The sequence below is a fragment of the Schistocerca serialis genome, chromosome 7 (genome assembly GCF_023864345.2).
Source record: "Schistocerca serialis cubense isolate TAMUIC-IGC-003099 chromosome 7, iqSchSeri2.2, whole genome shotgun sequence".
In the NCBI taxonomy this organism is placed as follows: domain Eukaryota; kingdom Metazoa; phylum Arthropoda; class Insecta; order Orthoptera; family Acrididae; genus Schistocerca; species Schistocerca serialis.
The window spans coordinates 503,096,893-503,168,981 of NC_064644.1; positions in this window are offsets into that span (position 1 = coordinate 503,096,893).

Below are 72,089 nucleotides of genomic sequence, written 5' to 3' on the forward strand. Positions count from 1 at the left end.
GATAGTTTTTATGAGGCACTCAGTGATGCAGTTGTTAGAGTAAAGGACAAGGACAGTGTTCTGCTCATGGGTGATTTTAATGCCAGGATTGGAAATCGAACAGAAGGGTATGAAAAGGTTATGGGTAAATTTGGAGAGGATATGGAGGCCAACAGGAACGGGAAACAACTCTTGGATTTCTGTGCCACTATGGGCTTAGTAATCACAAACTCCTTTTTTAAACATAAGAACATTCACCGGTATACTTGGGAAGGCAGGGGAACCAGATCTGTCATTGACTATATAATAACAGATCAGGAATTCAGGAAGGCTGTGAGGGACACACGTGTATTCAGGGGATTCTTTGATGACACTGATCATTATTTAATCTGCAGTGAAATTGGGATTGTGAGGCCGAAAGTGCAGGAGGTCAGGTCCATATGTAGGAGGATAAGAGTGGAGAAACTTCAGGATAAGGAAATCAGGCACAAGTACATAACAGCGATCTCAGAAAGGTACCAGTTAGTTGAATGATTGTCAATTACAGTCATTGGAAAAGGAATGGACAAGGTACAGGGACACAGTACTAGAAGTGGCTAAAGAATGTCTTGGAACAGTAGTGTGTAAAAGTAGGATGAAGCAAACAGCTTGGTGGAATGACACAGTCAAGGCAGCCCGTAAAAGGAAAAAGAAGGCGTATCAAAAATGGCTACATACGAGAACTCAGGTAGACAGAGAAAGTTGTGTTGAAGAAAGAAACAAAGCCAAACAGATAATTGCAGCATCCAAGAAGAAATCTTAGGAAAACTTTGGAAACAGGTTGGAGACTATGGGTCAAGCTGCTGGAAAACCATTCTGGAGTGTAATTAGCAGTCTTCGAAAGGGAGGTAAGAAGGAAATGACAAGTATTTTGGACAGGTCAGGAAAACTGCTGGTGAATCCTGTGGATGCCTTGGGCAGATGGAGGGAATATTTTGAAGAGTTGCTCAATGTAGGTGAAAATACGATCAGCAATGTTTCAGATTTCGAGGTAGAATGGGATAGGAATGATGATGGAAATAGGATCACATTTGAGGAAGTGGAGAAAATGGTCAATAGATTGCAGTGCAATAAAGCAGCTGGGGTGGATGAAATTAAGTCGGAACTCATCAAACACAGTGGAATGTCAGGTCTTAAATGGCTACACAGGATAATAGAAATGGCCTGGGAGTCGGGACAGGTTCCATCAGACTGGACAAAAGCAGTAATCAAACCAATCTTTAAACATGGAAACAGAAAAGATTGTAACAACTACAGAGGTATCTCTTTAATCAGCGTTGTGGGTAAAATCTCCTCAGGTATTGTTGAAAGGAAAGTGCGAGTATTAGTTGAGGACCAATTGGATGAAAATCAGTGTGGGTTTAGGCCTCTTAGAGGTTGTCAGGACCAGATCTTTAGCTTACGGCAAATAATGGAGAAGTGTTATGAGTGGAACAGGGAATTGTATCTATGCTTTATAGATCTAGAAAAGGCATATGACCGGGTTCCTAGGAGGAAGTTATTGTCTGTTCTACGAGATTATGGAATAGGAGGTAAACTTTTGCAAGCAATTAAAGGTCTTTACATGGATAGTCAGGCAGCAGTTAGCATTGACGGTAAATTGAGTTCAAGGTTCAGAGTAGTTTCAGGGGTAACACAAGGCTGCAACCTGTCTCCACTGTTGTTCATATTATTTATGGATCATATGTTGAAAACAATAGGCTGGCTGGGTGAGATCAAGATGTGTGAACACAAAATAAGCAGTCTTGGATATGCGGATGACTTAGTTGTGGTGGCAGATTCTATTGAAAGTTTGCAAAGTAATATTTCAAAGCTAGATCAGAAATGTAAGGACTATGGTATGAAGATTAGCATCTCCAAAACGAAAGTAATGTCAGTGGGAAAGAGATCTAAACGGATTGAGTGCCAAATAGGAGGAACAAAGTTAGAACTGGTGGACGGTTTCAAGTACTTAGGATGCATATTCTCACAGGATGGCAACATAGTGAAAGAACTGGAAGCGAGTTGTAGCAAAGCTAATGCAGTGAGCGCTCAGTTACGTTCTACTCTCTTCTGCAAGAAGGAAATCAGTACCAAGACTAAGTTATCTGTGCACCGTTCAATCTTGCGACCAACTTTGTTGTATGGGAGCGAAAGCTGGGTGGATTCAGGTTACCTTATCAACAAGGTTGAGGTTACGGATATGAAAGTAGCTAGGATGATTGCAGGTACTAGTAGATGGGAACAATGGCAGGAGGGTGTCCACAATGAGGAAATCAAAGAAAAACTGGGAATGAACTCTATAGATGTAGCAGTCAGGGCGAACAGGCTTAGATGGTGTCGTGTGGCTAGGGCCTCCCGTCGGGTAGACCGTTCGCCTGGTGCAGGTCTTTCGAGTTGACGCCACGTAGGCGACCTGCGCGTCGATGGGGATGAAATGATGATGATTAGGACAACACAACACCCAGTCCCTGAGCGGAGAAAATCTCCGACACAGCCGGGAATCGAACCCGGGACCTTAAGATTGACATTCCGTCACGCTGACCACTCAGCTACCGGGGCCGGACGGCTTAGATGGTGGGGTCAGGTTACACGCATGGGAGAAGCAAGGTTACCCAAGAGACTCATGGGTTCAGCAGTAGAGGGTAGGAGGAGTCGGGGCAGACCAAGGAGAAGGCAGCTGGATTCGGTTAAGAATGATTTTGAAGTAATAGGTTTAACTTCACAAGAGGCACCAATGTTAACACTGAATAGGGGATCATGGAGGAATTTTATAAGGGAGCTATGCTCCAGACTAAACGCTGAAAGGCATAATCAGTCTTAAATGATGATGATGATGATGAGTAAAAATCTAGTATTTAAAAAACAGTCTTATAAGTAATGAACAGCTAAAATAATTAGACATACTGAAAGGAACACTCAAACAAATTAAAACATTTTGAGATGTTGAAATGAAGGTAAAACTGATTGAGAATCCAGTCTGAAGCGTTAACTGTCTTATTGTAGTCGCTTAGAGACTGGTACAATCGGTTTGGTACCATGCTGGTACATCCTTTTTGGGTGTATTTTGGAGTTAAATTTTTTTATGTCATACTTCATAAGAGCCGTACACTGGTCAAAGCCCGCTTAAGACTTACTAAGTTCAGAATTCTTAAAATTAAAATTATGGAACGCGTATTAATAACAAGAGACATGAGCCGCTATCATGAAGTGACTTACAAGATTTAATGTTCCGTGATATATATATGACTTAACGCGTGTTCCAAAGTGCAATGCAGAGCACTAACTGACGCAACCACAATAGTAGCTAAACTTAATAAAGCCGGCCGTCACTGATAATTTACTTTCAGAGAGCGCTGGATGCCCCTTAAATAAAGATTTTATAAAATTAATAGCGCGGAATGTCCAAAAAGGGCTATAAGTAGACCCAAATGAAAAAAAATTATGAAAACAATAATGTCAGACTCACATGTAGTAACGTGAAAGTTGCATGGGGGCTTAATTAAATAAATTGAAAATATTTTTTAGTAATGCTGTAAGTCCGATTACGCAAGCCTCGTAAACGGTTGGCCCTGACTAGTATTATTAAGCTATCTGACTGCAAAGAACAACAACAAGAATGAAATGAAATTTTTCGTTGACACAATTAATTAATTAAGTCCCCAGCAACTATAAAACCTACTAAACCAAACCACAAGTATAACTGTTCTGTATGTGGGAGTGTGACTCAACGTACACATCTGGCATGGTTCTTCTTCAACAAGACAAGAAATTTTAAATACCATTTATACAGAAGTAACTAAACGAAATAAAAATACCATAATTACTCAAGAAAACCAGAATTACACTCCACTACAAGAACACAAGCCAGATGCTTTGTTGACTGAACCTGTCATGACGCATTATTTGGGACACACAAATAATAAAAGAACATAGTGGTTTTTACCTTCATATATATTGACGAAATGCACTCTGATCATTACAATATCTTCATTAGAATAACATCTGCTATCTCTCCCATCAAATAACTGGATAAAACATGGAACAAACACTCCTTACTACAACATCTCGACAAGCCTTGCCCACTAGCACATCTCAACACGAACTGTCTTCTACGAGCTCTGCCCACACACTCTCCTCTACGAGCTCTCGACAAGCACTGTGGAGGCGGCTTAATAATACTCTTTGGCGCAATCTCTGGCGCAGTGGCTCAGTGTAGCCACCTTTCATATGCCCCTCCTCCACAGGCCAGAATTTGATGGTATTTTTGCCAGCATTGGTGGTGAAAATACCACCAAATTCGTCCACAAAAATACAGACAAAATGAAAGATAATATTAATACCTAAATATCACATAATTAGTTAAAATTTTGGCTTTGCACTGACCTTTCACTAACCTAATATATAAAATACAGTAGGCAATACAAATTCCTTTCATACATGTGGCTTTACATAATAGTTTACACAATACATAAAAAAAATCAGTTTATACAAATGTTCACATAAAATGCTTCCAATGATTAGTTTATACAAAAAAAAGACACCAACAGGTGACATCTTTTCAGTAGAAGCAGTCCATCAGTGGCACCCAGCAATGTTGAGCAGGTGCAGACAGCAACAAGTGACTTCATTTCAGTAGAAACAGTTCATCAGTTGCACCCAGCAATGTTGAGCAGATGCAGACACCAACAAGTTACATCATTTCAGTAGAAACAGTCCATCAGTTGCGCCCAGCAATGTTGAGAGTAGGTGCAGACACCGACAAGTGACATCATTTCAGTAGAAGCAAACCATCAGTTGCACCCAGCAATGTTGAGCAGGTGCAGACACCAACGAGTGACATCATTTCAGTAGAAGCAGTCCCATCAGTTGCACTCAGCAATGTTGAGCTGGTGCAGACACCAACAAGTGACATCATTTCAGTAGAAGCAGTCCATCAGTTGCACCCAGCAATGTTGAGCAGGTGCAGACACCAACAAGTGACATCATTTCAGTAGAAGCAGTCCATCAGTTGCACCCAGCAATGTTGAGCTGGTGCAGACACCAACAAGTGACATCATTTCCATACAAGTAGTCCATCAGTTGCACCCAGCAATGTTGAGCAGGTGCAGAGAGCAGTCCATGATATTCACTATCACTGATCACACAGTTCAAGCGTGAACAATAGTCTGAATACACATACTAATCACACTGTTCATCAGCAAAAATTAAACATGTCCTAGTGTCACACATTACGTTGAAAAAGTGCAGGTAACAGTTCATAATATTTACCATCACTAATCAGACAGTTCAGGCATGAACAATAGTTTGAATGCACATACAAATGCTTTTACACTAAACATACAAATCATAACAAACACACAAATGATGTCAGATAATTTTCATATTAACTATTACAAATACTCAAATATCAGTAAACCTATAATATTTATGGGTGTCAGTGCAAGCCACTACAAACAAATACAATAATATTCAGGAGATAGGTGGGTACGATTAGGAAAGGAAAACACACAAAACACACTCACTCATCTTTCATCCACATTAAGTACTTCTGTGTAATTGAATAGTGTTAACTGTGTAAATGCAATTCTGTCAAAATCTGATGTGCATCATGTGTATCAAGTAGTAATGGCAGCAATGTATCACAGTCAATAATAGTTAAGTCAACGTCACAGTCATCATGTCAAGACCAATGTTTGCGAAGCGTGACCTAAACTCTATGTTCATACACAGTATATCAGCATTTCTATATTCCAAATTAAAGAGTAGTTATGACAACAACAGATATGTATAAATATGCAATCCATACGCAAAGCAGTAAACATGTCATTAGCATCATATCAGCATAAGCAAATAAATGTTCATATGTCATCCTAATAAGTAAACATGAAGGCGCAAGCAGGTAAATCACAAAGTAACTTACATACCTAAACACATCAGCACAATAAATCAGGTTACAATTATAATTTAAATAAATAAGCACAGCAGGCACATAATTAAAAAAAATATGACATCAGTGAAAAAGCAGTGCAGCCAAGCGATGCATAATATATACAAGTTACAACCCAGTTCATTAATAATCAATGTCAAAATCAGTTAACGTACGCAAGCACGTCGCTTCACAAGTAAATTCATAGAACATGAAATTAGCACAAAGTATGAATCACGTAATCTCGAGCAGCAAATTACGTCTAAAGTACGTACCTAAGTGGAAATATGTTACCTGAAAAATAAACTCAATGAATAGTTACCCTTTTTAGTTTATTAGTTTCTTCTTCGAAATTACATTCTTCCTGAAAATTTCTCGATAGCAAGTCCTCTTAACGTCGGAGACACACAGAATTTACCTGAAGTTCTTAAATATTTTATAGAACCGTATCCTGAAAAATACTGAATGTTAATAACATAATTCAACAAGTCACTATAGCTTTATACTGAATTTAATCGGAGAAATTAAACTGTGTATTTGTTTACGGCTGTCAGTGCATTCGCACTGAGCGCTCGATCAGCTGTAGGCGCGTGACGTAGGAAGCAATTGTTCGCGGTCAACGACTGCCTTGTGCGGCGCGCAGACTTGTCTGTTGCTTTGAGTATGTGCCGCCGCCAAAACACAGCGCGGTATCCTTGTACTCTCCGCATGTTTACATCTAGCTGTTGGTTTCTCAAAAGTATGTCATTCCACAAAAATTTTTACGTTTGATATATGATGTATTCCTTTAGAGCGTCGTGATTTAAGAGTTTCTACTTCAACAGTGTTATCATGAATAATTTTACGAATTCTATATGGACCGTTATAAAGCAGAAAAAAATTGCGACACAAGCCTTTTCCTTTGTGCGACAAACGATGAGACCTAATTAACACCTTCTGACCAACTGACAAGATTTTTAAACGACCAGGACGTTTAGCTGATCTCTCTCTTCTAGCAGCCGCAGATGCAATATTTCGTAGAGCCAGGTTGACAACTTCAGAATGCCGCAGTTTCCGTGAAGGCGGAAAAGGAACTATTTCAGATATGCGATTTGTCGGTGCTTTGTTTTTTAATACCAGTATAGGCGGTAAAGAAGTTGAATCATTAGAGAGTTCATTCAGAATGGTTTGAAAAATATGAAGATACTGATCCCACGTTCTGTGATTCTGATGACAATAAAGTCGACACAATTTATTGATTTCCTTCATCCATCTCTCTGAAGCGTTAGATTGGGGGTGAAAAAGTGAAATGAAAATTGGTTTAATTTTACGACGCTGTAGAGTACGAAGCCAAATTTTAGAACGAAACTGTGATCCATTATCTGATATAACCTTATCAACATGACCAACTTCTTTAAGAAAATGTTTGATGAAAGCGTTAGATACTGAACGAGCTTTTGCTTTGCGTAAAGGTGTAAAACACACATATTTTGACGTCAACTCCACTGCTACGAAAATGTACGCAAAACCATTAGTAGATCGAACCACTGGACCGAACAAATCGACTGCAGCCATCTCCTTTAATTTCGCTGGAATGATAGGAAACAACGGTGCTCTGTGAGAAACTGTTGGCGGCTTAGCCTTTTGACATAATTTGCATTTGGCCAGAACAGATCGAATACGTTTTTCCATATTACTGAAATAACAATTTTCTCGTAATTTGTGAAAGCATTTTCTGGGCCCAAAGTGTGCATAACTGAAATGCGTATACCAAATCAATTTATTGACCCACTCATCAGGAATACAAACTAACCAAACAGAGTTGTCGACCGATTTTCGTTTAAAAGGAATGTGATTGCGAACTGAATAGCATCTAGTTTCTCTGGATCAGGAAGAATACCTTCTGTAGCAATAATGTGACCGAGAAATTTCACCTTAGAACGACCAAATTCAGATTTTTCCAAGTTTACTGTAATGCCAACTCTTGCAAAAATACGTAACAATGAGTCCAAAATTTTGTTGTGCTCACTCCAAGAATGTTTAGCAATAAGAATATCGTCAACATATGAAGTAATGTTGTCACGAAGATAAACAGGTAAAATTTCATTTAAACTACGAATGAATGCTGCAGAAAATATAGTAAGTCCAAACGGTAAATTCCAAAGTCACTTTTGGGTAAAACAGTCATATCCGGTTAATGTTTACTTACTCACTAGATAGATTGATAGTCGAAGAGTTGTTTTGACAGATGCAAAGAATAGTGAAAGAGTAGGCAGCGGTGCAGAAAACTAAAAGGGAAATAGCACCACTACAGCTCGGGGCCCTATGCTCGCTACGGCACATATTCACTTAGAGTAGTGAATCCCCTGAGGACTTAATAGCCGCACATAATTTCAGGTTTGTGACTTAGTGGCAAATTTGGCGGAAGTGCGTACATAAATTGATCTAACCATGCACATGGATGTATGTCATTCTTAGAATTGCGGAAGATTTTAAATTTCCGGTCAAAAAGTGTTTATAGTCAAAGTTTTCGCCTCGTGGCGACAAAGACCTACCGCGTCTGTCCCAGTCCCAATGTCGATTATTGTCAAGTTCGCGCGCCCGGCGCTCTCTTGTCGCATCCCGTAAATGAAACAAATTACTTTCTTCACACCCTTCTGCTAAACTAACACTTGTCAATTTATCTGAGATCTCCTCAACTCTTTCCGATGAGTCACTTAACTGTTCTTTCTGTTTATTTACGTCTTCTGTAAATGTCGCGACTCGGGTTTCGGTGTTGTCACATTTAGTAGTTAATTGTTCATACTGTTGTGTTAGGTTATTTAATATGTCATTCGGTACGGATTCCTCGATTCTCTCAAATATTTCTTCCTTATCTTTTGCACGTTGCAAATTTAACTCTGAAAATTTTTGTACTATCACGCGATCTCTTTCCTCCTGTTATCTATCCTGTTCCTTTTGTCTGATTTCTACTGCAATTAATCTATTATTGTGAGAATTCAAAATCGGTTGTACTTCTTCTCTTATTTCTTTCTTTAATTCATCTTTCATATTTTTGAAACACGTCCCTATTCGTGAATCTAACCGTGTTTCCATTGTTTCCATCTCAGTTCTAATTGTTCCTATTTGCGATCTCACTGAGTCTAACCGTGTTTCCATTGTTCCCATACCAGTTGTAATTGTTCCTATCTCTGTTTTAATTGTTCCTATCTCTGTTTTAAATTCAGATCGAAACTGCTCCATTGCTCCCCTATCAGTTTTTAATTCAGATCGCAAAGTTCCCATCTGTGATCCCAAATGTAATATAGCATCCATCAACTGCTCCATGTTAGCCGGTTCGAAATTTTTTTCGCCCCTAACATTTCCCGCAAAACTAACTTCCTTCTGCATAGCGATAAGGCTATCTGTGTTCGATACTATTCCAGAATCTTCTGTCGTTAATCTCAGATTCTGCGAATTTTCTGATTGAGAAAAATTTTGAAATGGTTCCGGACTGTCTTCCCGACTTATTAAATCATTTTCAACTCCATTATTCATCATACTGTTGTCCTGTGTTGGCGAGTTCGCCATGTCAACAATTTCATCATTCTCCCTATTCATCATTTTCGCCTTTTTCATAGATCGCGTAATCATTTACAAAACATACAAAAAATTCGTCACTGTACGAAAATTACACACGGTGACTCTTTATCTCAACAACACCATTCACATGCAATGACTCCCTCAAACACGATCAATCGAACAATTGAAATAATTGCACTAAATTGTCAAACCCGTTGACAAGACAACAAATTTAAATTTTGAAAAATACCATTAGAAGAATGAGAATTACCAAATCTACATATGCAATACAGACTACAATTACTAAACTCAAATTACTACAACAATACTACGGTCTACTATTTTTACAATCAGAAGATTCCAAGGGACGATCGGAAGCAGCGGTCGCCACGTGCATGGGGGCTTAATTAAATATGATTGAAAATATTTTTTAGTAAAGCTGTAAGTCCGATTACGCAAGCCTCGTAAACGGTTGGCCCTGACTAGTATTATTACGCTATCTGACTGCAAAGAACAACAACAAGAATGAAATGAAATTTTTCGTTGACACAATTAATTAATTAAGTCCCCAGCAACTATAAAACCTACTAAACCAAACCACAAGTATAACTGTTCTGTGTGTGGGAGTGTGACTCAACGTACACATCTGGCACGGTTCTTCTTCAACAAGACAAGAAATTTTAAATACCATTTATACAGAAGTAACTAAACGAAATAAAAATACCATAATTACTCAAGAAAACCAGAATTACACTCTACTACAAGAACACAAGCCGGATGCTTTGTTGACTGAACCTGTCATGACGCATTATTTGGGACACACAAATAATAAAAGAACATAGTGGTTTTTACCTTCATATATATTGACGAAATGCACTCTGATCATTACAATATCTTCATTAGAATAACATCTGCTATCTCTCCCATCAAATAACTGGATAAAACATGGAACAAACACTCCTTACTACAACATCTCGACAAGCCTTGCCCACTAGCACATCTCAACACGAACTGTCTTCTACGAGCTCTGCCCACACACTCTCCTCTACGAGCTCTCGACAAGCACTGTGGAGGCGGCTTAATAATACTCTTTGGCGCAATCTCTGGCGCAGTGGCTCAGTGTAGCCACCTTTCAAAGTGTCTAGACTGTTGATCATCTGAATTCTGAGATGACGGTGGTGAATACACCCGTGTATACCACTCCCATTTTGCCAACACATATACGAATATATCCTCAGAAATGGTAGGTGCTTTCCTAAAATGAAAGTATGTGAGGCGAAATTTCTCGGCGTACTAAATAACACGAAGGAAACAGGACCTAAGGACGACCAGGTAACAGCAGAAAACTAAACACTCTAAGCCAGCGTAGTCTCAGCTTGTTCGTCACGGAGGCTAAGTAGTCCTTTAACCCGGGAAAACGATTCTGACGGCCTTACAGATATGCGGAGTCAATGTCCATTTCGCACAAATGTGTATAACGCCACTTCCTGATAAGTGTCCTCCTTAGGTCCTGTTTCCTTCGTGTTATTTAGGACGACTTTCATTTTAGGAACACGTCTACTGTTTCTCAAGACACATATGTGTTGGCAAAATGAAAGCGGCCGAAGCAGGTATATTCCCCCCAAAAATTCAGTTGGTCAACAGTGTAGACGGTTTGACATCACCTCACGTGAGTCTGAAATTACTGTTTTAATTATTCTTTAATTTCTGCCTAATTACAGCCCCTGTTGGACCTTCCTCACTATTACTTTTCTAAAATCTTTATTTTAGGAACGACTGATGTCCTCCGAACAGAAATTATCAGTGACATCTGGCTTTATTAAGTTCAATTAATGTTAGTGATTGCGTAAGTTAGTGTTCTTCACTGCACCTTGGAATACATATTAAGCTATTTAGATAACATGGGACATTAAACCTTGTAATTAATTTTGTGATAGCGGCTCGTGTCTTTTGTTAGTAATTCGCGTTCCACGATTTTAATGGTTTAGTATCAAGATTTCTGAACTTAGTAAGTCAATACTACGGCTCTTATAAAGTGTGGTATTATTTTTAGGCCAAAATACATCTGAGGATGTACCAGCATGCTACGAAACCGGTTGTACCAATGTCAGAGCGACAGTCAAACAGCTAACGCGCAAATTGGACTCTCAATCAATTTTACCACGTTTTCAACATCTCCTTATATTTTAGTTTGTCTCAATGTTCCTTTCAGTATGTACTAGTATTTAGGAATATTCTCTGTCTCAAAGAATAGTTTAGGTCTCAAGAAGATTGTGTAACCTTTTACGAGAAGCATATTGTTTATTATTTCTAATGTTAAAGGTATTTCTAGTATAAAAAAAAAGAAAAAAAAGCACATACTAGCATTGCTCATGAAAGGCATGGTTCTGGTTTTCGAATCCCAGTCCAGTACGAACTTTGAATGTGGCAGTAAATTTGAAAATAGAGTACTCTCCGCTGCAAAGTCAAAGATTCATTCTGGATTACTATGAGTAGCTGGGGAGGGTAGGATAGTATCGGACATGTAACCTGGAGGGGTAGCGCTGTGGTTAGCCCTCTGGATTCGCGTTCTGGAGGACGGGAGTTGCAACCAACATCCGGCTACCCTAAGTCAGGATTTCCGTGATTTCCCTAAATCGCATCAGACAAATGTCGGTTTGGTTCCTTCGGAAGGGCACGCCCGCTTTTCCACTCTATCCTATCCTGATCCGAGCTTCTGCTCTGCCTCTAACGACCTAGTTGTCGACGGAAAGGTAAACACTAATCTCGCCCTCCTCCTCGGATATGTAAGCTTTTTTAAAATTATAATTTGATCTGACGGTGTATTCGAACGTTCTTCACATTGAGCAGTACTGTGATATGTCATTCAATTGAATTATAAAAGTAAATTTCATAACAATATGCGTCCCTTCACATTCTTTGTTTTTTCCATCCTTTGCATTTTGGTAGTTTAAATCTTGAGATGGCTGTGTCGGGCATGAAACTGAAATGTGCAAAAAAGAAATTATTTTTGTTACAAACAGTTTTAATTGGACCGTAAATGGTTATACGCAGAAAAAAGAAAGTAAGTACAGGTTATATATCTTTGCAGATCGTTTCCACATTGGGAAAAAGTTGACTCGAATAAACAAAAATTCATAATAAAATCATTGAGTTCAAGTTTTCAACACTATAGTCCTAACTCAAAATATTAGTTTGATTTTTAGTGATACATGTTTCACACATACAGTACAGACTGTTCAGTTCTGTGTGAACACAGCTCTCATGTCGCTAACCCTCGCAAATGCGGTACTGAATCCAGCGTTCTTCGAAGATACAATTTTCGTACAATATTGCTTCCCGTTCATCACTAAACAATCTCTGAAAAAACTTATTTCCTAAAGCAGGTTTCATGGCTTCTTCACTGGTTTTCCATAAAGATTTAAGTCCGTCACGTAACGTATTTGTTGGAATTGAATATTTCTCATTCGTTTCTCCGATTGTCATTTCAAGAACACTGACATTTTCTGTGGTATCGATAGCAACGATGCCACGGCTTTGGTGCAAGTTATTAAGTTGGCACTACGACAGACACCGACGACAGCGCCCTCTAGCCGGTGCTGTGCAGATCTACGAGCTCCGCTCCAGATTCTGCCCATTTCATCAAGAGCAGACGGCCGGGACACTTCGCACCTCATTGCAAAGTTATGTAACTGTTTATCAACTTGTTTTTGCCTGTAGTAAACATCTGTAAGCTGAAACGCAGTACCGACGTGTTTTACCTTTTCCTGCTCCTGCTCACTTCCTTCATGCGGCCAACCTTTCAATTTACCGGAGCAGACCTACGCGCCGCCTTCCAGGCGGGATACAAAATTTTCTACGTCTTCATTCATGTTATTTCATCCCATTTATGTTGTAACTTCTCCAACTTTGTGTGTTAAAGAAAAAACACTGAAAATAGGATTCGTCACGAAATACAGAGGGGCCAAAAAAATGTATCCACTATTTAAAAGTCCGTAACTGGCAAACGCGAATTCATTACAGACGAATGGAAAAACTGGTAGAAAACGACCTCGGCGAAGATCAGTTTGGATTCCGCAGAAATGTTGGAACACGTGAGGCAATACTGACCCTACGACTTATCTTAGAAGAAAGATTAAGGAAAGGCAAACCTACATTTCTAGCATTTGTGGATTTAGAGAAAGCTTTTGACAATGTTGACTGGAATACTCTCTTTCAAATTCTAAAGGTGGCAGGGGTAAAATACAGAGAGCGAAAGGCTATTTACAATTTGTACAGAAACCAGATGGCAGTTATAAGAGTCGAGGGGCATGAAAGGGAAGCAGCCTTTGGGAAGGGAGTGAGACAGGGTTGTAGCCTGCCCCCGATGTTATTCAATCTGTATATTGAGCAAGAAGTAAAGGAAACGAAAGAAAAATTCGGAGTAGGTATTAAATTCCATGGAGAAGAAATAAAAACGTTGAGGTTCGCCGATGACATTGTAATTCTGTCAGAGACAGCAAAGGACTTGGAAGAGCAGTTGAACGGACTGGATAGTGTCTTGAAAGGAGGGTATAAGATGAACATCAACAAAAGCAAAACGAGGATAATGGAATGTAGTCGAATTAAGTCGGGTGAGGCTGAGGGAATTAGATTAGGAAACGACACACTTAAAGTAGTAAAAGAGTTTTGCTATTTGGGGAGCAAAATAACTGATGATGGTCGAAATAGAGAGGATATAAAATGTAGACTGGCAATGGCAAGGAAAGCGTTTCTGAAGAAGAGAAATTTGTTAACATCGAGTATAGATTTAAGTGTCAGGAAGTCGTTTCTGAAATTATTTGTATGGAGTGTAGCCATGTATGGAAGTGAAACATGGACGATAAATAGTTTGAACAAGAAAAAAATAGAATCTTTCGAAATGTGGTGCTACAGAAGAATGCTGAAGATTAGATGGGTAGATCACATAACTGTTGAGGAGGTATTGAATAGAATTGGGGAGAAGAGGAGTTTGTGGCACAACTTGCCAAGAAGAAGGGACCGGTTGGTAGGACATGTTCTGAGGCATCAAGGGATCACAAATTTAGCATTGAAGGGCAGCGTGGAGGGTAAAAATCGTAGAGGGAGACCAAGAGATGAATACACAAGCAGATTCAGAAGGATGTAGGTTGCAGTAAGTACTGGGAGATGAAGAAGCTTGCACAGGATAGAGTAGCATGGAGAGCTGCATCAAACCAGTCTCAGGACTGAAGACAACAACAACAACAACAACAACTGGCAAGCTAATTGACGGAGTTGTCTCATCTTCGGTAGTGTAATAGTTTGTAGTTCTGGCAATCGCCACACAACCCTTATATTGTGTTGTTTTGTTTTGTCAGATGACAGTCGCCAGATAGTGTTTTGTCCTTAGTTGCACCTAGTTACTCGAGTAAACATGGCTGGCGCTAGGCTTATATTCGATGAAAGGAAGTCAGTTTTGAAGTGGTATTTTAAGTAAGAAAACCTTAATGAGGTTCAAAGGCAATGGCGAAATGCGTATCAAACAGAGCCACGGACACGTCTAACGATTAGTCACATTCGTGACAAATTTGAAGCCGAAGGCTGTGTTATGGATGTACACAAACAACGATCTGGACCACCTGTAACAGTAACAAGTACAGCTAACTCCCGTCGTGTGTTACAACAATCACTCCCTCACCACAGAAGTCTGTGAGACAGTGTGCCCGTGAAACTGGAGTGAGTCGCTCAAGTATTCGGCGAATTTTGAAGACAGCAAAGTGGAAGTGCTACATCCCACGATTGCTACACGCAATGAACGAGGACAACCCAGATCGTAGAATGGAGAATTGCGAGTGGTTTGCTAACATGAAGCGCAACGATGAAGAGTTTGCAGAGATGATTGTGTGGTCTGATGAGGCACAGTTCAAACTCAGTGGTACAGTAAATCGCCACAATTGCATCTACTGGGCCGCCGAAAATCGGAAAGTCCACCTAGACAAAGCCGTGAATTTGCCAGGAGTAAATGTGTGGTGTGGGTTGTCTTACCGGGGCTTGATTGGGCCATTCTTCTTTGACTGCACAGTTACCAGTGAGGTGTACCTTCAGAAGCTTCAGACATCCATTGTACCTGCCATCCGAGACCTGTATGGAGACGGAAGAGTTTACTTTCAACAAGATGGTGCCCCAGCCCACTACCAAAATGGGGTTAGGGCGTATGTTGACGAAAATCTACCAGGAAGATGGATAGGCCGCAGACGTGCTGTGGAGTCTCCACCACGTTCCCCAGACCTAACTCCTCTGAACTTTTACCTGTGGGGAACACTAAAGGACGTCGTTTATCGACAAAAGCCACGCACATTGGATGAACTTCGAGAATCCATTGTACATTCGTGTGCAAATATCCAACTGAACACGTTGCAATCAGTAGTTCGTGCTGCAGTTCGGCGGCATCTTTTGTGTGTGGATGTTAATGGTGACCATTTCGAACACCTACAGTTGGACTTTAAGCTACACTTTCACCAAAAATGAGACAACTCCGTCAATTAGTTTGCAAGTTATGGACTTTTAAACAGTGGATACATTTTTTTGGACCCCTCTGTATATTCTTTCAGGGAGTAAAGTTTCTATTTTGTATTTCCCGAAGGTGCAAATGTGATAAGTAGTAAACAATGGTTGAGAATCGACTCTGTGAATTGTGTACAAATGTGTCGTCGACATTGCGCAGGTATCTACTCCAGGTCTGCCCTAGATACCGGGGCAGTGCGTGCACTTGTAGGGTGCCAGTTTGAGCCGGGAAACAACTGTGTGACTGGCGCCAATTTGCATACGGTGGAGCACGAGCTCCGTTAAGTGGGTGTAAATTTTCTCGGTATACGAGCACCTCCACGCACGGGTATATTCGGAAGCTGCTGCGAGGGCAGTCATTCGGCAGAAAGGACACCGCGGTCTGCGTGCCTTTATCTTCCAGTACGGAGCTAACGCCGCAGACAAACAGAGCAACCGTTACACATCCGTGTGAAACATGCGAGCACAGGACAACGCGTGCATCTCAGTATAACTTACAATCCTTCAATGTACTACTTATACGAGTCTGCACTGTAAAGCAAGCAGTCCCTAAATCACATAATCCTCCTCCTCCTCTTCCTCATCAACATCATCGTTATTATTACTACCAATTATAGATTCACAGTATTCGATTTCAGGTCAAGAGAATGTAATTACCATTAAAATATTAAATCATTCAGATGAAAAGGTAAATGAAAAACATAGAGAAACTATGCTTGCCAGAGGTTCTAACACTATTTTTACCTTTCCGTTTTGTTAATGGTTCAAATGGCTCTGAGCACTATGCGACTTAACATCTGAGGCCATCAGTCCCCTAGAACTTAGAACTACTTAAACCTAACTAACCTAAGGACATCACACACATCCATGCCCGAGGCAGGATTTGAACCTGCGACCGTAGCGGTAGCACGGTTCCCGACTGAAGCGCCTAGAACCGCTCGGCCACACCGGCCGGCTCCGTTTTGTTAATAAAAATTTTGTTTAAAATATACAACTGAAATGAAATTAGAGCGGATACAATCAATGTTGGTGCTCTGCCGCAAGTTGCAGACCATTCAACAGGAGCTGGGTCGTACAGAGTTCCGGGCTGCAATGTTTTTCTTTGTCTGGAAGAATTTTAGTGCCAATTCAAGTGTTTCAGATGAAGAATTTGAGAGCTATATACCTTCTACTCATTATTTATCCATTATGGTCAGTTCGCTTATGTCCGCATTTTTCTCCCACCTAAGCTACATACCTTCTATTCACTATTTATCCACAATAACCAGTTCGCATATATCCGCATTTTTCTCCCACACCAATTGTGAAACCTTAGAGTACAAGTAAGAAATATGGTATCTGATCTACTGTATTTGTAGTGTTGGCAGAAGAGCCAACACTGTTTTTCTAGAGGAGGCCGAAATGCACGCGTTTAATTACACGCTGACTGGCGTGAGGTCTGGAACAGGACAATATCTTGAGAATTGTAAATAAAGTACGTAGATGATGTAATACTTAACTTTAATCCATAATTGTAGAACATCTCTCGTTACGGTACATGCTTCATAATATTAATTATCAATTGAATACGGCGCCTTGCTAGGTCGTAGCAAATGTAGCTGAAGGCTATGCTAAGAATCGTCTCGGCAAATGAGAGCGTAGTTATCAGTGAACCTTTCCTTGCAAAGTCGGCTGTACAACTGGGGCGAGTGATAGTAAGTCTCTCTAGACCTGCCGTGTGGTGGCGCTCGGTCTGCTATCACTGACAGTGGCGACACGCGGGTCCGACGTATACTAATGGACTGCGGCCGATTTAAAGGCTACCACCTAGCAAGTGTGGTGTCTGGCGGTGACACCACAGTATTCGGTTGTCCTCCATGTGAAGAATGTGCAAATATTATTGTTGTTTTTGTCACTGCTTTTGTGCTTCTCGGTCCGAAGACTGGTTTGGAGCAGTTCTCCACGCTGGTCAACCCCGTACAAGTCTTTTTATCCCTGCGTAATTACTGGAACCAACATCAATTTGAATCAGCTTACTGTAGAACAGTCTTGGTCATGCTTTATAATTATTTACCCACACTCACCCTCCTCCAGCACTTCCTTCTTGTCTCAGAAGTTTCCTGTCAACCGATCCCTTCTCTTAGGCAAGGTGTGCCTTTTTTTTCTCCCCGGTTCAATTCTGGGCCTCCCACTCAATCCATCTAGTCTTCAGCGTTTTAAAAAAATTCTATTCTCTTCTCGTCTGAACTGTTTGTCGTCCACATTTCAGTTCCGTACAAGACACCTGGATTTAAATCAGACGACGCTGAGGGAATCATGCGGGGAAATTAGGTACCTAAAGCAGTTGAACAGCTTTGCTATTTGTACAGTAAGTCATTTGACAACTACGTAGGTAGAGAGGATAAAAAATTCAAACTGTCAATAGCAAGAAAAGCGGTTCTGAGGAACAGGAACACATTAGCATGTACTATAAACTGAAATGTTAGAAAAAAATTGCTGGAAGTATTTGACTGGAGTGTAGCGTCGTGCGGAACTGAAACGGTAACGGTAACTTCGGAAAAGAAAGGAATTAAAGCTTATGAAATATGGTTCTACATAAGAATGCTGAAGATTAGATGGGGAGATCAAAAAACTAGTGAAGTACTGAATCAAATTTAAGAGAGAGAACTTAACAATAGGAATAGTCGATTGAAAAGAAGAAAACCTCAGTCATCACGGAGTAGGCAATTTAATTATGGAATTAAGAGTGCGTATGTGTGTGGAGAGGGGAGGGAGACCAAAGTTCGACTACAGTAAGCAGGTTCAAATTGATGTAGGTTGCAGAACTGAAGAGGCGTGGACAGTATGGGCTACAACGGACAGCGTACCAGATTAGTCTTCGAAGAAAAATCTGGAAAGGAACCAAGAGTAAGTCTTCTACACAGTCCAGTGATGTGCAAAATAATCGCTTCTGACGGAAACTACAGCGAGTGGCAACTGTATAGAGAGAAAACCACCCTTCAGCTACACCTCTGGTTATTAAAAATTCTGTGGCAGGAAATATAGCAAATAATGAAATTTTACCTTTTGTGCTTACAACATAGTAGGAAGAACTGATGCTTAAATTTATAGGTTATTTGGGGTACCTAGGACGCGAACTTCCCACGCAGAGCTGTACGTTGGACAGCAACACCGTGTAATCTTACCCTCCCACACATCACTATTAAAATTCTTTGTCTCTGCACAAGTTTTCAAAGCTTCGTGAGGCGTGAGATATACAAAAGAAAAACTTTTTACTTATCTTCATTTTCGCTTGATATTGGCTACACTTATTGCGCCTAGGGTTACATTCTTGCTCTAAAATTTTGATTTAACGTTGTGGGTACCTGATGATTAAATAACTAATGAATATTCGCCTGTATATTTCTTTAATTTTATTCTTTGTCACATTTTGCCGTATCACACCGTTTTTGCAATTTCCACTTAATATTCCAAATTACATTATTATTCTGCAGTAGTTACACTGTTCCATAGAGTCTGCAAAGCACAAGAGTTTACAAACTTTCTTGACAGAAGAAGAATCATCACCAAGATATAACATTATTTTATAAATAAATCCAGAAATAAATTTAATAATTAGCGTTAGATTGTGCAATTAATAATATGAATTTTAAGTATGCCAGATATTTCGTAATTTCCAATATTTCTACAAGAAGAATTATTTTAGCTGTTCCGATTGTAACAACTTAATTTCCTTTTATACATTTTAGCCTGAAATATAACACATCCTATACAAAATTAAATGAAATTCTTTCAGTGAAAGAGCCGAGAATGTTCACTTACACCAGATTAGGGATTAATCCCGGTATCGGCTACGTCTAAAAAGACGGTTATGTTAGAAAAGGGTGTCCCAATTCAACCGACTATACTCTGGCTCGGCACCTAGTAGAGCTGAACTTTAATCACAGATAGTCTACCAGTATATCATTTCAGGCTAGTTTAACTCTGTATTGGATTTCGCCAGTTGTAGTGGCTGGTTAGTGCTGGCATGCCAGTCTCAGATGTTTTCAGTGGGTGAGAAGTCTTGAGACCGTGCTGGCTAGGGCAATAGCCGAAAGCTTTCAGTATTGAGGTAGCTCAGGACAGCACTAAAATGTACGGTCTTGCGTTATCTTGCTGAAATATAACGACACGGAGATCTCGAAGATGGGACACAGCCACCGGCCTTAGGACGTCAGAAATGTAACGACTGCCGTCATGGGTGAACCGACGTCGCCACAGGTCTCTCTCTCTCTCTCTCTCTCTCTCTCTCTGCTGCCGCGTCGAAGGCAGCGCCAACAGTGGTCGTGAAGCTGACGGTCGCTGGTGTTACAGACGTCAGTCCCTTTGTCCATGCGGGTACCTGTCTTCCGTGAAGAAGCCAGTTCCCTGACTCTACGTATGTGATGTAGCTGTACGATGCTACAAGGACGAGCGAACAACATGGCTGTCCTCTCTGGAAATACACTCACGTGAGGCTTTTGGGGTCCAGCCTGGCATTCAGTATGGCCCTCCCGAATCCCATCTACTGTGTATTAGCTTCACAGTTGTGGAATAACTACCAACGCGAACTGCAGTACAGCAGAACGATAAATTACACTTTCAGTAGATCACGATCCTGCCACTGTCGAATTCCGACACCTGCTAATAGACGTTCGTCATTCTTACACGAGGCATAACACGATCTTCTCATAAAACAACCAACATTCAAATACTGTTTCTGAATCAGGAGTTACTGAAACATCTCCGTAACACCTGCGTGTTGTGCGAACCTGCAGGTAACAAACTCAATTTTAACGCCCTGCAGCGCCTCACACGAGGCGACTGTTGACACTAGTGGGCGCACGCTTCGGGATCGCAGCGCGCCAGCGCCTCCGGCCCGCAGGTAACGGTCTGAGGCGGACCAAACCAGTATGCTGAGCGCCCCTCAGTCGTTCCGTGGTGCGCGGACAGCAATGCAGCTCTAGGTGACACTTCGCTGCAGTGCGTTTGCTACTGATTTCAGCAGAGTTTGTGCGATCGGCTGGTGTACAGTGATGCCTCACCGTTAACGCGACCGGCCTGAACTCTTGGAGCACAAAGAAGACATTGTCGCGGTATAACAGGTGCCACATCTCACTGTAGTTTCCTAATAATGACATCATTTGATTTTAGTTTGTCCTCCCTTAACATTCGTAAAAACGTTAAATAAACTTGAAATGAGCAATGTATTTTAGTCGATTCCCAAATGGGGGTCATGGATGCCAATCTCTTTTTACATTTTCTTTCATTTTTGTGCCAAACAACGTATTCTATATGGAGTCCCACATTGCACATAGAGCACCACTTTCTTGTATTTTTTTTTGCAAATTCCACTTTTTTTTATTCCCAAAATGTCATGCGTTCAATCACGTGTCCAGTTATGTTGTCGTCGTTGTTGTTGTTGTTGTGGTCTTCAGTCCTGAGACTGGTTTGATGCAGCTCTCCATGCTACCCTGTCCTGTGCAAGCTTATTCATCTCCCAGTACTTACTGCAACCTACATCTTTCTGAACCTACTTAGTGTATTCATCTCTTGGTCTCCCTCTACGCTTTTTACCCTCCACACTGCCCTCCAATGCTAAATTTGTGATCCCCTGATGCCTCAGAACATGTCCTACTAACCGGTCCCTTCTTTTTGTCAAGTTGTGCCACAAACTCCTCTTCTCCCCAATTCTGTTCAATACTCCATCATTAGTTATGTGATCTACCCATCTAATCTTCAGCATTCTTCTGTAGCACCACACTTCGAAAGCTTCTATTCTCTTCTTGTCCAAACTATTTATCGTCCATGTTTCATTTCCATACATGCCTACACTCCATACAAATACTTTCAGAAACGACTTCCTGACACTTAAATCTATACTCGATGTTAACAAATTTCTCTTCTTCAGAAACGCGCTCCTTTCCATTGCCAGTCTACATTTTATATCCTCTCTACTTCGACCATCATCAGTTATTTTGCTCCCCAAATAGCAAAACTCCTTTACTACTTTAAGTGTGTCATTTCCTAATCTAATTCCCTCGGCATCATCCGACTTAATTCGACTACATTCCATTATCCTCGTTTTGCTTTTGTTGATGTTCATCTTATACCCTCCTTTCAAGACACTGTCCATTCCGTTCAACTGTTCTTCCAAGTCCTTTGCTGTCTCTGACAGAATTACAATGTCATCGGCGACCTCAAAGTTTTTATTTCTTCTCCATGAATTTTAATACCTACTCCGAATTTTTCTTTTGTTTCCTTTACTGCTTGCTCAATATACAGATCGAATAACATCGGGGATAGGCTACAACCCTGTCTCACTCCCATACCAACCACTGCTTCCCTTTCATGTCCCTCGACTCTTATAACTGCCATCTGGTTTCTGTACAAATTGTAAATAGCCTTTCGCTCCTTGTATTTTACCCCTGCCAGCTTTAGAATTTCAAAGGGAGTATTCCAGTCAACATTGTCAAAAGCTTTCTCTAAGTCTAAAAATGCTAGAAACGTCGGTTTACCTTTCCTTAATCTTTCTTCTAAGATAAGTCGTAAGGTCAGTTCTAGAAATCCTTTATTCGGATGCTGCGCGTGAAATGGATGCTCTCGAATATGATGGATGTCCTGTCCTTTTTGGATCAGCAGCAGCAGATGATTGAGCAAGATACATCATTGCCTCCATATTTCTGAATAAGAGCAGTGCTATATTTTCATTTTCGAAGCAATAGATATGAAAACAACAGATGGCTCACTGAATCCAAATCTCACTGCTTTCCCGCGAAATAATTCTTCCTGTTCAAGAGTGGCGCCACAGGCCAGGGACTACGTGATACCCTCAACTGTAATTCACCAGTCGTTGACAGAATGAGCGTGTCACCTCAATCCAGAAGTCTTTGGTTTTCAAAACATAACCAGATCTAAAAGCCTTAAAGGAAGCTATGTGAACATAACATCTCAAATGAATTGTCAAGGGCCGCGCGGTATTAGCCGAGCGGTATAAGGCGTTGCAGTCATGGACTGTGCGGGTGGTCCCGGCGGAGGTTCGAGTCCTCCCTCGGCCATGGGTGTGTGTTTGTCCTTAGGATAATTTAGGTTAAGTAGTGTGTAAGCTCCTGGGTACTCCTTACACTGAAATATCTGATTTCATAATCTCTATCTGACCATGCTGTAATCTTCCCGTGTCTGCTGGCCTTTAAAATGCGTACTTCCTCATCTAGCAATTTTTGAAGATTTTTGAAACTTCGAGGACCTCAATCAGGCGTTCTCCTCTCTCGTCGCTACTGTCGGCCTATACTCCCCATTAGCTTTGCTTTTATTCGTATCAGCTTCGTTCGCGGTTGATTCCAGTTTGCCTTAAAAACGCGTCATGTGAAAATACTGCAGATCCGCAACGTTGATACCCATTGATGTATTCTAACAATATTAGGAAAATAAAACGAAGTCATTGACGATGATGGAAGTTCACCAAAACATGTATGCATGGAAGAGCAGTAAACTGTGTTTATTCGAGGCGAATGCCGTTTGTATAACGTATTTACTTGAAAGAAAGCAAGCACTAAAAGTGAACTTTAACCTCAAGACTTAATAGACAAATCACCGATGTCTGTATTTTGCTATAAAATGACTTCTTTACATCCCCCGGAACTATTTTGCACAGTGATTAACTACAACAGGGCCACTCTATTCGGAAGAGGTGTGGTCGAGACTTTGTCATAGAATATCCGTAGTTTCCAGTATTAATTTAAGCGACTGCTGAGAATAATCACATTGAAAAGCTTGCAGCTTATTTTCCACTATATCTTCACCAGCTCCTAAATTCTGATTCATCTATAATGGCTCCTTCCTTTGTTTGTATCTTTGTTCTGCTTATAGTTACTTTTCGGAATCTATCCATCCACCTCAGTTGTAAGATCCGTTTATAGCACTACGAGTCATCATCAGTGTTTACTTTCTTTAAATTATTTTTGTTTCCCGTAACTGATTTCGGAAGTGCATCACGTGAAAATATCGCGGATGCGCAACGTGAATATGTATTATTCTTCACTGAGAATAATTAGGCGACAGTTTGAGCAGATGATAATATTAATAAACAATGGAGTCGTTAAAATATTTTAACGATCCGTTGTTTAGAAACATTTTCGTATATTGTTCGGCAGTATGTGAATAAGGATATATACCTATTGCAAGTTCTCCTGTAGTCTGCTAAGTATTAAGAGTGACGATACGAATTGATAGGAAGAAGGTTCAGAAGTGTGACCACAGTTGAGAGTGACGTGTTGTCAATGATAAGATCCGCTGATGACGTTGCTATACTCTGTGGTAGTAAGGAAAAATTACGGGACCTATTGATACGATTGTACAGTCTAATGAGCTCGGTATATGGCCTGAACGGAAACCAAAGAACGGGGAAAGTAAGGAGGTGTAATAGGAATGAGAATTGTCACAATCTTAGTAACAACATTTAGGACGACGTAGCACACGAAGTGTAACTTGAAAGTAATATAATGCATGAAGGAAGAAGAAAGGAGGAAATAAAAATCAGACTAGCATACTAAAGACGCATTTTTCTCTGAGAAAAGACTTTTAGTATTGAACATAGATTTTAATTTGACAAATAAATTCTATAGAAAGCTGTAAAAGGAGAGAATCGAAATTTAGGAGATGTGGCGTTACAGAAGAATGTGAAAAATTAAGTAGCTACGTTAAATAAGGAACGAAGAGACCCACAGTAGAACCGGCGCTAGGATAGTAATTGTGGTGTCACCGCCAGACACCACACTTGCTAGGTGGTAGCCTTTAAATCGGCCGCGGTCCGTTAGTATACGTCGGACCCGCATGTCGCCACTGTCAGTGATTGCAGACCGAGCGCCGCCACACGGCAGGTCTAGAGAGACGTCCTAGCACTCGCCCCAGTTGTACAGACGACTTTGCTAGCGATGCTACACTGACAAATACGCTCTCATTTGCCGAGACGATGGTTAGCATAGCCTTCAGCTACGTCATTTGCTACGACCTAGCAAGGCGCCATTACCAGTTTATATTGAGATTGTAATTATGTATCATTAAGAGCGATGTTCTCCAATTATGGATTAAAGTTAAGTATTACATCAACTACGTACTTTATTTGCTACTATAAATTCCCTTAACTGTTCCAGACCTCACGCCAGTCTGCGTGAGCTTAACGCGTGCATTTCGGCCTCCTCTAGCAACACGGTGTTGGCTCTTCTGCCAACACTTCAGTAATATGAGGCAAACGCTAAGTAGAAGAGAAAGAGAGTGAGGCAGCATGGGCTTTAGGGGGTGGGGGGGGGGAGAGAGAAAAGTACGGAGGGCATGATAAGACATGTGCTATGACGTCAGGGAATAACTTCCATAGTGCTAGAGTGAGCTGTGGATGGGAAAACGGAACGACAGAGATTGGTATACATAGAACAAATAACCTAGGACAGAGCGAGGTGGCGCAGTGGTTAGACACGACGGTTCAATCCCGCGTCCGGCCATCCTAATTTAGGTTTTCCGTGATTTCCCTAAATCGCTCCAGGCAAATTCCGGGATGGTTCCTTTCAAAGGGCACGGCCGACTTCCTTCCCCGTCCTTCCCAAATCCGATGAGACCGACGATCTCGCTGTCTGGTCTCCTTCCCCAAAACAACCAACCAACTAACCTAGGACATTGGGTGTAAGTGCTGTTCTGAGATTAAGATACTGGCGCAGGACAACAAGTTATGGCAGGCAGCACTACACAAGTCAGAATTTTGACGTCTACTATGTCGAAAGCTCAAGCCGATTGTGGGCGTTCGTAAATCTTTTGGTGCTGAAAACAGGTTTACATGACTCGTAACAGGCTCGTATCCAACATATAAGGAATACATACGTATTCAAATACATAGTACATATGAAAATACAACTTCCAGTTTTAGCCGGTGATAAGTAACCTTTATCTGAGCATGTGCAATTTTCGCAGTGTGTCCATGCAGTAAAATCTTCTCGGGTTATTAACTGCGTCTATTCGTAGAGAGTTCGCTTTGCCAAAAGATGGGAGGAGACACCGTGCAAATTGTTAGTTAGTTGCTTATTCAGTCACAGAACTTTTACAGAGATTTTAGACGTCAAGTTCATACAACAATAATACGAAAGCAAAAGTTATCCCACAAGTAGGCATAAAATTATCTACAGTTCTAGTGAATTACATTCTAAGACAAAGAAAGCGACGCACCACGAAGAATTTATCCGAATGGGACAGAAATTGGTAGATGCGATGTACATGTGCAGATAAACAAACGCTTACAATTTCAGAAAAAAAGAATGCATGATTTACTCAAGACACACAGCTTCACAAACTGATCCACCTCTGGCTCTTATGCAAGCAGTTATTCGGTTTGGGATCGATTGACAAGTTGTTGGGTGTTCTCCTGAGGGATATCATGCCAAATTCTGTCCAATTGGCGCGTTAAATCGTTAAAATCCAGGGCTGGTTTCAGGGCCCTGCCGATAATGCTCCTAAATTTCTTAATTGAGGAGATATCGTGTTCCGGAGTAACGACAAGCGCCGGTACGAAGAGCGAGATCGTAACCGCAGAGAAGGCTGCGAGGCGACGTCAGCCAATAGTACGCCGACTAAGACCGCACCACGAAAGGAGCGGCCTCTAGAAGAAGAGAATATGAGCCCCGCTCCTGCCACCCTCGGCCGGATACCAACCTCCACATCCGGTTCAACGACAAAAGCCGGGCGGGATTAGCCGAGCGGTCTGAAGCGCTACAGTCTTGGAGTGTGCGGCTGGTCCCGGAGGAGGTTCGAATCCTCCCTCGGGCATGTGTGTGTGTTTGTCCTTCGGATAATTTAGTTTAAGTAGTGTGTAAGCTTAGGGACTGATGAGCTTAGCAGTTAAGTACCATAAGATTTCACACACAGCTGAACATTTTTGAACAACGGCAAAAATCTCCCATGGTCAGACACAGCAAAATAAATTGGCATCAAACTAGATAAGAGGATGACATTTCGAAAGCACGTCACAGACATCTGCAACAAGGCCACAGGAACGATTTTCAGACTCTACCCCATTATTAAATGCAATACAATAAACATGCAAGCCAAAAAGAAGATCTTTAAAACCATCATCGAACCAGCCATCACCTACGGTTCTGAAATCTGGTCAATGACCGCATACACCAATATAGCAAAACTACAGAGAGTCATAAACAAATACTTCAGAATTTCTGCTGATGCTAGCCAGTACCAATCAAACAGAGACATCTACACAAAACATAACATACCTAAAATTCCGAAAATCATCCAAAAGAAATCGATAAAATTTTCCCACCAAACTTCCGACTCCAACCACCTGCTCATCAGGAATTTGGGAAAAAATCCACCCAACCCCAGAACTAAGTTCCCTATCATGACCAATATCAGGGACTTTAACATACTATTATAAATATTGCACCTTAAATGCAAACACCATAACAGTCACACTCAAACACTAAATATACATGCGCAATCACGACAGTCTCATCCCATCATTTCGATACCATCACCATCAGACAGAAGGCAGGGATCACATCAGATCCGATCCTCTGAACATGGGGGTTCAATACCTATCAGACCATGTCCTCCCCTCGGCCGGACAGTAGAAGACGCGCTCTAGCAGAGACACTAATAGACACGGACTAGAAGAGAGCCCTAGAAGAGCCCTCATCGCAACTCTTATACTGAGACTTGTGCCTTGTACTAAATGCTTGTATGGACATTGTTTACAGCAAAGAACATTGATTATTTGCGTGTCGCCATTTGATAGCGACCCAAAGTTTTGTCAATCCACGTTATTGTAATAAAAACCATTAAAGTGATTTGCTTGTGTGTTGTTTAGCTATCCGAGAACAGCTTCCTAGGCACCCTGTTAGAGACGAGTGAGCAGGACCCCACATGTCGGTCGACCTTGCTGGCCAAGATAGAGTTGACAAGCAGGATGATAAGCTGTAGAAACTCTCACCGTGTGCGAGTGGGCACTATCCTGCTGAAGTGTAAGCTTGCCACGAAGGGCAACAAAACGGGACGTAAAATGTCGTCGATGTACACCTGTGCTGTAAGAGTGCCGTGGATAAATCCAAAGGGGTCCCGCTACGAAATAAAATGGTAACCCAGACCATCATTGCTGGTTGTTTGGCAGTCAAGTTGGTATCCCACCACCGCCGGTGGCGACTCCACACATGTATTCGCTGGCCATAGGGATTCAGTCCGAAGCGGGTCTCATTGCTGAGGGAAGAATGTTCCCGCTATCGTGGCAAACGGGCTTCTTGGTGTACAGAAAAAAAATGTTCAAATGTTTGTGAAATCTTATGGGACTTAACTGCTAAGGTCATCAGTCCCTAAGCTTACACACTACTTAACCTAAATTATCCTAAGGACAAACACATACACCCACGCCCGAGGGAGGACTCGAACCTCCGCCGGGACCAGCCGCACAGTCCATGACAGCAGCGCCTTAGACTGGTGTACAGAGGTCAATGGTAGTCGGCGCAAGGTGCGCCATGAGCTCAACCCCGTTTCAGTGAGCCACCTGGTAACGGTCCTTACAGTCACTGAAGCACCAGCTGCACGTCGGATCGATGATAATGATGGATCCGTGGCTGTGAGCGCCTCTCTGACGACTGCTCGGTCCTCGCGTTCAGTAGTTTCTCTAGGTCGACCACTTCCTCCTTGACGATGTGTGCGGCCATGTTTCTCCGAGTGCTACCAACATCGTCGAATAGTGGTATCACTCCTATACAAATGTCGAGCGATTTGCCGATTATTCCAGCCGACATCTTCGAGCGTTACCACACGTTCTCTCTAAAATGCTGACGTCTGCTTATATTGTGACGCACTCCTCTGCGAGGCATAGTTATTGTTCAACTGAGAACACCGAATGAAATTCGCAAAGGCTTTATATCCTAGTATCGAATGTTCCCTGTGCCAGCTGCGTGGTGAAACTACTCTGCGGCTTCACGCATTCATCCATCGGCCGCCGAAGTTTACAGTTCTGCATTTTCGTTCGACACTAATGAGGAGGTATTGAATAGGATTGGGGAGAAGAGAAGTTTGTGGCACAACTTGCCTAGAAGAAGGGATCGGTTGGTAGGACATGTTCTGAGGCATCAAGGGATCACAAATTTTGCATTGGAGGGCAGCGTGGAGGGTAAAAATCGTAGAGGGAGAACAAGAGACGAATACACTAAGCAGATTCAGAAGGATGTAGGTTGCAGTAGGTACTGGGAGATGAAGGAGCTTGCACAGGATAGAGTAGCCTGGAGAGCTGCATCAAACCAGTCTCAGGACTGAAGACCACAACAACAATAAACCTCTATGAACAGCAATCTGTGACCAATTTGTGTAACTCCTTCATGGTGTCTGTTTTTCTTAGCGTGTACAGAAGAAGTGCTACACTATTTACACTCATCCCATCATGGGACACTACATATATTGCACTCAGTACACAAGCTAAAGGCTGCAGACATACTGACGCGGTTGGTAACTCGATGTTTTATTCCATATACTTCCTTAGACAACTTAATAGGTTCCTAGATGAAATAATAACTCGCAATATATACGAAACATTCACAATTTCTAGCCACAGCATAGGCAAATTGCGTCTCAATCTGTGCCTTCACAACCAACCCAGCAGCTTTTACGAATTATTCGTATGTTTTTCAACTTTAAAATACCTTGTGTATATACGACTTTTAATCTGACGTGTGTTCCCATAATTTCATAATACACTATTTTTTCTTTAGATACTGGCTAAATACTGTCCGATAGCAATCGGAAAAGGAGGTGTGCCGTGTGCGTAGCGGCAGTGTTCGGATTCTTCACCACCCATCTTCTTTGCACATATTCAAGTTAGTATGGTTGGAGCCGACTGTTAGCAGATCACCTTCAGAAATAAAAATTATCTGTAAGCAGCTTTCGAAGTTACTTGTAAATCCCTCACGCTGTTTGTTAACGAACTGGATGAAAGATTCAATACACAACAGTTTATTCCGACACAGAGCCTACTTCATGCTGAGTTGTGCGTTTGTGAAAGGACTTGAACACTGTTTCTTGCATTCAACTTATTTAAATGGCTTATATTTTGCCATATAAATAAATAGGTGCTTCCTAAACCCTTTCTATATTTAGTTAATTGTCAAAAAATTTTATTTGCATTTTCGCACAGTTATTTTGCTTCTGATGCAAAATTATGCCGAGCAAAGAAAAAAATAGTTCTTACAGTGCGTTAGTGTAAATGATGCATGTTGGTCCTTTAAGTACCGTCAGGAATTAGGGACAATACTAAGAAAAGACAAATCAGGTACATGTAGTTTTATTTACATTACTTGATATGATAATAAGGATAACAATCTTTTTTTATTAAGCAGAGAATCACATTGCGAAATGAAGATTTAGAACGTGATTTTGAATGTATTTTTCGTTTTGAACACGTTTCACACCACCCCGTCTTTTGAGGAATACAGGCAAAAAATTTTGCTTCCTTCCTTTATACACAGAAAAGCCATGCTTGCTTCTCTTCTTTAGTTTCTCCGGCGTGGTGCCGACTGCTGGACGTCGTCGTTACAAAACTATAGCTCCATTGCTCACTGACGTACGAGAACTGCACGCCGAAGATGAAACGCTCATAGCACGGACATGGGAGTTTCTGCGTACAACCACAGTCTAACATAACAGTCACGACTCTTCGTCTCGTTTTTGTTCCCTCCAGCGACAGCAGCGTCCCAAGCGGCCAGCAAGCGACACTTTCTAATACTATATGGGATGAGTGCAAGTACTAACGTTTATATTGATGTATAACATAATTCTTCCAGTAGGGAGTGTATTTAGTGCCATAAAAATCGATAATAACTAAAAAATTACATCACGTTTGTCATTATTTAGTGTCCTAAGAACCCTGGGAGATCCGAAACCGTGCGTTACAGGACAGTTTATTTACGATTCTCTTTGAACGTACAAACATTTACTTAGTACTGTCGTTTTGCTTTAATAATAAATAAATTGCTTGCAAACACCAGAAGACCTGACATTTTACGGAAAGTAGCCGTATCTCTATCCCACAAAGCAGAATTCTGTTCGTTACACTTCCAGTCAAATCAGTGAATATGGAAACTTATACGCAACGTAATGCCAACATTATTTAAAGTATCAAATAAGCCACCACAACTGTAGCTTAAGCGAAAACCACGCAGACGTGACAGTACATCGTCAAAAGTAATAAAATTGTTTCCAATACAAAAGAAACCAATTCCTCAATAGTTGCTAAATATGAGGCAAAAACGGCAATAACCTTTAACACATTTGCTTTTGAAGCAAAAGTAATTACATTTACAAATGGCTCTGAGCACTATGGGACTTAACAGCTAAGGTCATCAGTCTCCTAGAACTTAGAACTACTTAAACCTAACTAACCTAAGGACATCACAAATATCCATGCTCGAGGCAGGATTCGAACCCGCGACCGTAGCGGTCCCGCGGTTCCAGACTGAAGCGCCTAGAACCGCTTAGCCACTCCTGCCTGCAATTACATTTACAAAATATAAGTGTACTAGAGAGTCGAGTGAAGTGTAAGAAAGGGCAAATCATCGGACTTCATTAAAAATTTTTAAGTATTTCTCATGTATGAAATTTGTTTATACTCTCTTGCTTACAATGGAATAAGCTGCAGGTATAAGCATATTCGAAAGTATTTCTTCATGAATTAGTTGTAGCTTATATCATTGAGTCAGTGTGATTTGGCTGTTTTTACAAGTAGTTCGCGATAATTCATGTCTCTCGGTAACTTACTAACGCATGGAACACAAAAATATAACATCTATTCCGTTAATTAAATAGAAAATAATTAAAAACAAACTTCATCTTCACAAGTGACCGTTTGCTTTCTCACCGCTTGAAGCGCTAGTGCCGCAGCTGTCAAACAATAACATATTTCGCACCAGAGAGTGTCGTGACTCTATTTATTAGACTGTGGTTTTACCGCCATTTCTTATCTTCTGTTGGAACTACAATCTTTCTTTGTTTGTCAGCACCGTCAGGATAAGTGGTGTTACTATGAATATATTAAAATTTATGGCGGCGGTACTTAAAAGTACCGTCAGTATCAAAATGTTAAAGCTCTCTCTTCGTGGCCGATGACTGTTACTTTAGGAGTAGATGAAGTGTATCCAGTCGATTCAAAATCCATTTGGTAAATTAAACACATTTTAATCCCCAAATTAAGTGCAAAGAAAGTAAATGTAACGTAGTCTATTTTCTTATCATCGTACTGTAGGCAATGGTCTTATAATGAATTCAGGGCATTCCGTGATGTGTTTTAGGAAATGGGAGGCACACGATGTGGCTGTTTGTGATCCAGTGTTCAGATGAGGCAGTTAGGTTCTGTGACCCCTTGCTGAATTTCAGCAGCAATAAGTCGAATGTTGGCACCGGATTGACAACTCTTCTACCGTTTCTTTCATGCCAGGACTGGAACAGTATTATTGTAAATAAAAACTTCTTATAGCTGTATAGGGGAATCATTAGGTATTTGACTCTGTAGTACAAGTCTGAAAAGAAGTAACAGTCCCACTGAAACGTTACCAAGGCATCAATGGAGGATTACCGAGTGGGTTTTCCATTTCTTATCTTCATTGTGACCATCAGCCATGCGTCACACACCACTTGATAAAGATCTCCTCTGTATTCTTCAAAGCAATACTATCTCCATTGATAATGTCTGGAAACCCAGAATCTACTATGTAGGAATCAACATGGATTCCGGAAACAGCGATCGTGTGAGACCCAACTCGCTTTATTTGTTCATGAGACCCAGAAAATATTAGATACAGGCTCCCAGGTAGATGCTATTTTTCTTGACTTCCGGAAGGCGTTCGATACAGTTCCGCACTGTCGCCTGATAAACAAAGTAAGAGCCTACGGAATATCAGACCAGCTGTGTGGCTGGATTGAAGAGTTTTTAGCAAACAGAACACAGCATGTTGTTATCAATGGAGAGACGTCGACAGACGTTAAAGTAACCTCTGGCGTGCCACAGGGGAGTGTTATGGGACCATTGCTTTTCACAATATATATAAATGACCTAGTAGATAGTGTCGGAAGTTCCATGCGGCTTTTCGCGGATGATGCTGTAGTATACAGAGAAGTTGCAGCATTAGAAAATTGTAGCGAAATGCAGGAAGATCTGCAGCGGATAGGCACTTGGTGCAGGGAGTGGCAACTGTCCCTTAACATAGACAATTGTAATGTATTGCGAATACATAGAAAGAAGGATCCTTTATTGTATAATTATATGATAGCGGAACAAACACTGGTAGCAGTTACTTCTGTAAAATATCTGGGAGTATGCGTGCGGAACGATTTGAAGTGGAATGATCATATAAAATTAATTGTTGTAAGGCGGGTACCAGGTTGAGATTCATTGGGAGAGTGCTTAGAAAATGTAGTCCATCAACAAAGGAGGTGGCTTACAAAACTCTCGTTCGACCTATCCTTGTGTATTGCTCATCAGTGTGGGATCCGTACCAGATCGGTTTGACGGAGGAGATAGAGAAGATCCAAAGAAGAGCGGCGCGTTTCGTCACAGGGTTATTTGGTAACCGTGATAGCGTTACGGAGATGTTTAATAAACTCAAGTGGCAGACTCTGCAAGAGAGGCGCTCTGCATCGCGGTGTAGATTGCTCGCCAGGTTTCGAGAGGGTGCGTTTCTGGATGAGGTATCGAATATATTGCTTCCCCCTACTTATACCTCCCGAGGAGGCGCCATTACCAGTTACTATTGAGATTATGAATAATGTACCGTCAAGAGCGACGTTCACCATTTATGGATTAGAGCGCGCACGGAGGCTTTCAGACAGTCGTTCTTCCCGCGAACCATACGCGACGGGAACAGGAAAGGGAGGTAATGACAGTGGCACGTAAAATGCCCTCCGCCACACACCTTTGGGTGGCTTGCGGAGTATAAATGTAGATGTAGATGTAGATAATCATACTTATTTCTTCTGCACGTTCTCTGATGTTAGCCACACACCTTTCATTCCGTTGTCATCTCGTTCCTTTCTCATCTCTGTTACTAAACAGCTAAAACAATCATCCGATTTCAGATGCAGGCTGCTCCCTGTATTTCATACAATTATTCACAGAATTCAAAAATTTTAAATACTACCATTGCATTGTAACGTATTGTATGTTAACCGGGGACCTAGAAACGACGGAGAGGCTCCGTCCCCGCCGCAGCCGCAGTTGTCCACAACCTCACGACGACTACCGCAGTCCACTTCACCCCTCCGCCACCCCACACCGAACCCTGGGTTATTGTGCGGTTCGGCTCCCGGTGGACCCCCCCAGGGAACGTCTCACACAAGACGAGTGTAACCCCTATGTTTGCGTGATAGAGTAATGGTGGTGTACGCGTACGTGGAGAACTTGTTTGCGCAGCAATCGCCGACATTGTGTAACTGAGGCGGAATTAGGGGAACCAGCCCGCATTCGCCGAGGCAGATGGAAAACCGCCTAAAAACCGTCCATAGACTGGCCGGTTCAGCGGACCTCGACACAAATCCGCCGGGCGGATTCGTGCCGGAGACCAGGCGCTCCTTCCCGCCCGGAAAGCCGTGAATACTACCATAGTATATATATGCATCACCCCAGTTCCCAGAACTCCTGAAGACAGACGTTGAATGGCCAGAGATGTCACTAAAGGCGCCCAAAGATGTGAATAACCATGCATGAGCAGCGCCTATTACACGGGGGGGGGGGGGGGGGGGCGACAGCCGATCTGTTCGTCATCATTCCACCAGGAAGAAGGTACACGGCTCGTGTTGTCTGTAGTTCAACCATGCCTAGACAGTCAATACCGCTGTACCATCGCGTCCGCATTGTTACTGTGGTGTCACCGCCAGACACCACACTTGCTAGGTGGTAGCCTTTAAATCGGCCGCGGTCCGTTTGTATACGTCGGACCCTCGTGTCGCCACTATCAGTGATTGCAGACCGAGCGCCGCCACACGGCAGGTCTAGAGAGACTTCCTAGCACTCGCCCAGTTGTATAACCGACTTTGCTAGCGATGGTTCACTGACAAAATACGCTCTCATTTGCCGAGACGATGGTTAGCACAGCCGTCAGCTACGTCATTTGCTACGACCTAGAAGGCGCCATTACCAGTTACTATTGAGATTATGAATAATGTACCGTCAAGAGCGACGTTCACCATTTATGGATTAAAGTTAAGTATTCCACCAGCTACATCCATTTTTCTGAAGTCTAATTCCCTTGTCTTGTTCCAGACCTCACGCCAGCCTGCGTGAGCTAAAACGCGTGCCTTTCGGCTTCCTCTAGTATACCGGTGTTGGCTCTCCTGCCAACCCACAACAGTTACTTTATTCCGTCTTCGTCTATCCTCGCAATGGTAATAGATGCATTAACCCCACCCACCCTCTGTTCTTTACCTTTTGCAGTTCCATTTCTTTTACTTTTTCTACTACCCAATTGTGCTATCTAGCACAATGATAAACGTTTCTAACATTCTTTCTTTATTTTTGTTGAAGGCAACAAAGAAACGTAGTACACCTTTTTTTTCCTGATTACAACTTGTTTGAATGTTTTCAAATTTGGAATATCTCACCACTTGTGCAGAAGAAAAGAAATTGTAAATAGCACAGATTTGCTAAAATTTTGCTTCTTTGCAGGAGGAGAGCGGACGACAAGACTGCAGGGCAGGATGAGACGGGGCTGCTGCGTCGCCCTGGTGCTGGTTCTGTTGACGTTCCAGCCGCAGAGCTGGGCGCGCCGGGGGCGGCTGCGCAGGCACCTCGTGTGGCCAGATGCCGACCCAGTGCTGGAGGTGAGCCGCGGGTGCCGCACTGCAACGGCGTGCAGGTTTGGGGATGTGTTGTTTGGGTGTGTGTGGGTGTGGGGCGACTGTGATGCAATGCTCTCATTAGCACTATCCACATTTTTCTTCCCATTCATTTTCTGATACACGACCTTTCCCTGTGTCACACGTAACGAGCGAAAAGGTGACACAGCCTTTTGGGGTATCTACACAGTTCTACGCAGAATATGCGAAAGACTATGGTTGGTCGCTGGAGGAACGAACTGTTCGAAGCAATCGGAAGACTGCGCAAGTCATTCCAGTTATTCAAGAAACGTCGCTGAACATACACTACTGGCCACTAAAATCCCTACACCAAGAAGAAATGCAGATGATAAACGAGTATTAATTGGACAAATATATATTACTAGAACTGTCATGTGATTCCATTTTCACGCAATTTAGGTGCATAGATCCTGAGAAATCAGTACCCAGAACAACCACCGCTGGCCGTAATAATGGCCTTGATACGCCTGGGCATTGAGTCAAACAGAGTTTGGATGGCGTGTACAGGTACACAGCTGCCCTTGCAGCTTCAACACGATACCACAGTTCATCAAGAGTGTGACGAGCCAGTTGCTCGGCCACCATTGACCAGACTCTTTCAATTGGTGAGACATCTGCTGGCCAGGGCAGCAGGCGAACATTTTCTGTATCCAGAAAGGCCCGTACTGGACCTGCAACATGTAGGGTTTCGCAGGGATCGAATGAAGGTAGAGCCACGGGTCGTAACATATCTGAAATGTAACGTCCACTGTTCAGAGTGCCTTTAATGCGAACAAGAGGTGACCGAGACGTGTAACCAATGGCACGCCATACCATCACGCCGGGTGATATGCCAGTATGGCGATGACGAATACACGCTTCCAATGTGCCTTCACCGCGATGTCGCCAAACACGGATGCCACCATCATGATACTGTAAACAGAACCTGGATTCATCCGAAAAAATGACGTTTTGCCATTCGTGCACCCAGGTTCGTCGGTGAGCACACCATCGCAGGCGCTCCTGTCTGTGATGCAGCGTCAAGCGTAACCGCAGCCATGGTCTCCGAGCTGATAGTCCATGCTGCTGCAAACGTCGTCAAACTGTCCAGATGGTTGTTGTCTTACAAACGTCCCCATCTGTTGACTCAGGGATCCGTTACAGCCGTGCGCATAAGATGCCTGTCATCTCGACTGCTGGTGATACGAGGCCGTTGGGATCCAGCACGGCATTTCGTATTACCCTCCTGAACCCATCGATTGCTTATTCTGCTAACAGTCTTTGGATCTCGACCAACGCGAGCAGCAATGTCGCGATACGATAAACCGCAATCGCGATAGGCTACAATCCGACCTTTATCAAAGTCGGAAACGTGATGGTACGCATTTCTCCTCCTTACACAAGGCATCACAAGAACGTTTCACCAGGTAACGCCGGTCAACTGCTGTTTGTGTATGAGAAATCGGTTGAAAACTTTCCTCATGTCAGCACGTTGTAGGTGTCGCCACCGGCGCCAACCTTGGGTGCTCTTAAAGGCTAATCATTTGCATATCACAGCATCTTCTTCCTGACGGTTAAATTTCGCGTCTGTAGCACGTCATCTTCCTGGTGAAGCAATTTTAATGTCCAGTAGTGTATGTACACAACTTTATATCTGTACTGCTGATGTGAAACTGTTGTAGAACTTTGTAACACTTTCTACACTCACGTATAACTTTGTACAGACTAAAATATCTCCTCTGTAGCAGTCGACATGGATTCCGCAACAATCAATGGCATCCTAACTCTGTTCTTGCGTGTCACTCAGAGGCAAGAAGATAGATACGGATGCTCAGGTTATTGCGTTTTCCTTTACTTTCGAAAGTGTTCGCAACAGCTCCGCACCGACGGCAGATGAACAAAATATGAACGTACAGAAAATCAACTAACTTTTTGATTGGACAGACATTCCAAGCCATTAAAACAGTCATTCTTAATAAAAAGTCTCACGCGTAATCCTTCTCTCGCAGGTACCCTCTCAAAGTAAATAAATAAATACTTACGAGGAAAACTCATAATATTATTAATGTTGAGTAATGAAATTTCGTGAACACATCTATGTAGGTAACATATTTGATTAACGTTGCAGGATCAGAAGTCATCGTAACCGTGAAATAAGCCGTTGCCATGGTGCATTAACAACCACTGTAACTGCAAGGATGATGAATGCAAGCATGCAAACGTGAATGCATTGTGTTGTACAGGTGCCGGATGTCAGTTTGTGTGATGGAATTCCATGCCTGTTGCATTTGGTCGGTCAATATAGGACATTAATGCTGTTTGTGGATGACGCTGGAATTGTCATCCATTGATGTCCAATATGTGCTCGACTGGAGACAGATTTGGTGATCGGACAGGCCAAAGAACTCCTGTGGAGCATGATGGATTGTAACAGCGGAATACGGACGAGACACACCGTGGAAAGCTGTTCACGAATGGCAAGATAACACGTCGAATCACCACACTGACTTTCAATTTTGGCATCATGGTTAGTGGAATAACCACAAGAGAGCTCCTGCTGTCATATGAAATCGCACCGCCGGCCGTGACTCCAGGTGTAGGTCCAATGTGTCTAGCGTGCAGACAGGTTGGTTACAGGCCCTAAGCAGGTCTCATTCGAACCAACACACGGCCATCATTGGCAGCGAGGCAGAACCAACTTTTATCAGAAAACACAGCAAACCTCCACCGTGCCCTCCAATAGCTGTCGTCTGATACCGAGTGGCGGTGGTATGGAGGCAGTGGAATGTACGCTACAGGGCGTCTGGCTCTGAGCTATCCTTGAAGTAGCAGATTTGTAACGCATCGATGTGTCACAGTGGTGCCAACTGCTGCTCAGATAGATGCTGTGCGACGCGACAGAGCCATACGCCGAAAACGATGGTCTTCCCTCTAGGAATTGCCACGGGGCAGTCCAGAGCCCAGTCTTCTTACGACAGAACATTCTGGTGACTATCGCTGCCAGCAATAATGTACAATGGCTTCATTCCTGCCAAGTATTTCTGCAGTATCGCAGAAAGAACATACAGCTACTCGTAGTCCCGTTACACGACCTCGTTCGAACTCAGTGAGGCGTCACCTTAAAGACATTTTTTGACTAACAGCAACGCGTCATGTCCAATCTCAAAGGTAACTAATGCTCACGAACGTTGCATCATGTATCCAAAGCAAATCTAATTTGCGCCCTCCTAGTGGCCCTACTAGCGCCGCTCTCACGCGATTGGTGCAAAATTTGAATAGACGTCATCCTTCAGATGCAGAAATACACCTACCAACTTCAGTTTATGTTGACCAACTCTATTCATTTTAACTAAAGACATTGCAATATCTCGAAAACTGCACATCGGATCAAAAAAGTCATAATTCCAATTTCTTTGTCTTGGACATCCAATTACACCACTCTCGAACCCTACCCTGCCCTGTGCGTGGGTGGCGGGGGGCAACTTTTAAATCTTCAATGGAAACACTCGTTATTTATTGCGGATTACGATTCTATACGAAATTCTGCATCCGTTTTGTCTGAAGAATTTTTTTCGTCTCGCCACAGATGGCGCTGTAATCATAGGAATCGAAATGGGTACGCAGTCGTGATTTACGACATTCTACTCAATGGTCCTCGAATATACAATGCCACGTGGGACCCCACCTCCATGCCGCGAGCACAGGACAGTCCAGTATTTCATAACGTCTAATTCTAAATCATATTCGCAACTTTGTATTCCTCCGACATACCGAACATGGGACTACTCGACGTGCCTCTGGGGCCTTAGCTCGAGGCGAACTCTACTCTACTTTTCCAATTAGAGTAAGTGTTCAAACATAATATCGCCATCTTCCATACTCCTAGTGAACCGCTTTTCAAATGACCGTACACAGGACAGAGCCTTATCTGCGATACAGTACAGGCGTTTCTGATGCGGTCGACCATGTCTTCACGGCCTGTTGGCACTTGCTGGTACATCTTATATTTTAAATTCCCAAGAAGAAAACCCGGAAACGTCAAATCCGCCAATCCAGCGGGAGGGCGACGTCTGCCGATCCATCGACCAGTGTGAAATCGACTTCATGAAGTTCTTAATGCAGTGACACGTAGTATGGATGATACTTATGACGATGCAGTATTGTGACAATACCACCTAGGGACATAACGGAATCGCGAGTTGTGATGCACGGTTCTAGTAGAACTATTCCATTAGGTTCTCCTGTAACACGTCAGCTTCGCTCCCTTTCGCCGGTCTATACAGGGTGGCCCATTGATAGTGACCGGGCCAAATATCTCGCGAAATAAGCATCAAACGAAAAAAACTACAAAGAAAGAAACTCGTCTAGCTTGAAGGGGGAAATCAGATGGCGCTATGGTTGGCCCGCTAGATGGCGCTGCCATAGGTCAAACGGATATTAACTGCATTTTTTAAAATGGGAACCCCCATTTTTATTACATATTCGTGTAGTACGTAAATAAATATAAATGTTTTAGTTGGACCACTTTTTTCGCTTTATGATAGATGGCGCTGTAATAGTCATAAATCTGTAAGTACGTGGTATCACGTAACATTCCGCCAGTGCGGACGGTATTTGCTTCGTGATACATTACCCGTGTTAAAATGGACCGTTTACCAATTGCGGAATAGGTCGATATCAGGTTGACGTACGGCTATTGTGATCATAATGCCCAACGGGCGTGTGTTATATATGCTGCTCAGTATCCTGGACGACATCATCCAAGCGTCCGGACCGTTCGCCGGATAGTTACGTTATTTAAGGAAAAAGGAAGTGTTCAGCCACATGTGATACGTCAACCACGACCTGCAACAAATGATGACGCCCAAGTAGGTGTTTTAGCTGCTGTCGCGGCTAATCTGCACATGAGTCGCAGACAAAGTCCGCGGGAATCGGGAATTTCAAAAACGTCGGCGTTGAGAATGCTACATCAACATCGATTGCACCCGTACCATATTTTCATGCACCAAGAATTCCATGGCGACGACTTTGAACGTCGTATACAGTTCTGCCACTGGGCACATGAGAAATTACGGGACGATGACAGATTTTTTGCACGCATTCTACTAGTGACGAAGCGTCATTCACCAACAGCGGAAACGTAAACCGGCATAATGTGCACTATTTGGCAACGGAAAATCTACGATGGCTGCGACAAATGGAACTTCAGCGACCTTGGCGGGTTAATGTATGGTGCGGCATTATGGGAGGAAGGATAATTGGCCCCCATTTTATCGATGGCAATCTAAATGGTGCAATGTATGCTGATTTCCTACCTAATGTTCTACCTACGTTACTACAAGATGTTTCACTGCACGACAGAATGGCGATGTACTTCCAACATGATGGATGTCTGGCATATAGCTCGCGTGCGGTTGAAGCTGTATTGATACCATATTTCATGACAGGTGGATTGTTCGTCGAAGCAACACGCACGTCCACCGGATCTGACGTCCCTGGATTTCTTTCTGTGGGGAAAGTTGAAGGATATTTGCTATCGTGATCCACCGACAACGCCTGACAACATGCGTCAGCGCATTGTCAATGCGTGTGCTAACATTGCGGAAGGCGAACTACTCACTGTTGAGAGGAATGTCGTTACACGTATTGCCAAATGCACTGTGGTTGACGGACATCATTTTGAGCATTTATTGCATTAATGTGGTATTTACAGGTAATCACGCTTTAACAGCATGCGTTCTCAGAAGTGATAAGTTCACAAAGGTACATGTATCACATTGGAACAACCGACAATAAAGTGTTCAAACGTACCTACGTACTGTATTTTAAGTTAAAAAACATACCTGTTACCAACTGTTCGTCTAAAATTGTGAGCTATATCTTTGTGACAGCGCCATCTAACACAAAGCGAAAAAAGTGGTCCAACTAAAACGATCACATTGCTTTACGTACTACACGAATATGTAATAAAAATGGGGGTCCCTACTTAAAAAACGCAGTTGACATCCGTTTGACCTATGGCAGCGCCATCTAGCGGGCCAACCATAGCGCCATATGGTTTCTCCCCTTCAAGCTAGACCAGTTTCGTTCTTTGTAGTTTTTTTTTTTTCGTTTGACGCTTATTTCGTGAGATATTTGGCCCGGTCACGATCAATAGACCACTCTGTATATGTATGAGACTATTGAAATGGCGGACACACTGGAAAGTGAAGATACCGAACGTATGGAATGATTTGCAAACTCTTCTGACCTAAATCCTACGCTCTTGGCAGACGTGTGTATCAACGAGCACCTCTTCCCAGAGCCGTGCAAAAACTGAAAACCGCCCTGAGAGAGCAGTTGGACAATATTCCCCAACGATTCCTCAACAGTTTGGTAGCCTGCACGAATAACATGTGCTTACGCTGATTTCCCATGTGGTGAAATCTGTGCCGTTTTTCGTTGTCAATATACCACTTCACCTCTATAACGTATGCGCTGTGTTTCATGTCGTCCATAACTACATGTGATTATTCCCGTCGAGCAGTGTCTCTGTTCCTTAGAAATTGTGAAAGAGTGTACGAGTATTTTGACCAACTCAAACACACACACCCTCTTAGACAACAGCAGAGAGAGTGCCTAAGGGAAGCTTCCCCTGTGTCATAACTACATCACTTCTCGCCACACCCAGCATCGCGACTTCACTATTGTCCACTACGTATCATACTTTCTCACAATTCTTGATTTGGACTTGTTGTACACTACAGTGCAGTTAAAACATATAGAAAAGGGAGCGGCATTGTTTTGAATCCTGAAGGGCAAGGGTAAAAGCTACCATACAAAGCGCCATGTGTGCAATGTGTAGTAACCTGAATCAGAAAGTTAATTATGAGACACACCCGTAAGACCGAAGCTAAATTACTATACGCTAACCGATTAATTGAAGCAATTATATGTTAAGGTCCGAGCTGTGGATTCTACAGGGGGGAATTGCCTAATACCAAAACTTAAAATATTTGAGGTGTTAACAAAGCCAAGATTTGAATGTACACATTAATTTATTCAAAGAAAGAAAGACCTGTCTGACAATAAACATAGATAAAAATACATAACTGTAGCATGAACTTAAAAAAAAAACGAGTCCTCCGCTTGGCAAAGTTACTTTGAAAGTTTGAAATAGTATCTATAACCGTAACTGATGTTCTGAAATAACAATTTTTCTACTAATCGACCACTGCAACTGCTTGGTTAAATGCTTCTTTTAAAAAAAGCAACACACGAATTTACCAGTGCACTGATGGCCGTGTAGCAGTTAACTGCAGTGCTCAAACTGAATTCTGATCAGGCAATGTCTCAACGTGCCGGTGCTCCCACTACTGCTCACCATGAATGATCAGCACAGGACGAGCGGAGACGTGGCCTCCCTCTCTGGCTTTCTGAAGTACGACGGTAGGATTGCGCTTCTGCAGACTCAAACTTAAAATGACTCGAACTTAAAACCACAGTCGGCTTCTACAATGGAGATCGTCCACCCTGCGCTCGATTCTCTAATTAAAACAAGAAGTCACCAAGAAGTCAGCACAAACAGTCACTGCTCTCATACTCTTAGGGACTACTATTGCTAGATCCGTCACATTCATTCTCCAGTGGCTGAGTTAATTATCATATTGAATGAAATGAGACAAGCCGAATGACTTGTTGCTTTTCAAACAAACGCACGGTGAGGTAGGAGATTAGATGGGTAAGGGAACGAACTGTACACTTAACTTACTATTATTGCAAATGACGAGTTAAACCTCTGCGCTGCTAAGTTACACCTGTGCCCAACAAATTAAAATAATGTAAATGGCTTGAGAAAATATTTAATAACAATAAACATCTTTTATTAGTTGTCTAGTTCATAAACAATATACTTCTTCCCAAAATATGGAAGACAAACAGCTTGCAGAATAAGACGAAAAAGTTCTCACAGCTCTTATGCGTTTAGATCCCATATTTACTACACTACTGGCCATTAAAATTGCAACACCACCAAAGTGACGTGCTACAGGCGCGAAATTTAACCGACAGGAAGAAGATGCTGTGATATGCAAATGATTAGCTTTTCAGAGCATTCACACAAGATTGGCGCCGGTGGCGACACCTACAACGTGCTGACATGAGGAAAGTTTCCAACCGATTTCTCATACACATACAGCAGTTGACCGGCGTTGCTTGGTGAAACGTTATTGTGATGCCTCGTGTAAGGAGGAGAAATGCGTACCATCACGTTTCCGACTTTGATGAAGGTCGGATTGTAGCCTATCGCGATTGCGGTTTATCGTATTGCGACATTGCTGCTCGCGTTGGTCGAGATCCAATGACTGTTAGCAGAATATGGAATCGGTGGCTTCAGGACGGTAACACGGAACGCCGTGCTGGATCCCAACGGCCTCGTATCACTAGCAGTCGAGATGACAGGCATCTTATCCGCATGGCTGTAACGGATTGTGCACCCACGTCTCGATCCATGAGTCAACAGATGCAGACGTTTGCAAGACAACAACTATTTGCACGAACAGTTCGACGACGTTTGCAGCAGCATGGACTATCAGCTCAGAGACCATGGCTGCACTTACCCTTGACGCTGCATCACAGACAGGAGCGCCTGCGATGGTGTACTCAACGACGAACCTGGGTGCACGAATCGCAAAACTTTTTTCGGATGAATCCAGGTTCTGTTTACAGCATCATGATGGTGGCATCCGTGTTTGGCGACATCGTGGTGAAGGCACATTGGAAGCGTGTATTCGTCATCGCCATACTGGCGTATCACCCGGCGTGATGGAATTGGGTGCCATTGGTTACACGTCTCGGTCACCTCTTGTTCGCATTAAAGGCACTTTGAACAGTGGACGTTACATTTCAGATGTGTTACGACCCGTGGCTCTACCCTTCATTCGACCCCTGCGAAACCCTACATTTCGGCAGGATAATGCACGACCGTATGCTGCAGGTCCTGTACGGGCCTTTCTGGATACAGAAAATGTTCGACTGCTGCCCCGGCCAGCACGTTCTCCAGATCTCTCACCAATTGAAAACGTCTGATCAATGGTGACCGAGCAACTGATTCGTCACAATACGCCAGTCACTACTCTTGATGAACTGCGGTATCGTGTTGAAGCTGCATGGACAGCTGTACCTGTGCGCGCTATCCAAGCTCTGTTTGACTCTATGCCCAGGCGTATCAAGGCCGTTATTACGGCCAGAGGTGGTTGTTCTAGGTACTGATTTCTCAGGATCTATGCATATAAATTGCGTGAAAATGTTATCATGTAATCACATGTCAGTTCTAGTATACTATATTTGTCGAATGAATACCCGTTTATATCTGCATTTCTTCTTGACGTAGGAATTTTAATGGCCAGTTGTGTAATTTTTTTTTTTTTCTTCTTCTTCGATTCTTCGAACGATCGTCCCTGCCAACAGACCTGAGGTGAAATACGGTAATAATGGATACGGGGTCTTAAAGGGGTGTTATTAGATGTTTTGTAAAAATGAATAATTTTCAGCATAACAACGTCCAGATTATGTTATAACAAAACAATGCGAGTTTACTCAGTAATTTTGCTTCATTTATTCCTACGATATTACGTATACGCTCAGTATGAATTTAGGTAACTGGAGTGCGGTGCTTTGAGGAGAGCAGTGCGGGTCTTTTCAGTGTACACCCGGTGTCGGAAGTGGAAGGGCTATTATCCCGCCTCGTCTGCACTTTTTGGCGGAACAACAGGAACCGACAACGGCGACGGGAAGCAAGCACCAGCCAGAAGTTGAAGCGAAATACTGAGACGTCGGGCGTCTTTTTGTATTTCAGAATTCTGTATCTTAGTTCCTTTTGTTTTGTGAGGAAGTATTTTTCTTTTATTATTTTTGTATTTTTCTGTATAAAAGAGAAACAAACATGCTTCTCTGTTACATCACAATTATACGAGGGACGTTCAATAAGTATTGCGGCATATTTTTTTCTCGGCCAATATCGTTCAAAAAAAATGTTCAAATGTGTGTGAAATCTTATGGGACTTAACTGCTAAGGTCATCAGTCCCTAAGCTTACACACTAAACCTAAAATATCCTAAGGACAAACACACACACACACACACACACACACACACACACACACACATGCCCGAGGGAGGACTCGAACCTTTGCCGGGACCAGCCGCACAGTCCATGACTGCAGTGCCTCGACCGTTCTGCTAATCCCGCACGGCCAATTTCGTTCGAGAAGATGCGGAAGTTGTCATGTCCATTATAATTATCCGGGCTGTTATGCCTTGGTCGGTTGATCAATTCTGTGTCAATTCCTAACGTTTCGTCCCCGTCTGCGGGGACATCTTCAAGGGGGTCTGTAGCTCGATGGAAGATCCAACACACCCACTGGCAGGGAGGAACTAAGCCGGTTCCACGAACATCTGAATAGTATAAACTCGAGAATTGAGTTTACAATGGAGGAGGACGTAGACGGCAGATTACATTTTCTCGGTGTTCTTGTTTTTAGGAACGAAAATGGTAGTTTGGGGCACTCAGTATACCGCAAACCCACGCACACGGACCGTTATTTGCACCGGGATTCGAACCATCACCCATAACAGAAACGGAGTGTTATCAAGACGTTAGCGGACTGAGCTAGAAATATTTGTGAACCTGAGTTGCTCGACGCTGAGATGGAACATTTCTACTATGCACTAAATGAGGAACGGATATTCGTCCGCCGAAATAAAACGTGCGTTGAGACAGTCACGCAGAAACCATAGTGACGTAAAGGCTACTGCATTATCTAAGGTTCTCCTGCCGTTTGTTAAAAATGTAACGGAAAGAATAGGGAGGATCTTGACGAAGCGGAATATTACCGTAATTTACAAGCCCACCAGGAAGATACAGGAATATCTTAAGCCTGCCAAGTACGCTCGCAAGCCATTGGAAGAAGCTGTGGAGATGTTTATGTGGGTACCACTAAAAGAACTGTTGCAAAACATTTGGAAGAGCACAAAGCCAATTGTAGAAGAAGATAAACGGAACGATTAGCTGTTGCGGAGCATGCTTTCCAGCCAGGGAACCACAATATTCGTTTCGAGGAGACGCAAGTACTAGCGGCCACGAGCGGATATTACGAAAGGCTCTACAGGGAGGCAATCGAAATCGCCAAACACCCTAATAATTTCAGTCGAAAGGAGGAGGGCGTGAAATTAAACGGTATATGGATGCAGGTGTTGAAGAAGATGTGTACCACCCGTCCAGCACTGAGTGACGGCAACGGCGATCGACGGCAGCGGACAGCGGCCAATTGCACTGACATTTTCAAAACACGTACGTCACGCCTCGGCGAGGGAGCGCGCGGACACGGAATTTAGCGGCAGTCAGTAGCGAGCCAGTGGGTGTGTTGGACCTTCCATCGAGCTACAGACCCCCTTGAAGATGTTCCCCACAGACGGGGATAAAACGTTGGGAAATGACACGGAATTAATCAACCGACCACGGCATAACACCCCGGATAATTATAATGGACATGACATTTCCGGCAGTGAAAGTCTCCATTTCAGATGCAGAATTTGCTGTCGAACATTGCGGAATATTCCCACTTCGGCCCCTACGCTTTGATAAATTTCCGATTGGTGGCAGCGCGAAACGTAGTCTTCAAAATGTCGTGTACAATGGAGATGCGTCCCAAAAGAGAGTTGTCATTGAATTTCTTGTGGCGGAAAACCAGATCATTGCGGATTCTCGTAGGAGCTTGCTGAATAACTACGGAGATCTGGTAATGATCAAAAGCACAGTGAGTCGTTGGACGAGGTCGCGTAAAGCTGTGCGATCTCCCGCGTGCCTGCGTGCAGCACGCACCTGTGTCTCCTGCAGTGTTGGAACGTACGGGCGTTCGCATTCGAGGTTATCGACGGATCATAGTCAAACACCTCACTGTTCACTTGGACGTCTCCGTTGAAGTGTTGACTCACTCGTCCACCAGTTCGGGTAATCAAAGATGTATGCCCGCTGGTTTCCTCGCCGCGTAACAGATGACCCTAACCAGCAACGAAAGACCATCTGTGAGGAATTGCTTGAACGTTACGAGACTGATAGTAACAATTTTTTTTCGAATTAGTGTCGAAAAAATGGCAATCCGTGGAGTGGTACCACACCATCTATCTTCCGAAGAAAAAGTTCAGTGCCAGACTGTAAAGCAGTGGCGACGGTCTTCCAGGACTCTTAGGGGGCTATTCTGATATTCTCCGTCATTGCGTAGCGATCAACTTTGAAGTGTATTGTGCTATCGTCAGGAAACTGAAGAAACGACTTCAGCGTTTTCTTAGACACAAAAATGCAAACACACTTCTCCTTCAGCATGACAACGCAGGGTCTGACGCAAGTCTGCACACCAGAGAGGAGCTCACAAGACTTAATTCAACTGTTCTTCCTCAGCCTTTCCTACTGCCTGGATCTCGCAGCTTCCATCTGTTCGTCCCAACGAAGAATGCAATTCCCGGTAGCAGTACGTGGATGATGGAGAGATTATTGATGCAGCTCCAACGTTGACCAGTAGAGTGGTACCTACAACTACACCCACATCTTCATTTATACTCCGCAAGCCACACAACGGTGTGTGGCGGAGGGCATTTTACGGGCCACTGTCATTACCTCCCTTTCCTGTTCCAGTCGCGTATGGTTCGCGGAAAGAACGACTGCCGGAAAGCCTCCGTGCGCGCTCGAATCTCTCTAATTTTACATTCGTGATCTCCTCGAGAGGTATAAGTAGGGGGAAGCAATATATTCGATACCTCATCCAGAAACTCACCCTCTCGAAACCTGGACAACAAGCTACACCGCGATGCAGAGCGTCTCTCTTGCAGAGTCTGCCACTTGAGTTTGCTAAACATCTCCGTAACGCTATCACGCTTACCCTGTGACGAAACGCGCTGCTCTTCTTTGGATCTTCTCTATCTCCTCTGTCAACCCGACCTGGTACGGATCCCACACTAATGAACAATACTCAAGAATAGGTCGAACGAGTGTTTTGTAAGCCACCACCTTTGTTGATGGATTAAATTTGCTAAGGACTCTCCCAATGAACCTCAACCTGGTACCCGCCTTACCAACAATTAATTTTATATGATCATTCCACTTCAAATCGTTCCGCACGCATACTCCCAGATATTTTACAGAAGTAACTGCTACCAGTGTTTGTTCCGCTATCATATAATCATACAATAAAGGATCCTTCTTTCTATGTATTCGCAATACATTTGTCTACGTTAAGGGTCAGTTGCTACTCCCTGCACCAAGTGCCTATCCGCTGCAGATCGTTCTGCATTTCGCTGCAATTTTATAATGCTGCATGTTCTCTGTATACTACAGCATCATCTGCGAAAAGCTGCATGGAACTTCCGACACTATCTACTAGGTCATTTATATATATTGTGAAAAACAATGGTCCCATAACACTCCCCTATGGCACGTTAGAGGTTACTGTAACGTCTGTAGACGTCTCTCCATTGAGAACAACATGCTGTGTTCTGTCTGCTAAAAACTCTTCAATCCAGCCACACAGCTGGTCTGATATTCCATAGGCTCTTACTTTGTTTATCAGGCGACAGTGCGGAACTGTATCGAACGCCTTCCGGAAATCGAGGAAAATGGCATCTACCTGGGAGCCTGTATATAATATTTTCTGGGTCTCATGAACAAATAAAGCGAAGTGGGTCTCACACGATCGCTGTTTCCGGAATCCATGTTGATTCCTACAGAGCAGATTCTGGGTTTCCAGAAATGACATGATACGCGTGCGAAAAACATGTTCTAAAATTCTACAACAGATCGATGTCAGAGCCTATAGTTTTGCGCATCTGCTCGACGATCCTTCCTGAAAACTGGAACTACCTGTGCTCTTTTCCAATCGTTTGGAACCTTCCGTTCCTCTAGAGACTTGCGGCACACGGCTGTTAGAAGGGGACATGTCCTTTCGCGTACTCTGTGTAGAATCGAACTGGTATCCCGTCAGGTCCAGTGGGCAGTTGCTTTTCTATTCCTTGGACACTTATTTCGATGCCAGCCATTTTTTTCGTTCGTGCGAGGATTTAGAGAAGGAACTGCAATGCGGTCTTCCTCTGTGAAACATCTTTGGAAAAAGGTGTTTAGTATTTCAGCGTTACGAGTGTCATCCTCTATTTCAATGCCATTATCATCCCAGAGTGTCTGGATATGCTGTTTCGAGCCACTTACTGATTTAACGTAAGACCAGAACTTCCTAGGATTTTCTGTCAAGTCGGTACATAGAATTTTACTTTTGAGTTCACTGAACGCTTCACGCATAGCCCTCCTTACGCTAAATTTGATATCGTTTAGCTACTGTTTGTCTGAGAGGTTTTGGCTGCGTTTAAATTTGCAGTGAAGCTCTTTGTTTTCCCAGTAGTTTCCTAACTTTGTTGTTGAACCACGGTAGGTTTTTCCCGTCTCTCACAGTTTTACTCGGCACGTACCTGCGGACATGTAGATCCTCACCGTAAGGTGGCGTAAGGCCGTCACATTCAATGGAGATTATGTTGAAAACTAGTTTTTTGTAGCCAAAAGAGCGGGGAATAATAATGTGTACTGGAATCTTGCATAAAACCAACCTACTTTCAGAAAAAAATACGTTGCATTACAATTTGAACACCAATCGTGTCATGATCACTAACTCGATGTACTCGATGACGTTTGGGGTGAGCAGCTGGTCCTCGTTCACTACCATGCACGATGTTTCAGTTGGGCACCTGGTAGACATCGTCAGAGTTCGGAGACAGAAGACTGTCTTGGACGTCTCACCTGAAGAAGACTAGTGTGTGTACAGACGAAACTTGGTGCTTGTTGGCAAACTGTTGCGATAAAATGGGTAACAGCGCACAATGAAATATAATGAGCAGTTACAAATGCGGTCAGATATGTATTTTATATTGCGTTCGTCTAGTGACCGCATTTTCTGCAGCTGGCAGATGTGACATCAGGCTGTGGGAGCAGAAAGGAGGCTCTGAGAGCTAGCAGCGTGCACTCTGATTTTTGTGATCTTTCGGATATAATAGGAACCTATTACTTCAATAATGCGCTCACCACAGATGGAACTTTTATTTCGATCTGGCAGCAGTTATTATTTTAAAACTCAGAACTTGATGCGATAGCTGGCTAAACTCCTGATATATCATCGAGTATTCAGAACGCCAGAAAATTTTCAAGGTTCACACTAAGTCAAAATGTTAATATACAATGTCTATTTGTCGCTTTTTATGTCTTTTTAATACTGAAATTTAGATTATCATTAAGTTACCTTAACTGTTGTTATGCGAAGAGCCACGAAGATTACATTTACGTACGTCTGTACATCTCTTTATATTGACTGTGTTATCTGTGCGCCTCCGACTGGTCATTCGTCTTCCCCTTTTAAGAATAGTGTTGAGACAGGCACAGCAGTTCAGTTTACACAACGTATTCACCTATATCTACATCTACATCTACATGCACTCTCCGCAAATCACACTAAGTGCGTGGTAGAGGATTCATCGAAACCACCTTTACATTAATTCTCTATTATTCCACTCTTGAACAGCTATGCTTCTCCTTGTTTTATTGTGATGATCGTTTCTTCCTATCTAGGTCGGCGTGAACAAAATATTCTCGCATTCGGAATAGAGAACTGATGATTGAAATTTCCTGAGCGTTTTCGAATTTAAGTGTTTTTTCATTCTAATTACTAGGTATTTAGTTGAATTTACAGCCTTTAGATTTTACTGATTTGTCGTGTAACCTAAATTTAACGGATTCCTTTTGGCACCTACGTGGATGACTTCACACTTTTCATTATTTACCGTCAATGGCCATACCGTTTATAAATCGTTTTGCATTTTGTTTTGATCTACTGATTATTTTACTAGACGATAAACGACAGCATAATATGCAAACAACCTAAGATGACCGCTCAGATTGTCTCCTAAATCGTTCATATAGAAAAAGAACAGCAGAGAACCTATAACACTACAAATCACTTCTGTTTTACTCGATGACTTTGCGTCAATTATTATGAACTGCGACCTCTCTGACAGGAAATCTCTGAGCTGATATTCCATAAGCACGAAATTTGGTTTCAAGCAGCTTGTGAAGTACCGTGTCAAAAGCCTTCAGGAAATTTATAAATACAGAATTAATTTGAAAACCCTTGTCAACAGTGCTCAACACTTCGTGTGAGCAAAGAGCTAGTTGTGTTTCACAAGAACGATGTGTTTTAAAACCGTTTTGACTATGTGTCAATAGATCGTTCTCTTCGTGGTAATTTATAGTTTTCGAACACAACATATGTAACAAAATCGTGCTGCATATCGAAGTTAATTATACAGACCTGTAATTTAGTGAATTACGCTTATTGACTTTTTTTAGTATTGGTATGCCCTGTGCAACTTTCCAATCTTTGTCGAGAAAGCGGTTGTACAGGATTTTTAAGTATGCAGCTATTGCATCAGAATATTCTGGAAGGAAACTAGTTGGTATACGGTCTGGACAGGAAGACTTGACTAAATGTGTTACTACTTTAATAAGGCTACGTATGTTTTCCCTTTTTTCTCTCTTGTTTAGTTCAAGTTATTTTTCATAATGGTGACATTGTGTGATTAGTGCTGAAAACCTTTCTAGTAATTTAACCTGGGAATTCATAAGAGAATATGACTCTAGTTTTATTCCCTGAAATGTTACTACTTTATGTGATAACTGACCTGCATACGAATAAAATCAATCTCATTTAATTTATTTAAGTTTCGGAATACTGAAAGGAGGGTTTGCCAGAATTAGTGAAGACAATACTGAAATTAGAGTCCTCACTGTAGACCGAAAACGGGGTACATAGGGAACATAAGTTACCTATAAGTCGATTAACCGTAAGCTCAACCCAGGTACGGTTTCTGGGGGTAGTATCAAGATTTACTGATTTGTCTAATAACACCTACATAGTAGTATCCATCAACTTCACTGGCCAGTATGCTTATCACCCATTAACACGGCTTTGTATCTAAGAAGCGGCCCTTAAATCAGCGTAATTTCAGCATTTATTAAATGCACCGGAGAACTCGTATAATAAAGGTTGACTTCCCGACAGGTATGGGAGGAATTGGAAAGATGACGCACCAAAGGGCAATCAGTTGGGGAATATAATAAATTATTCTCTTTCATTGCTGGAAAAATTACATTTCCATATATCACGGCATGTAGAAAACAGAGTGCGTTGAATGGGAACTGAGATTATGAATCTTGACAGCGCATTAGAATACCTACAGATTTAGAAATCGGCTGTGGATGTATTTCTCGACAATACCTATAGATTTAGAAATCAACTGTGGATGAATTTCTCGACAAAGAGAATCACTATTATACATATAGTCGCAACGTATTTGTGAAGCTCAGGATGGTATCTTTTTGTAATTATCAGGACTCTATAATCAAACTTCTCACGGATAATTTCATTCATGAACACTCGTTGGCACTCAAGGCACGCAGGGAAGGCTATCGAACAAAAAATGCACCGTCTCAAGAAAATTAAGAAATATGAAACATTTAACAGGCATACAAGCAGTTATTCTATTTACCAGTTCCTTGCCTACATTTTAAACTTTGCGGTTTCACTCTGGCATCGTTTGGGGAGGACACGTGTTGGACTGAAGTTCAAATTCTCCTTTACTCAGGAAAAATCCAAAAGTGGACATTTATTGGAGTCATCTGTCTCTACCTTCTGAAAAACATAGCTAAGCTGCACTAGCACATTGGGGCCACGTGACAGGCAGAAGAATTTACATTAACTCGGTAAAAATCTGAAAGTAGACAAATAAGGGACTTTCTGCCCCTCGTCAGTGTTCGTCTGAATCTATAAACAGTGATCTACCTTTCTCACAGCACAGTTAAGCTCTAATATCTCGTCACAGCACGGCTTGAAATTAAATTGCGTGCTTATGGAATATCGTGTCAGTTATACGACTGGGTTCTTGGTCAGAGAAGTCTCCTTTCGTAGTAACTAAGGGAAGTCATAGAGTAAAACAGAAGTGATTTCTGGCCGTCCCCAAGGAAATGTTATAGGATATCTCCTGTTCCTGATCTATATGTGCCTTAGAAGACAATTTGAGCAGCCTTAATAGGTTTTTTCCAGATGATGCTGTCGTTCATCGTCTAGTAAAATCATTAGAAGTTCAAAGCTAATTGCACACTGATTTAAGTAAGATGCTTGTATGTTGCGAAAACTGACTGTTGATCCTAAAAGGGAAAGTCTGAGGTCATCCACATAAGTGCTAAAAGGAATCCGTTAAACTTTGTCCGTAAATTCAACTAAATACCTAGGAATTACATCTACAACAACTTAAACTGGAAAGAACACATATAGAATGTTGTGGAGAAGGCGAACCAAATACTGTGTTTTATTGACAGAACAGATGGTGCAACATATCCTAAGGACACTGGCTACACTACGCTTGTTCGTCCTTTTTTGGAGTACTGTTGTGCGGTGTGGTATCCTTACCAGGTAGAATTAACAGAGTACATCCAGAAAGTCCAAAGAAGGGCAGCAAGTTTTGTATTATCGAGAAATAGGGGAGAGTGTCAAGGACATGTTACAGAATTTGGGGTGGAAATCATTAAAACAAAGGCATTTGTCATAGCGTTGGGATCTTCTTACGAAATTTCAGTCACCAACTTTTTCCTCCTAATGTGAAAATGTTTGTTTTGATGCCGACCTACATAACCAGAAACGATCATCGTAATGAAATAAGGGAAATCAGAGCTAGCACGGAAATACAAAGCGTTCGGTTTCTCCCCGCGCTGTTTGAGAATGGAATAATAGAGAATTAGAGTGAAGGTTGTTCGATTAACTATATTTCAGGTACTTAAGTATGATTTGCAGGGTACCCATGTAGATGTAGATGTAGAGGTAGACGATATGGATCCCCAAACGCACAAGCAAAGACCTAATGTTTTCCACATTAAACATGACTCAAAATGAATCATGGCAATAAGTCTAATACTACATAATCTGTAAAGCCACATAATTTGCTGTCCCGTATGTGCTGTGCAGATGAGAAAAGCCAACTTATCACACCATCATTCAGAATGAAGTTGGACGCATATGCCAATTTCCATACAAGTCTATATTTCTAGTCAGGTCGGTATGTCGTCATCACCGCAGCAGGAAGAAGAGAGTGTCTCTGCAAGCTCGCCACGAGGGCCACGCGAAAACGAACTCTCCCGCCTACTTTCCTTAGTGGCTGGTTTGCGTCAAAGATAACACGAGCCGTCAAGACAAAAGTGCAGTTTCCACACGGAGATGTATTACCTATGAATCGCTAAAATCAGTGCGGTACAATTGGCGTTAGGTTGAAATCAGTCGATTTGGTTGTGGTCAACAGACTGATTTGTGATGTATCTCGAGGCCTACGTTAGGCGAAGCCCACGAACGTGAGTGCCTGATAAAGGCTGATGTAACGGATTGACCTGTAGTATAGATCATGTTTACACTTGCACGCTATTTAACCACTCTATTTCAGCGCAATGATAATTCTACCAGGGGAGACAGGGGCTAGTTGTTACACGGGATGACTTGTTACACACGAACTTTGAATTAACTACTGGTAGTAGCGCTCTTTCCTATGGTAGCACCTAATAGTACAGTTCTCCTGCCGAACTCGGGTGCACGGGCTGTCATTATTAGAAAGACTGCAAGAGAAAACATTTTCTCTCCGTTTATTTGTAATTTTTTTCCTCCATGAACAGTTTTTAACACTTTGAAGATCGGCCACTTGCAGGCATAGTGGATCAAGAGGACCGGCCATTTAATGTCAATAATTGTAACAATGTACAGAGGACACAATTGTAGAATTAGAACACCATTGGGGAACTCTGAATACTTCGACATAAGACAAAAACTTAAGCAAGGAAGTATTCTATCTCCTGCACTTTTTAATGTTGTGATGGAGGGAATGAATAGGGCAGTTAGAGATATAGTAAAAGAAAAAGATAATAAGATGATTTTTGCTGATGATATAGTAATATGGGGTGATAAAGAGGTAGATGTACCGTTACAACTTGATGCATGGAAGGAAATAATGACAAGGTATGCATTAAAAATAAATAAAGATAAGAGTGTAGTAATGGTATTTGGAAGCGGTCAACGGAAATATTAACTTGAATGGAGAACCCCTCAAAGTGGTCGAAAGTTTCACTTATATAGGGGGTGAAATATCTAAGGATGGAAGAACAACCAACGAAATTAATAGGAGGTTGCAGAAGGGAGGCAATTTCTACCAAACAATAAAACATCTGATTTAGAATAAGGAAGTTTCAGAAAAAGCAAAACTCCTTATGTATAAGAATTATTACTTCCCTATTGTCACCTATGGTGGGGAAACATGGACAATGACAGAAAGGGACTGGAGCAGACTGCAAGCAGGGGAAATGAAATTTCTCAGAACAGTTAAGGGAAAAACAAGAATGGGCAGAGTAAGGAATGCAGAGATTAGAAAGGACCTTAAACAAGAAAGTATGAGAGAAGAAATTGAAAAAAAAAAAGAGATTAAGATGGTATGGGCATGTTAGGAGGATGCGTGGGCAGAGATTCCCCAAAATTATGGAAGAACTAAAGATGGATGGAAAAAGGCCTAGAGGGCGCACAAGAACACGGTGGAAAACGGAAGTGAGAATATCTGTGGAAAGGTTAGGTGTGACCTGGCAGCAAGTGGAGGAAGAAAAGTGCTGGGAGGACCGAGCGAAATGGAGAGGACTCGTCAGCACCCAGACCCGGCAGTAGCTGGAGCGGGATCTGGATATAGATAGAGAGAGAATTATAACGTTACTGGCACATGTTTAATTAATATATCTTCGAGAGTAATACGTACTAAAAAAGGACCAAATTTCAAGATTTATTTTTCACGCTCACTCTAGTTCTTAGATAGGTTACAAAGTTTAGAATAATCGTTGCAGAAAGAATAATTATCCCCCAAAAAGAAAGTATGAGGCAATTTATTGAGGAGAGTGTTCCTGTTAGGGGTCCAAAATTTCTTGCTCACTCAACAAACGTGATGCATTTGTAGCAGAATTACGGCGGACTGAGAGACGTAACATAAATTATGTCAATGTGATCGCATTTTGGCTCAACCATCATGACAGCAGCTCTTATATTCGCTAACATTTCTTTCGAAATTATTCTAGAAACTGACAACAGAAGGCAGTACCCGTCAAGGAGCAGGCAACGAGACGTTCGTACATTGTTCTCATATAAATGAGTACAGGTTTCGAACAATAGGTGGACCGAACATTTAGGAAATCGCAGCCCGAGGTATACTCGGGCACTGTCTTTTCAACATAGCGATGCGGCCCAATCTGTCCCTGGCCTCGATCTCCAAAGTATTTGATACAATATAGCCTTTTGTATACTAGTGCAAGTGCTGTCATGTATAAGTCTTAACTTCAGCTGAGTGATAAAATGTTTAAAACTTTCCTACAGTTGAAAATTGATGCTTATCTGTAACCTAGTATAAAATGACAATCTATCGGGGAATTTATTGTAATTTCATCGGGGCTGGTTCTTAAGTTGTAACAATCTGCCCTATGTCACATGCAGTTTCTTATTACGTTTTTTTCTTGTGAAAGCAACATGAGAAATTACAAAAAAGACAGAGACACAATGTCGAGAGGTACCCATAGCAAAGTGGCAAAAAAGTAATGACTGCTTCCCCACCGAGAAACGTCATTAATTAACAGGGAATAAATTTCATGATTCTACAGGAAAAACACAGTTATCTCTCATTGTAAGGGAGAAAACGAGCCCAAAGACAAAAGGGCGTAAGATAAATGTGTGACGAGACAGAGAAAATGACTGACTCTGTATTGAGTGCGCTGAGCCCTATTACAAATCAGTGCAACCAACAAAACGATATCAGTGTATTACAAGTGGAGAACGGGCTCATGATTGTTGTGCAAACTTTGATAAATATAACATTTGCACTATTAAAGCTCTGATAATGAAACAGAAGTTAGTTTATCAGAATAGGGCCCCTTGCAAATGTTAGATTACTAGTAATTTGTAAAAACAAAACAGACCTTGTTATAATATTGATACCATATTGCACCTAAGAGGAAAACAACAATAAATGATACATAAGTACCCATTTTTGCTCAATTGCTTAGTAGGCTACAGTATTTGTAACAACCTACTACTATAACCACATACCCCATTGTGTGTTAACTTTTTACAATGCGTGTAACCAAAAATAATGTGTAATGAGTCATTTTACTTTCACATCGCTCATTCATGCATAAATATTGGGACATTTACGCGGTTGTCTTTGAATGCGGATTTGAGTAAATATTTCGCATCCACTACGCTTCACAGATAAGAAAAATAGAAATTCTGCTGCGGAATGGATGGAATTCTTAAGAAAAGGAATTTCAGTTTGTTTTCAGATTTATATTTTCTGTCTGTTAGATACCTTGTATCATTGAATAAGTGATCAAAAATTTTGGTAGCAGCATTTACACCCATCTTTGTGCTAATGACAACTTCATATGGTGTAATAAATGTAATTTTTTCTTCTCACATTGCAGTGATATACATCATTGTTCCTTTTGAATTGCGGTAGATAATTTATTACAAACTTCATGAGGGTATAAATGCACTACCAGGCAGCAATCCAAATGCTTACCTCCTTCGACAGATGTCTACAAAATGATAGTGGGCCAGTACCACATATAATTCTAACAATAGTTTTTTGAGCAATGAAGACTTACTTTCTTACAGATCTTTACCCTAGAGCTTTATTCCACATGACAGCGGATGAAAATACTCAAAACAGATCATCTTACTGATATGCCTCCACACAAGATTGCCAACGATTCGAAGTGCAAATGCTGCTGAACTAAAGTGCTTTAGGATTTCCAAAATTTGTATCTTTCCAGTTCAAATTTTCATCAACACAGAGATCTAAAAATTTTGAAACTTCTGCTAATTATTATTTTCTTACCATGTGTTACACTTGTGAACCCCGTTGCTTGTGTAACCTAAGATGTGTGTATGTATGAGTGCCTAAGGTGGTCTTCACCATGTAATTCTCACACATAGAGATGATTAAGAAGATCTGCCATTGACAACCTACACCTAGGGTTTTCCCCAAACGAAGTTTCACATTGTTGTTTCACTTCACTTCTTTTCAGTACATAAAATCAAAGATTCCTATCGGGATGCTACTAGAATGACTCACAATGTGGATACCGTAAATTATTTATCCTCAAGAAACATGTAGAATGCAAAAAATTGTATAACATATATGAACTATACAATATCAGACTCTGCCATAATTGTAATCTTTGTCTATACCGCGTGCCGTCCCCCCTCCCCCCCCCCCCCCCCCCCCGCCGCAATCCCCCACCCTCTCGTAAAACACGGACATAAAGTTGATTGGGTTGATACCGATTAGCTTTGAGAAACAGAAGACCTTCACCCGGGCTGGTACTTCCAGAAAACGGTCGGTGGACAAGGAAATGATACTAAACGTATTTTCTGCTAGTGTTTCCCTATCCGCCAAACCGGAATGTGCATATCACCTATTGAAGTACGGACAGCATTAGTACTGCAAAAATGGTTCAAATGGCTCTGAGCACTATGGGACTTAACTTCTAAGGTCATCACTCCCCCAGAACTTAGAACTATTTACACTAACTAACCTAAGGAGGTCACACACATCCATGCCCGAGGCAGGATTCGAACCTACCACCGCAGCGGTTGCGCGGTTCCAGATTGCAGCGCCTAGAACCGTTCGGCCACTACGGCCGGCATTAGTACTGCACCGATAGTCTGCTGACTGGGGCGTGCGCTGCTTTGCAGATGACGTACGTGGAGTAACTGTAATTCTGTGGCTGCCCAGTAGACGCAGTAAGCCTTCCGCATACTGCTAGTTGTACACTACTGGCCATTAAAATTGCTACACCAAGAGGAAATGCAGGTGATTAACGGGTATTCATTGGACAAATATGTTATACTAGAACTAACATGTGATTACATTTTCACGCAATTTTGGTGTAGATCCTGAGAAATCAGTACCCAGAACATTTACCTCTGGCCGTTATAACGGCCTTGATACGCCTGGGCATTGAGTCAAACAGAGCTTGGATGGCGTGTACGGCTTCAACACGATACCACAGTTCATCAAGAGTAGTGACTGCCGTATTGCGACGAGCCAGTTACTCGGCCACCATTGAGCAGACGTTTTCAATTGGTGAGAGATCTGGAGAATGTGCTGGCCAGGGCAGCAGTCGAACATTTCTTGTATCGAGAAAGGCCCGTACAGGACCTTCAACATGCCGCCGTGCATTATCCTGCTGAAATATAGGGTATCGCAGGGATCAAAAAAAAATGGCTCTGAGCACTATGGGACTTAACATCTATGGTCATCAGTCCCCTAGAACTTAGAACTACTTAAACCTAACTAACCTAAGGACAGCACACAACACCCAGCCATCACGAGGCAGAGAAAATCCCTGACCCCGCCGGGAATCGAACCCGGGAACCCGGGCGTGGGAAGCGAGAACGCGACCGCACGACCACGAGATGCGGGCCGCAGGGATCAAATGAAGGGTAGAGCAAAGGGTCGTAACACATCTGAAACGTAGCGTCCACTGTTCAAAGTGCCGTCAATGCGAACAAGAGGTGAGCGAGGCGTGTAACCAATGGCACCCCATTCCGTCACGCCGGGTGATACGCCAGTATGGCGATGACGAAGGGATGTCGCCAAATACGGATGCGACCATCATTATGCTGTAAACAGAACCTGGATTCATCATAAAAAATGACGTTCTGCCATTCGTCCACCCAGGTTCGTCGTTGAGTACACCATCGCAGGCGCAGCGTCAAGGGTAACCGCAGCCATGGTCTCCAAGCTGATAGTCCATGCTGCTGCGAACGTCGTCGAACTGTTCGTACAGATGGTTGTTTGTTGTCTTGCAAACGTTCCCATCTGTTGACTCAGGGATCGAGACGTGGCTGCACGATCCGTTACAGCCATGCGGATAAGATGCCTGTCATCTCAACTGCCAGTGATACGAAGCCGTTGGGATCAAGCACAGCGTTCCGTATTACCCTCCTGAACCCACCGATTCCATAGTCATTGGATCTCGACCAACGCGAGCTGCAATGTCGTGAAATGATAAACCGCAATCGCAATAGGCTACAATCCAACCTTTGTCAAAGTCGGAAACGTGATGGTACGCATTTCTCCTCCTTACACGAGGCATCACAACAACGTTTCACCAGGCAACGCCGGTCGACTGCTGTTTGTGTATGAGAAACTTTCCTCATGTCAGCACGTTGTATGTGTCACCACCGGCGCCAAGCTTGTGTGAATGCTCTGAAAAGCTAATCATTTGCATATCACAGTGTGTTCTTCCTGTCGGTTAAACTTCGCGTTTGTAGCACATCATCTTCATGGTGTAGCAATTTTAATGGCCAGAATGGCCAGTAGTGTACAACCAAAAGTCTGTCACAGAGAAACGACTTCACGTGCTCACTATGCCGAGAGCAAAACTTCTCGAAATGTAATCGCCAGATTCTCCACTGTGGTTCTCGTCCGTGAAGTATATACCTCGATCCCCAGAGAGAGAAAACTGTTTTCAGCATTTGACGATGCCACTATGGTTCCAGTATATTAGAAAATGTTTTTATAAAAAACGTATGCCTCTTCATGTTAGTAATACTTTTCATTAGGGTCTATTTTATTGTTTTAAGCTGTAGACAATCTGCTAGCGTGATTGTGTTTTTCCCAAATTGTGCTGCACATCTGAAGATGGTCATTATAGATCGAAACCGGTAGGCTGATGAGAAAAAGATTTGTGACCATACACGTGAAGTAAAGGAAATCTATTCTATATTCAGGTCACTGTTCAATTCGCGACCATGTCGCAGCTTGTGAAATTGTCTTCGATTGATCCAGGTAGGGACGTGCCCTTGATCGATCCCCAGAGGAGAGCCGCGCTCACGCTGTAGTCCGCTCTCTCCTGGACACGCAACTTCTATGTTTGCGATCACGTGACGAATCACAGCGATAGCGACTTCTGAGGAATGCGAGTTCCACTTTGCCTTTTCTATCAGTGCTCAGCCCTAATTAACTCTCAGACGTGCAGCACTACAGAAACTTTCAGTATGTGGTGGTAGTCAGTGTGAGCCAATGAAATGATTAATAATCCGACAGAATCGTAGACAGTGATTTAATATATATAAAAGTCTACGAATACTAACCCGCCAGGTTAGCCGAGCGCGCTGACGCGCTGCTTCCTGGTCTCGGGTAGGCGCACCGGCCCCGGATCGAATCCGCCTGGCGGATTAACGTCGAGGGTCAGTGTGCCGGCCAGCCTTGATGTGGTTTTTAGGCGGTTTTCCACATCCCGCTAGGTGAATACCGGGCTGGTCCCTACGTTCCGCCTCAGTTACACGCGTCGCAGACATCTGCAACACGTCCGCACTATTTCACGATTTACACTAGCGCAGACAGTTGGGGTACACTGATTCCGTCCTGGGGGGTGGTATGGGGTGGCGGCAGGAAGGGCATCCGGCCATCCCTACCACAAACACTGCCAAATCCGTTGTAACCACGCCGACCCTGCGATCGCTGCGGGACTACGGCGTAAGCGAAAGGAATAAGTTTACGACTATTCAATGTATGATGGCGAAAGCTTGCGCCTTACACACTTTTCGTTGGTGTAATACCTCTAGCTGTAAAGAACTAAATATGTAGTGTCTTTTTGAAACTGAGAGTAAGATCATTCACAAAAAACGAAAGAATATTAATTTAAAAACATTATTTACAATTTCCTCTGTTGCTCTATGTATATTGAGGCTGATCACAATACTAGTTTCATCCGCAAAAAATTTAATTCTGCTTTTTGTATGCTAGATAGAAGATTGTTTCGTATATGACAAACTATTGAGGGCCTAAGATTAAACCTTTTGAAACTCCATAGCTGATTTCCCCCCCCCCCCCTCGCCAAAAGAGCGTCATCTGCTGAGACCACTGGCTTTGCGTATACCAGCTTTGTGCAGCATTATAGTAATAATATACTGTAATATACTGGACTTTTTCGTAAATTATCTGTGTTTCCTTGAGACTTTTTCTTCTCAATTCATGTAAAACAAGGCCCAAAAGTACATTTGTCCCTCCAACCTTCCATTTAACACGTCTTGTCGAGCGGTAATTAAATGCAGATTTTGTTCATCTAGATTAGAACGTATCAGAGGCCTCTGTTTTTTGTGGCAGTAGCTGATCCTCGGTTTGGCCCTGCCGGCCAACGTGCAGGGCCAGGACTACACGGTGGGCGCGACCATGAAGATCGACTACGACCTGCCCAGCAACGCGACACAGCTGTTCGGTCAGGCGGCGGAGCGGGCCCTGGGCAGGCTCACGCGGTGGCAGCTGTACGCCACCGCCGAGGCTGCACTGTCCAGGTGAGGAGAGCCATGTCTAGCTTCACAAAGTCTTCTACCTTTATTATATTATGTTTATACTGTGTCGTGTCTTGGACGTTCGCTGAGTTTTTCTAATCTGGCGTAGTGTACACTGCCCGACAAAAAAGAAGTACGCAGAAGACATGCTCTGGTGTCTTCGTACAAGTACGCACCGCCAATGGGGTTCTATACGATTAGAGTTTCAATTTTCTGTGAGAGGTAGAATGGCCACCGAGTATATTAGGTCGTTAGGGTTTAGTGTTATTAGAGTGGTAGTGTTGTTACTAGAGCCGAAAGGCTGTTAACAATGTCAGACATTGAGTAATCACTGTGAAGGACATGAAGATCACACATACTCGCGTGAGACAGCGTTATCAGCAACTGACTTACTTTGAAACGGATCTCCTCCTAGGTCTCTGTTTGGCCATATGGTCGAACTGGAGAACATCCAGATTCGTGGGACATTTGGATGTGACAGTGGCCCGATGTTGGAGTACAGGGGACGTGGAGCAGGCGTACTCGCCCTCAAGGTCGACCATGTCTGACCTCCACAACGCAGGACAGCCGTATTGTGCACCAAGATTATTGTAACCCTTTCACACCTGCACGTGCCAAAGGAAAACAAGTAATGGATTCCCTGCACCATTCTGTGTTGTCCCACACCACTGGTCAGAAATGGGACAGCAGGACTAGAAAATTATCGTCCCATGCATAGGCTGTTGTTAACACAAACTGCTCCGTTTTGACTGGTTCCATAGCCGGGCACCGTGGACTGCCGACGGATAACGTCGTATTGCGTTCAGCGATGAGTTGTGGTTCTGCACTATCTCGGATGACCATCTGCAGCGCCTATGGCGGTGACCTGTGGAGACGTCCCCATTCTTCCAATGTTTTGGAGAGGCGTAGCGTTGTACCCCTGGTGTCACGATATGAGCAACCCTCGGGAATGACTTCAGGTCACGGCTGTTGGTTTTTCAACAGGGCAACGCTCGTCCACTCATGGTACTTGTTAGAGGGACCCCCCCTTGGGCGAAACGATAAAATACCTGACGGCTTACCAGAGAGGACATTATCATCGTTGATAAAGAACGTCCGTCCTCAGAGACCAAAAACAGGAAAAGTTAACGTAATATTGGTAAACTGCAGGAGTATCCAGGGCAAGGTTCCTGAATTAGTATCTCTTATTGAAGGAAATAGTGCGCATATAGTATTAGGAACGGAAAGTTGGTTAAAACCGGAAGTGAACAGTAACGAAATCCTAGACACAGAATGGAATATATACCGCAAGGATGGTGGAGGAGTATTTATAGCAGTAAAGAATTCAATAATATCCAGTGAAGTTATTAGCGAATGCGAATGTGAAATAATCTGGGTTAAGTTAAGTATCAAAGGTGGGTCAGATATGATAGTCGGATGCTTCTATAGACCACCTGCATCAGCAACCGTAGTAGTTGAGCGCCTCAGAGAGAACCTGCAGAACGTCGTGAAGAAGTTTCGTGATCATACTATTGTAATAGGGGAAGACTTCAATCTGCCAGATATAGAATGGGATAGTCACACAATCAGAACTGGAGCCAGGGACAGAGACTCTTCTGACATTATCCTGACTGCCTTGTCCGAGAATTACTTCGAGCAGATAGTTAGAGAACCAACTCGTGAAGCTAACGTTTTAGACCTCATAGCAACAAATAGACCGGAACTTTTCGACTCCGTGAATGTAGAAGAGGGTATCAGTGATCATAAGTCAGTGGTTGCATCAATGACTACAAGTGTAATAAGAAATGCCAAGAAAGGAAGGAAAATATATTTGCTTAACAAGAGTGATAGGGCACAAATCGCAGAATATCTGAGTGACCACCATCAAACGTTCATTTCTGAGGAAGAGGATGTGGAACAAAAATGGAAAAAATTCAGAAACATCGTCCAGTACGCCTTAGATAAGTTCGTACCGACTAAGGTCCAAAGCGAGGGGAAAGATCCACCGTGGTATAACAATCATGTACGAAAGGTACTACGGAAACAAAGAAAGCTTCATCATAGGTTTAAGAGTAGTCGAATCATAGCTGATAAGGAAAAGCTGAACGAAGCGAAAAAGAGCGTAAAGAGAGCAATGAGAGAAGCATTCAACGAATTCGAACATAAAACATTGGCAAACAATCTAAACAAGAACCCTAAAAAGTTTTGGTCATATGTAAAATCGGTAAGCGGATCTAAATCCCCTATTCAGTCACTCGTTGACCACGATGGCACCGAAACAGAGGACGACCGAAGAAAGGCAGAAATACTGAATTCAGTGTTCCGAAACTGTTTCACTGCGGAAAATCGTAACACGGTCCCTGACTTCAGCCGTCGCACGGACGCCAAAATGGAAAATATTGAAATAAACGATATCGGAATTGAAAAACAACTGCTATCACTTAGTAGCGGAAAAGCATCCGGACCAGACGAGATACCCTTAAGATTCTACAGTGATTATGCTAAAGAACTTGCCCCCTTTCTATCAGCAATTTATCGTAGATCGCTGGAAGAACGTAAAGTACCTAGCGACTGGAAGAAAGCGCAGGTCGTTCCCATTTTCAAGAAGGGTCATAAATCAGATGCGAATAATTATAGGCCTATTTCGCTTACGTCAATCTGTTGTAGAATAATGGAACATGTTTTGTGTTCTCGTATTATGACGTTCTTAGATAATACAAATCTCCTTCATCATAACCAACATGGATTCCGCAAACAGAGATCATGTGAAACTCAGCTCGCCCTATTTGCCCAAGAAATTCACAGTGCCGTAGACACTGGCGAGCAGATTGATGCCGTATTCCTGGACTTCAGGAAGGCATTTGATACGGTTCCGCACTTACGTTTAGTGAAAAAAATACGAGCTTACGGAATATCGGACCAGGTTTGTGATTGGATTCAGGATTTCCTAGAAGAAAGAACACAACATGTCATTCTTAACGGTTCAAAATCTGCAGATGTAGAGGTAATTTCGGGAGTACCGCAGGGAAGCGTGATAGGACCTTTATTGTTTACAATATACATAAATGACTTAGTTGACAACATCGGTAGCTCCGTGAGGCTATTTGCAGATGACACGGTTGTCTACAAGAAAGTAGCAACATCAGAAGACTCGTACGTACTCCAGGAGGACCTGCAGAGGATTAATGCATGGTGCGACAGCTGGCAGCTTTCCCTAAACGTAGATAAATGTAATATAATGCGCATACATAGGGGCAGAAATCCATTCCAGTACGATTATGCCATAGGTGGTAAATCATTGGAAGCGGTAACGACCGTAAAATACTTAGGAGTTACTATCCGGAGCGATCTGAAGTGGAATGATCACATAAAACAAATAGTGGGAAAAGCAGGCGCCAGGTTGAGATTCATAGGAAGAATTCTAAGAAAATGTGACTCATCGACGAAAGAAGTAGCTTACAAAACGCTTGTTCGTCCGATTCTTGAGTATTGCTCATCAGTATGGGACCCTTACCAGGTTGGATTAATAGAAGAGATAGACATGATCCAGCGAAAAGCAGCGCGATTCGTCATGGGGACATTTAGTCAGCGCGAGAGCGTTACGGAGATGCTGAACAAGTTCCAGTGGCGGACACTTCAAGAAAGGCGTTACGCAATACGGAGAGGTTTATTATCGAAATTACGAGAGAGCACATTCCGGGAAGAGATGGGCAACATATTACTACCGCCCACATATATCTCGCGTAATGATCACAACGAAAAGATCCGAGAAATTAGAGCAAATACGGAGACTTACAAGCAGTCGTTCTTCCCACGCACAATTCGTGAATGGAACAGGGAAGGGGGGATCAGATAGTGGTACAATAAGTACCCTCCGCCACACACCGTAAGGTGGCTCGCGGAGTATAGATGTAGATGTAGATGTAGATGTATAACCTGTCTGCGTGATACTGAAGAACTTCCGTGGCTAGCAAGACACCCCGATCTGTCCCCAAAAGAACATATGAGAGACCAGCTCGAATGTCAACTCCGTCCAAGTGCCAGTAACAGGGGTGTCGAGGATTATCTGCAATTGTTGTAGGTCAGATTGCCCCAGTAAACGATACAAAGGCTTTATGACGATCTGCAATTGAATCAATCGAGAGGGAAAGCAGTGACGTAAGTGGGCCCTGCAAATATGACTTTATTTAGTAATCACTTAAATAACCTCACAACCCCACTTATCTCATGAAGTTTCGTTTCCTCCTCTCCTTCTGGGACCTTCACTTTTCTTTTAGCAGACAATGTAATCACAAAAGTTACGAAATCTTTGTTGCCTCACGTCCAGTGTACAAGATTAAACGGAAATCCACGGGCTAAATTTCCAGCTGTCGTTCAGGAATGTTCTCTTATTGTTCCGGTGTATGGAACTCGTGGTCTCCGGGTCTCGTTAGCAAAGTAATAGGATAACTACGATTTTCACCCTTTGTTACATCAATTCCCTTCTGGTGACAAACAGACCCGAACTATTTGAAACAGTTAACGCAGAACAGGGAAACAGCGATCATAAAGCGGTTACTGCATCGATGATTTCAGCCGTAAACAGTAATATTAAAAAAGGTAGGAAGATTTTTCTGTTTAGAAAAAGTGACAAAAAGCAGATTTCAGAGTACTTGACGGCTCAACACAAAAGTTTCGTCTCAAGTAGAGATAGTGTTGAGGATCAGTGGACAAAGTTCAAAACCATCATACTATATGCATTATATGAGTACGTGCCAAGGAAGATCGTAAGATATGGAAAAGAGCCACCGTGGTACAACAACCGAGTTAGAAAACTGATGCGGAAGCAAAGGGTACTTCACAGCAAACATAAACATAGCCAAAGACTTGCAGACAAACAAAAATTAAGCGAAGCGAAATGTAGTGGGAGGAGGGCTATGCGAGAAGCGTTCAATGAATTCGAAAGTAAAGTTCTATGTACTGACTTAGCAGAAAATCCTAAGAAATGTCAAAGCGGTAGGTGGATCAAAACAAAATGTCCAGACACACTGTGACCAAAATGGTACTGAAACAGAGGATGACAGACTAAAGGCCGAAATACTAAATGTCTTTTTCCAGAGCTGTTTCACAGAGGAAGATTGCACTGTAGTTCCTTCTCTAGGTTGTCGCACAGATGACAAAATGGTAGATATCGAAATAGACGACAGAGGGATAGAGAAACAATTAAAATCGCTCAAAAGAGAAAAGGCCGCTGGACCTGATGGGATACCAGTTCGATTTTAGACAGAGTACGTGAAGGAACTTGCCCCCTTCTTGCAGCGGTGTACCGTAGGTCTCTAGAAGAGCGTAGCGTTCCAAGGGATTGGAAAAGGGCACAGGTCATCCCCGCTTTCAAGAAGGGACGTCGAACAGATGTGCACAACTATAGACCTATATCTCTAACGTCGATCAGTTGTAGAATTTTGGAACACGTATTATGTTCAGGTATAATGACTTTTCTGGAGACAAGAAATCTACTCTGTAGGAATCAGCATGGGTTTCGAAAAAGACGAAACCCAGCTCGCGCTATTCGTCCACGAGACTCAGAGGGCCATAGACACGGGTTCCCAGGTAGATGCCGTGTTTCTTGACTTCCGCAAGGCGTTCAATACAGTTCCCCACAGTCGTTTAATGAACAAAGTAAGAGCATATGGACTATCAGACCAATTGTGTGATTGGATTGAAGAGTTCCTAAATAACAGAACACAGCATGTCATTCTCTATAGAGAGAAGTCTTCCGAAGTAAGAGTAATTTCAGGTGTGCCGCAGTGGAGTGTCGTAGGACCGTTGCTGTTCACAATATACATAAATGACCTTGTGGATAACATCGGAAGTTCACTGAGGCTTTTTGCGGATGATGCTGTGGTATATCGAGAGGTTGTAACAATGGAAAATTGTACTGAAATGCAGGGGGATCTGCAACGGGTTGACGCATGGTGCAGGGAATGGCAATTGAATTTCAATGTAGACAAGCGTAATGTGCTGCGAATACACCAAAGGAAAGATCCTTTATCATTTAGCTACAATATAGCAGGTCAGCAACTGGAAGCAGTTAATTCCATAAATTATCTGGGAGTAGGCATTTGGAGTGATTTAAAATGGAATGATCATATAAAGTTGATCGTCGATAAAGCGGATGCCAGACTGAGATTCATTGGAAGAATCCTAAGGAAATGTAATCCGAAAACAAAGGAAGTACCTTCCAGTACACTTGTTCGCCCACTGCTTGAATATTGCTCACCGATGTGGGATCCGTACCAGATATGGTTGATAGAAGAGACAGAGAAGATCCAACGGAGAGCAGCGCGCTTCGGTACAGGATCATTTAGTAATCGCGAAAGTGTTACGGAGATGATAGATAAATTCCAGTGGAAGACTCTGCAGTAGAGACGCTCAGTAGCTCGGTACAGGCTTTTGTTGAAGTTTCGAGAACATACCTTCACCGAGGAGTCAAGCAGTATATTGCTCCCTCCTACGTATATCTTGCGAAGAGACCATTAGGATAAAATCAGAGAGATTAGAGCCGACACAGAGGCATACCGACAATCCTTTCCACGATCAATACGAGACTGGAATAGAAGGGAGAACCGATAGAGATACTCAAGGTACCTTCCGCCACTCACCGTCAGGTGGCTTGCGGAGTACGAATGTAGATGTAGATGGAGATGGTTCTGTGAAAATACCTTCACAACAGTGAGAAAGCCTACTGTATGCAATCAGTGTAACATGGATAGCGTGTCCCATAGGCGTCCATGTACAGGTGCAAAACCTATGACGTGACTGCAGTCGCAGCTTAATGTCGTTTTACTGCTCTTCCACTGTAGTCAGTGAACCCGCACCCGAGGTGTACATCAGTCAAATTATCATCAGTGAATCTGTCCGTACTGTTCCGCATGACAGTTAACGTACAACTAACATCGCCGGGAAAACAAATCTGACACGGGAACCGTGGTGTAGAGAATGAAAACGTAAGGGTGAAGAATAAAGTGACGTTCCTATCGTCAACAGCAAGTACCTCGAATGGAAGGATCAAGTTTCTTTCCAAACAAGAAACACACGACATATAGTCAGCATTTGCACTGTTCTACAGACATTTTCGCTCAAATACAGTTACAAAAATAAGTGGCGGTAAGAAGAACAGGAAATACAGTTACTCTAAAAGGAGCAGACGGAGACCACGCTCTCCTTACACCAAAACACTTAGAAAATATCACTGAAAAAAATATCAGTGTACTTCCTTCCAAACGCAAGTGTAAAATAAAAATGTTTTCTTTGAGTGATAAGTGTCAAAACAATCATCTTGCCCTAAAACGTTGCAGTGGTCACTTTCAAGAAGAACCTTATACATAAGTACATGGAGATCGCAGAGGCAGATTAACACCGATATTTTCTTTACTTACCTGTGTAATGCTTCAGTGTGGATGCTTCTGTTCTCAGAAATCTTAACGTCTGCCATATCAAAGTATACGAAATTTTACTAAAAACGAAAATGTGTTCCGAAACCTCGCTTTACAGCCAAATAGTTAAGGTCAATTTCCTTCAGCTTCTTGAACATAACAGAGGTGACATATTAGAAATATTATTTCAGTTCCAGTAGCACAAATAAAATGTAATTAGTTTGACGTATCTTGGTGGTGGTGTTTCGGGTTCCGCTAAATAGCTCAGGAGTCCATTGCACGCAGGAATCGGCTACACGGGCAGCGAGGTCTGCGTGGTGTGGCACTGGGCGATTTTTTAGGTTAGAAGGTCCCACAGAAACATAAAAAGGGCTTCAGTCTCAAAGGACGCAAGACAAACACAGGAAGAAAGTAGATCTAGGAACCATCAGTACAGCAACTGTAAAATGTCGTAGCTGCGTTGGGACAAAACCAGAGCACCAAGGGCTAACAGAAAACACTGATGCTCAAATCATTACACGCACTGTCAGCTGACTGAAACCAGAGAAAAAGTCAGCCGAAATTTTTGACAAGGACCTAACAGTGTTCATAAAGGATAGGATAAATACAGTTGGCGGTGGCGTGTTTGTTGCTATTTGAAGTAGTTTATCGTGTAGCGAAACTGGATAGTTCCTGTGAGTTAAAGTGGGTAAAGGCCATTCTTGGCAACCGGAATAAAATGACAGTTCCATCCTTTTACCGACCTCCCAACTCAGACGATACAATTGCTGAAAGGTTCAAAGGAAACTTGTATCTCATTTCAAACACATACCTGACTCGTACAATTACAGTTTTACACCTACCTGTATATCTGTAGTGTGCAAACTACCGTGAAATGAATGGCAGAGGGTACGTCCTACTGTCTGAGCTACTAGGATTTCTTCCCGTTCCATCGATGTATGGAGCGCGGAAAGCATGATTGTCTAAATGCCTCTGACGTGCTGTAATTATTCTAATCTCATCCTCAGGATCCATAAGTGAGCGATGTGAAGCGGATTGTAGTATATTCCTAGTGTCATCATTTAGAGCTGGTTCTTGAAGCTTTTTTCGAAGACTTTCTCGGGATAATTTACTTCTGTCTTCAAGAGTCTGCCAGTTCAGTTTCTTCAGTATCTCTGTGATACTTTCCCACAGATCAAACAAAGCTGTGATCATTCGTGCTGCCCTCCTCCGTATACGTTCAATATCCCCTGTTAGTCCTGTTTGGTATGGGCCCCACACACTTGAGCAATATTCTTGAATCGGTCGCACAAGTGATTCTTAAACAATCTCTTTTGTAGACTCA